Here is a 72,089-nt window from a genome sequence, read left to right as displayed (position 1 = left end):
ACTTGTTGTCTGATATAGGCGTTGCCGGCCGCAGCGCCGTATTCTGAATATTTTTATATATCTGTATTTGTATACGCATGCCTATATCAGAGTATTTGGCGCTTCAGTGTAATGTGTTTTAATAGAATTTATACATAAAATAGGGTAGAGATTATTAAATTAACGTACCCGGTACTCGTAATCGAAACGAATATTATAAATGCGAAAGTAACTCTGTCTGTTACGCTTTTACGACTAAATTGCAGAACCGGTTTTGATAATACTTGGTATGGGAATAGCTTTAAGGCTGAGAAAGAAGCTAGACTTCTTCTGAAAATGTGTACTACAGGATATTTATTGATTTGATGGCTATAACGCGTAAAATAGGACGATAATTAGTCTTTCAAAAAGCTCTTCACTCTTCGACCTTTGACCTTTATCACATTTGTGAAAATGCTATTACTGTTTGCTATGTTCTACATAATACAATTCAGCGTAAGGAATGCAGTGTTTAAAAAGTTCTCCAGTATTTAATCCATACTTCTATACTAGTATCAATCATACGCACACCGCACTTTACCCGCTGAGTCTATCAACCATACGCACACCGCATTTTACCCGCTGAGTCTCAAGCGTCTCTTGTAGCTTCTGAAACGTTTAAAGACTCGCTACAACCGTGTCATTTAAAAGCTGTACGATAAAGAGAGACATCATGCCTGTAAGTGTAGAACAGGGGAGGGTTTTAGTGAGGCTGCATTTGATTTTGATATGTGCGCACCACTGCTGTTAACACGCAGAGAAGTGAAGGCAGCTGATACTTTTGCACTTAGAAATTTGCGCTGCATCGAATTAAAAATCATTTATTTCCTTTATTCATCAGTGCCGCGATATTGAATGCTTCTAGAAAGCAGACATTTTATTTTAATATTGTCACCATCACCCATCGTAACAAAATTACTGAGTTGTGTCAACGCCTCTTGGTGGTGTGTTTAGTGCTGCTGACCCTTATGACCACGGGGTCCTGGGTTCGATTCCCGGTCGGGTTAGGTTTTCTCTGCTTGAGACTGGGTGTGTGTGTTGTCCTGATTATTGACGCGTAAGTCGCCGAAGAGGCGTCAAAGAAAGAAAGAAGAAAAATTTGCACCGAGTGGCCGAACATATTGAATGGGTTCTCTTGCCCACTAAAGCCATATACACACATATAATCTCATTTTACTGGTGTGCAAGCACAGTCGCAAGCAGCAGATACAGTATGATGCATATACTGTCCTCAACGTTTTTATCCATACTTTCATAGTGTTATTACGTTTTCACGACTTAGCAACTGAACCGATTTCGATGAAATTCGGTATGAAGAAAGTTTTAACCTTGAGGATCAGCATAGGCTACTGAAGAAAGTAAAAAGCAAAAAAATCGACCCATAACAGCATGAAGTAAGGAATGAGACTTCTTCTTTACATCAGTTAACATAAACTCTGTTAAAAACTATTAAATTTCTCACATAATGCCCATGATGTATAATGTATTGATACTGATTCCCCGCTGCATGCACTGCTCAGCAGCAACACAACATGTTGTTGTTGTGATCTTCAGTCCTGAGACTGGTTTGATGCAGCTCTCCATGCTACTCTATCCTGTGCAAGCTTCTTCATCTCCCAGTACCTACTGCAACCTACATCCTTCTGAATCTGCTTAGTCTATTGATCTTTTGGTCTCCCTCTACGATTTTTACCCTCCACGCTGCCCTCCAATGCTAAATTTGTGATCCCTTGATGCCTCAAAACATGTCCTACCAACCGATCCCTTCTTCTAGTCAAGTTGTGCCACAAACTTCTCTTCTCCCCAATCCTATTCAATACCTCCTCATTAGTTACGTGATCTACCCACCTTATCTTCAGCATTCTTCTGTAGCACCACATTTCGAAAGCTTCTATTCTCTTCTTGTCCAAACTGGTTATCGTCCATGTTTCACTTCCATACATGGCTACACTCCATACAAATACTTTCAGAAATGACTTCCTGACACTTAAATCTATACTCAATGTTAGCAAATTTCTCTTCTTCAGAAACGATTTCCTTGCCATTGCCAGTCTACATTTTATATCCTCTCTACATCGACCATCATCCGTTATTGTACTCCCTAAAAATCAAAACTCCTTTACTACTTTAAGTGTCTCATTACCTAATCTAATCCCCTCAGCATCACCCGATTTAATTTGACTACATTCCATTATCCTCGTTTTGCTTTTGTTGATGTTCATCTTATATCCTCCTTTCAAGACACTGTCCATTCCGTTCAACTGCTCTTCTAAGTCCTTTGCTGTCTCTGACAGAATTACAATGTCATCGGCAAACCTCAAAGTTTTTACTTCTTCTCCATGAATTTTAATACCTACTCCGAATTTTTCTTTTGTTTGCTTTACTGCTTGCTCAATATACAGATTGAATAACATCGGGGAGAGGCTACAACCCTGTCTCACTCCTTTCCCAACCACTGCTTCCCTTTCATGCCCCTCGACTCTTATAACAGCCATCTGGTTTCTGTACAAATTGTAAATAGCCTTTCGCTCCCTGCATTTTACCCCTGCCACCTTCAGAATTTGAAAGAGAGTATTCCAGTTAACGTTGTCAAAAGCTTTCTCTAAGTCTACAAATGCTAGAAACGTAGGTTTGCCTTTTCTTAATCTTTCTTCTAAGATAAGTCGACACAACATATACTGTGTCATTTCCTATGGGACCTATCTGCTGAGGTCATCGATCCCTAGGCTTTTTTTGTGGTCAGTCTTCTGACTGGTTTGATGCGGCCCGCTACGAATTCCTCTCCTGTGCTATCTCTTCATCTCAGAGTAGCAGTTGCATCCTACGTCCTCAGTTATTTGCTGGATGTATTCCAATCTCTGTCTTCCTCTACAGTTTTCGCCATCTATAATTCCCTCTAGTACCATGGAAGTAATTCCCTCATGTCTCAACAGATGTCTTATCATCCTGTCCCTTCTTCTTCTCACTGTTTTCCACATGTTCCTTTCCTCTTCGATTCTGTGCAGAACCTTCTCATTCCTTACCTTATCAGTCCACCTAATTTTTAACATTCGTCTGTTGCAACGCATCTCAAATGCTTCGATTCTGTTCTGTTCCGGTTTTCCCACAGTCTATGTTTCACTACCATGCAATGGCTGTACTCCAGACGTAAATTATCAGAAATTTCTTCCTCAAATTAAGGCCAGGAATGCCTTTTTGCCATTGCTAGTCTGCTTTTAATGTCCTCCTTGCTCTGTCCGTCACTGGTTATTTTACTGCCTAGGCAGCAGAATTCCTTAACTTCATCTGCTTCGTGACCATCAAACCTGATGTTAAGTTTCTCGCTGTTCTCATTTCTACTACTTCTCACCACCTTCGCCTTTCTTCGATTTACTCTCAACACATACTCTGTACTCATTACACTGTTCATTCCCTTCAACTGATCATGTAATTCTTCTTCACTTTCACTCAAGATAGCAATGTCATCAGCGTCCACTCTTATTATTCCCTCTTGGCTGTTGTAAATATTGTATATGATCCGTTTCTCCCTATAGCTTACTCCTACTTTTTTCGGAATTCCGAACATCTTGTACCATTTTATATTGTCGAACCCTTTTTCCAGGTCGACAAATCCTACAAACGTGACTTGATTTTTCTTTAGTCTTGCTTCCATTATTTACTGCAACGTCAGAATTGCCTCTCTCGTGCCTTTACCTGTCCTAAAGCCGAACATCGTCATCTAACGCATCCTCAATTTTCTTTTCGATTCTTCTGTATATTATTCTTGAAAGCAACTTGGATGCATGGGCTGTTAAGCTGTTTGTGCGATAATTCTGGCACTTGTCAGCTCTTGCCATCTTCGGAATTGTGTGGTTGATGCTTTTCCGAAAGTCAGATGGTATGTCGTCAGACTCATACACTGTAGACACCAACGTGAATAGTCGTTTTGTTGCCACTTCCCCCAATGATTTAGGAAATTCTGATGGAATTTTATCTATCCCATCTGCCTTATTTGATCTTAAGTCCTCCAAAGCTCTTTTAACATCTGATTCTAATACTGGATCCCCTATCTCTTCTGCCGGCCGCTGTGGCCGAGCGGTTCTAGGCACTTCAGTCTGGAACCCCGCTGCTGCTGCGGTCGCAGGTTCGAATCCTGCTTCGGGCATGGATGTGTGTGATGTCCTTAGGTTAGTTAGGTTTAAGTAGTCTAGGGGACTGATGACCTCAGATGTTAAGTCCTATAGTGCTTAGAGCCATTTGAACCTATCTCTTCTAAATCGACTTCTGTTTCTTCTTGTATCACCTTAGACAAATCTTCCCCTCATAAAGGCTTTCAATGTATTCTTTCCACCTATCCGCTCTCTCCTCTGCATTTAACAGTGGAATTCCCGTTGCACTCTTAATGTTATCACTCTTGCTTTTAATATCATCGAAGATTATTTTGACTGTCCTGCATACTGCGCCTGTCCTTCCGACCAGCATTTCTTTTTCGATGTTTCCACATTTTTCCTGCAGCCGTTGCGTCTTAGCTTCCCTGAACTCCCTATTTATTTCATTCCTGAGTGACTTGTATTTCTGTATTCCTGAGCTTCCCGGAATATTTTTGTACTTCCTCCTTTCGTTGATTAGTTGAAGTATTTCTTTTGTTACCCATGGTTTCTTCATAGTTATCTTCTTTGTACCTATGTTTTCCTTCCGACGTTCTGTGATGGCCCTATTTTAGAGATCCCCATTCCTCTTAAACTGTACTGCCTACTGAGCTATTCCTTACTACTGTATCTATAGCTTTAGAGAACTTCAACTGTATCTCGCCATTCCTTAGTACTTCCGTATCCCACTTCTTTGCTTATTCATTCTTCCCGACTAATGTCTTAAACTGCAGCCTATTCTTCATCACTACTATATTGTGATCTGAGTCTATATCTGCTCCTGGGTACACCTTACAATCCAGTATCTGATTTCGGAATCTCTGTCTAACCATAATGTAATCTAACTGAAAACTTCTCGTATCACCCGGCCGTTACGAAGTACACCTCCTCCTCTTGTGACTCTTGAACAGAGTATTCGTTATTACTTGCTGAAACCCGTTACAGAACTCAATTAGTCTTTCTCCTCTCTCATTCCTTGTCCCAAGCCCATATTCTCCTGTAACCTTTTCCTCTACTCATTCCCCTACAACTGCATTCCAGTCCCCATGACAAGGGCTGAGTGCACCCCGCTTGCCAAAAGCGCTCGGCAGATCTGGACGGTGACCCATCCAAGTGCCATCCCAGGCCAAAAGTGCTTAACTTCAGTGATCCGACGGAAACCGGTATTACCACTGCGGCATGGCCGGTAGGTTTAATATATGATACATCAATTAAATAGTACTCGTCCCTTCATGTGATTCTAAACTCAGTCACCCGACTGAAACACCGGCCAGAGAACACCATGTGTTTCAGAACACTATCCTCCAGGTGTAAAACTCTCCCCTTCTTATTGTCTTTGCCCATGATCGTCTTTGTTGAGAATCGTCAAGGTGTGTGTGTGTGTGTGTGTGTGTGTGTGTGTGTGTGTGTGTGTGTGTGTGTGTGTGTGTGTGTTCTGATAACCTACAGCGAACGTGTTTTCAAAAGTTCTTGTTCATAATCGCGACGAGTAACACACAAAAAGGCAGTTCACCCTAAAAAAGTCAGTTATTTACTGCTATATTTATTAAGCGTTTTATGAACGGGGATAATAAATTTTTCTTAATTCTATCCTTGTTGTAGGACATCAGTAGCTTAGGAAACAAGTACCACAGTTGGAGACCGCCGTCGTCTCAGTCTCAATACTGCGTAAAACGAGCTGCCACAGCTGTCCAATATTGAAAACCTATGATTCAGAAACTGAGAACGACTCTATGCTTTATCAACAGTGGCTGGTTGCTGTTTCTACTTTCACTAAGAATGCAGCTGTATCAGAACTCATCCGGAGGCCAAATAGACACACACAGTACCGTTATTGCGTAAGATGTACCAACATAACAAAAGGAAAATTTCGTTAACATTAACGTCATATCTGACGAAGGGCTATACTTTTTTCTTAAATGCGAGAGCAATCGTCGTGAGGGCAGAGCTGATTGCCCCCTCAGACATTCTGAGATGTTGCCACACCGGCACGATGAATGCTTAGTATTCCTTCCTTACGAACACTGGTCGTCATTGTTTAAATAGGTTCGTGTATGCAACCGCGGTTGGTACGCGACTTAGAAAAAAAGAAAAGAAATAAAAAAGAAACAGTGTCATCCACTAGTATTTAGATGTCTATGCTGTAATCATCAAGTGGCAGCCATCTTATAAATAGCTGTTTTCAGTGGAAAACATAGGCGATTTCTTGCGGCTCCATGTTGGTTGCCTGGACGCTTAGATTGTGACTTGCACAGTTAGTAATAAACTGAATTAATCACTGTGTCTTAAGATGTGATACAGCATATAGTTTGAAGACATAAAACGCTCTTCCAATGTAACAAAAGTGGTAAGAGTGCTGCTTTCAGACACAGAGAATCACATATTATGATTCTCACTGTGCACCAAAACATAACGTTTTGGTAGTTTCGCAAAGAAAATACATTTTTTCGTCAAAGTATTTGTATATTATATTCATAGACAACAGAAAACGGATTAGGTGTATGTACAATAATACAAGAAAGGTTGCCACATATGTCCTAAACCACCTTCCGTTTCAAAGGAACTTTTTATCTAAATTCTATGTCTTTAAAGTCTTTGGGGAAGAAATGTAACTTCATTGCTACACATCCACAAGTAATGTTGTGATTGAGGACGACTCAAGTAGTTTACGTCACAGATTGAGAAATCTCGGGTTGTGCTCGCTCTTTCGATCGCCAAGCATTCTAGGGACTTCTTATCATACTATCTTCACGGTGCATCTTAGTATTATTAATGTACTGTGGACTTCAACAGTAGAAATAACTATAAATATGGACTGTAATGTCTTCTACATTGCAAGACATGTGTAACAACAGCATTAATAAGTAAATAAAAAAAGACTGTCAGCAAGACTGAGCCATTTTCTCGAGCTTTCGCGTGTCCCGTTATCTAGTGGCAACTGCTGGTAGAGGAGTATTGCCACTGAAATTTATTCTCGCAATCGCAGAGACAATAAACTAAAAGTGTTTTCTTTCATTTATTAGGCATTTAATCCTTAGTTACCGTGATTCTTTGTTTCATCTGAATGTTTCCATTTCGTTTCCGAGATGATTAAAAGATGGTGACTCTTTTATGCATTGTTTTAGGCGAAAAGGCGTCGAAATTTTTAATTAGGAACCATCTTCTCTAACAATCAAATAAAAAACTGTACTAGTTAAGAGTGATTAACATTTTTAAAGGACAATATTTTCGCCTTTGACTGTTAGTTTTATTGAAAATTCAGCAATAATATTTATATATCCATATATACTGTACGAAAACAGTGTTGCAAATTTGTTCAAATACAACAGTGGTTTGTGCAGCTGTAAGATTTAATGCCATTTCCTTCTTTGTTTCGCGAAATGATCAAATTTTAAGCAGAGGTATGACGTGCTCTTGTGATTAGTTCGTAGTTTGCCCTGTAACCCTTGTACTTGCGTCATGCGAGTCAAATGTTACGTAATTGTTCGAGCAGGCTCGATACTGTATCGAGCACTGCGGTGTATCGGGATATATTTAGCCTGTTCGAACGCGAATGTCGTTTGCCCAGCCGTAACGTGAGTACTGTGTGATTGATGTTTAGTGAGGATCATATTCGATTTTCCGTTCAGCAAAAATACTGTTCTCCTTTCCCTGTAAGTATATTTAATATGTTTAAACTACTTACTATGTCACGTTTTAGATGCATAGATAATTAACTTTTTTGATAACAGGGCAAATAGCCTCTCGGCCACTTCACTTGCTCCTGGGAATAATCGGCGATGCTTGCTACTAGAAACAGCCATGTATATCTACAACTACACTTTGCAAAACACTGTGAACTGTCTGGTAGAGGGTACGTCCCATTGTACCAGATAATAGGTTTTCTTCGTTCCATTCACGTATGGAGTACGTGAAGAGTGATTGTTTAAATACCTCCGTGCGTGCTGCAATTATTCTAATCTCGTCCTCACGATGCACGGGGTTGTAGTATATTCCCAGAGTCATCATTTAAAGACGGTTCTTGAAATATCGTAAGCAGGCTTTCTCAGGATAATTTATCTAGAGCTTGCCAGTTCAGATTCTTCTGCATCTCCCACGGATCAAACAAACCTGTGGCCACACGTGCTGTCCTTCCCTGTATGCGTTCAATACCCCGGTTAGTCTTATTTAGTACAGGTCCCAAACGTTTGAGCGATATTCTAGGATGTGCTGCAAGAGTAATTTTTAAGTAATATCCTTTGTAGACTGACTGCATTTAACCCGGTATTCTACCAATAAACCGAAGTGCACCACCTTCGTAACCCGCGACTAAGCCAATGTGTACATTCCATTTCATATCTCCGCAAAGTGTTACACCCAAGTACTTGTATGAGTTAACCGATTCCAGCTGTGGTTCATTGATATTTTAGTCATAGGACACTACGTTTTTCCGCTTTGTGACGTGCACAATTTTACATTTCTGAACATTTAAAGCAAATTGATAAACTTTGCACCAGTTTGAAGCTTTATCAAGACTGGCTGAATCCCCCCGTCGGAGGTTCGAGTCCTCCCTCGGGCATGGGTGTGTGTGTTGTCCTTAGCGTGTTAGCTTAAGCTAGATAAAGTAGTGTGTAAGATTATAGGCCGATGACCTCAGCAATTTGGTCCCATAGACCTTACCACAAATTTCCAATTGGCTGAATATTTATGCAGCTTCTTTTAGACATTACTTAATTGTGGATAATTGCGTCATTTGTAAAAATCTGATGTTAATATTAATATCGTCCGCAATGTCATTAACATAAGACATGAACAGCAAGGGGTCAATTCGAAGTTACGTTTGCACATGTCGAGGACCCTCTATCCAAGATAACTTGCTGTGATCTCCCTACCAAAAAATTCTCAATCCAGTCACAAATTTCGCTTAATGCGCCAAGCTATCGTACTTTTGATAATAAGCGCAGATGTGGTACTGAGTCAAATGGTTTCCGGAAATCAAGAAATACTGCATCTATTTGAGTGCCTTCATCCAAAGCTTTCAGTATGTTATGCGAAAAAAGTGCGATTCGTTTTTGACAAGATCGTTTTCGGAATCCATGCTGGTTGGCATGGAGGAGATCATTCGATTCGAGGTACTTCATTATGTTTGAGGTCATAGTACCGGGTGATCAAAAGGTCAGTATAAATTTGAAAACTGAATAAATCACAGAATAATGTAGATAGAGAGGTACAAATTGACACACATGCTTGGAATGACATAGGGTTTTATTAGAACCAAAAAAATACAAAATTTCACAAAATGTCCGGCAGATGGCGCTTCATCTGATCAGAATAGCAATAATTAGCATAACAAAGTAAGACAAAGCAAAGATGATGTTCTTTACAGGAAATGCTCAATATGTCCACCATCATTCCTCAACAATAGCTGTAGTCGAGGAATAATGTGAACAGCACTGTAAAGCATGTCCGGAGTTATGGTGAGGCATTGGCGTCGGATGTTGTCTTTCAGCATCTCTAGAGATGTCGGTCGATCACGATACACTTGCGACTTCAGGTAGCCCCAAAGCCAATAATCGCACGGACTGAGGTCTGGGGACCTGGGAGGCCAAGCATGACGAAAGTGGCGGCTGAGCACACGATCATCACCAAACGACGCCCGCAAGAGATCTTTCACGCGTCTAGCAATATGGGGTGGAGCGTCATCCTGCATAAACATCGTACGTTCCAGCAGGTGTTTATCAACCAGGCTGGGGATGATGAGATTCTGTAACATATCGGCGTACCTCTCACCCGTCACGGTAGCAGTTACAAAACCAGACTCACGCATTTCCTCGAAGAAAAAAATGCCCGATAACGGTAGTTGTGGTAAATCCAAACCATACCGTGACTTTCTCGTCGTGCAATGGAGTTTCCACGACAGTTCTAAGATTTTCAGAAGCCCAAATTGTGCAGTTGCGGGTGTTGACAGACCCTCGGAGCGTGAAATGAGCTTCGTCGGTCCACAACATGTTACTGAACCAATCGTCATCTTCCGCCATCTTTTGAAACGCCCACACCGCAAATGCCCTCCGCTTCACTGAATCACAGTTCATGATGCCGATGGATTTTATATGGGTAGCATCGGAGGGTACGCCTAAGTGCCAACCAAACAGCAGTGTATGGAATGCCGGTGCGACGTGCGACTGCACGAGCGCTGACTTCCCCGTGCATAGACGAACCCGCTACAGTCTCCATTTCTTCCTGAACTGTCTCAGCAGCATCACGCAGTATTACGCCTTGTGATCGGTCAGCCACTACGGGCTCTATCGTCTAAACAACCCGTGGCTTCGAACTTCGAAATCATTGTCGCCACAGCTGCATTTGTCAACGGACCTTTACCCGTTCGCCGGCCGGTGTGGCCGTGCGGTTAAAGGCGCTTCAGTCTGGAACCGCGTGACCGCTACGGTCGCAGGTTCGAATCCTGCCTCGGGCATGGATGTGTGTGATGTCCTTAGGTTAGTTAGGTTTAATTAGTTCTAAGTTCTAGGCGACTGATGACCTCAGAAGTTAAGTCGCATAGTGCTCAGAGCCATTTGAACCATTTTGAACCTTTACCCGTTCGAATCCTCGTCCTATGGCGATAGGATCGTAACGCTGAACTAGCACATTCCCCATTCTGATAACACAGCTTCACTAAAAGCGCCTTCTCAGGTAACGTCAACGTGCTGCGACTGCTGGCGCATCTGATTCTTTCTCTTTCATTACAGCTCCTTTTGTACACGATTGTCATGAACAGTCACTGACGTTTTACTATCCAGCGCCATCTGTCGGACATTTTGTGAACTTTTTTTTTTTTGGTTCTAATAAAACCCCATGTCATTTCAAGCATGTGTGTCAATTTTTACCTCTCTATCTACAGGGATCTACAATAGATTATAGTTCTACAATAGATTACAGTTTACACATGGGCTAAAAATGGTTCAAATGGCTCTGAGCACTGTGGGACTTAACATCTGAGGTTATCAGTCCCCTAAAACCTGACTAACCTAAGGACATCACACACATCCATGGCCGAGGCAGGATTCGAACCTGCGACCGTACCAGTCGAGCGGTTCCGGATTGAAGAGCCTAGAACCGCTCGGTAGCAGCGGTTGGCCACGCGGGGGGGAGGGGGGGGGCTAACTCAGCTGCAAATTCAGTATATAATCTGACAGAGATTCCATCAGGCCTTGGAGCTTCGTTATGTTTTAATGATTTCAGCTGTTCCTCAACGCCACTGGCACTAACACTTATTTCAGTTACCTTTACAGTGGTACGAGGATTAAACTGGGGCAATTCTCCTGGGTTTCCCTTTTTAAAGTAGTATTTAAAAACGAAGTTCAATTGCTGTCTCGTCCACGAGTGGCTGGACGCTAACTTTGGTGCTGATAGCAGCCCTTACATACAACAAATATTATTACAATATCACTGGGAAATTTATGTTACAGGCGAACTGAGGTTTTCACTAAAGTTTTGCGTTAGATCAGGAAATGAGTCTGGTGGTCGACAGAAGAATCTAATTGCAATTTTACGCCCACTGCTGATACTGATTATCGTCAAAACAATCTCGCATGCGGTTTCAATTTCTATCTTGGTAGATTTGAGTTTCTTGTCTACTGCGACAAATACACCACCTCCATTTACAGTTTGCCTGCCTTTTTAATATACGCTTAAATTTCCCCCAAAAATCTCATTGCTATGAATTTTCGATTTTAATCTGCTCTCGGTACCTATTATTATGTGAGCTCAACTGCTCTTCAGGAGTGCTTCAAAATCTGGCACTTTGTTGCGAATGCTTCGAGAGCTAACTGCTATGATTGTAATACTCTCCCCTGTGTGGGGAATTCCCTTGGGTCTTACACTTCCGGGCCTCCTACGGCTGTCATTATCTGGATTGGATGGAGAGTCGCCTAATCTAAAAAAACCTGGGTATCAGCCTCTGATATGTAGTGCACACCTGACTCATTTAGATGGTCCCCACAATTCTCAACCCTATGTCGTAAACCCAGGAAGCTACAGCCTAGATTGTCACAGCACCCTCGAAGTCTTTGTTTCAGTGCTACCTCACTAATCATAACTAGGAGCCAAGATCAGTTCTGGGAAGAGTGCTGCAGATTGTGAAAAATTTCCAGTTGGTGTGATGAATGGCAGCTAGCCATAAACGTGAAAAAATGTAAGTTAATGCGGATGAGTAGGAAGATCAAACCCGTAACGTTCGGATACAGTATTACTAGTGTCCTGCATGACACAGTCAAGTCATTTTAATATCTGAACATAGCATCGTAGAGCGATATGACATGGAACGAGCATGTGAGACCTGTGGTAAGAAAGGCGAATGGTCGACTTCGGTTTATTGGGTGCATTTTGGGAAGGTGTGGTTCTTCTGTAAAGAAGACCGCATACAGGACGCTGGTGCGACCTATTCTTACGTACTGCTCGAGTGTTTGGAATCCGTACTAGGTCGGATTGAAGGAACACATCGAAGCAGGCTGCTAGACTTGCCACTGGTGGGTCAGAACATCACGTGAGTGTTACAGAGGTGGTTCGCGAACTCAAATGGAATCCCTGGAGGGGAGGCAATATTGTTTTTAAGAAAGATTATTGAGAAAATTTAGAGAACTGCAATTTGAAGCTGACTGCTGAAAGATTCTACTGCCGCCTGCATACATTGCGCGTAAGGACCACGAAGATAAGATACGAGAAATTAGGGCTCACACGGAGGCACAGAGTCAGTCGTTTTCCCCTCGCTGTTTGCGAGTGGAACAGGAAAGGAAACGATAAGTAATGCTACAGGGCACCCTCCGCCATGCACCGTACGGTGGTTTTCGGAGTATCTACATAGATATAGGTGTAGATTCATAGACTCGTACCATTTAACGTTTGCCTCCTCTTGATACAGGGCAAAGCTGGTTGCCCAATAGGCGGAGTGAGTCTCATTGGTTCAGTTTCAATCTGACAAGGGGAGGCCGCCAATTGTCAAATTCAGATTCGATTCATACTGCGCATAACTAAAGCTCATGGCCAGAGGTGTAATGTGGCAAAGCACCAAGATGCACTTCTCAGCCGTTGTCGAGAAAATCGACAGTTAAAACAAACCGTTGCGGTGAAATACTCTCTACGATTAGTAATTTTCTACAGCGTGGTGGTGCAGCGGTAAGCGATCGGTTTCGTAATCCGAAGGTCGCCGGATCGAATCTCGCTCCATGCAACTTTTTTTTTATTATTTGTTTTTTGTAATTCATATAATATATATATATATATATATATATATATATATATATATATATATATAATTCCCGGCAATCAGTTGCAACAATTATGCATATAATAAGTTGTTGAAAGTCGTTTGTCGTGGAAAAACTGGCGACTTCGAACATCATTATGTTTTCCGCAAACAAAGTTGTATTTCACAAATGTTATTGTCTTCATAATGTTAACCGCGTATAGTTAACGGAAGACGTAGAAACGAATACGTATAGCGTAAGTCAAACGTTCGAATTAGAATAGAGACCCCACGAACACAAACTTGCTGTGGGAGGTATGAAATATAAACTCCGTTACTCGCTCGTTACACTTGAAGGACAGATGTTGAATGGGCCGAAACGAGCCGCCCCATAACAGCGTAGTTGCCTGCTAACTTCGAAAGAAGGTAGATGCGGTCCCTAGCGCAACTTATAACATCGTCGAAAATCAGTGCGGACGGGACAGCCTTGGTACACCCTGTTAAACAAACGGAAAAATGGAGGCGATACAATTGGAGAGCGATCCGCCTTCACCAACATGCATAAGCAATTCATTAATAGTTTATATATATATATATATTTGAATTGAAAAAAACTAATAATAAAAAAATATTGCATGGCGCGAGATTCGATCCGGCGACCTTCGGATTACGAACCCCAGCGCTTACCGCTGCGCTATGACGCTGTAGAAAATCATTAATCGTAGAGAGTATTTCACCGCAACGGTTTCTTTTAACTGTCGATTTTCTCGACAACGGTTGAGAAGTGCATCTTGGTGCTTTGCCACATTACACCTCTGGCCATGAGCTTTTATTATGCGCAGTATGAATCGAATCTGAATTTCACAATTGGCGGCCTCCCCTTGTGAGTTGCAGACAGTTTCTCGAACCGTTTGGCGAGGAAGGCACACTCTGAGACCTCCCTGCTCCACTTGTACCCCGTGCAGGGCGCCCATACCCACCACTAACGCACCACTCGCAGCCAAGTGGACGAGTAGTCACAGATCAAGTACCTCCTGTAGAGGAGACAGGCTTCACCAGAGAGGATAGCACTTGACATACCTTTGGTAACTCTGGTACGTGACTCCTGGGAGCTCTCCCAACACACCAGTTTCTAGCAGCTGCCAATCTTTTTCACGGTAGTCAGGGCGGTTTCCAGCAGCTTGCGAACGTCAGCTAACTCACCCCGTGTTTGAGAGCAGCATTGTCTTACAGCTGATGATGATGGTATAACCGTGGAAACGCATAGTCGACAAGATAAAGACTTTGTGACTGATGCTGCATTATAATTTTTTCTCCATTTTCATTAACAGTCGCAGCGATCACAAAATAGTCCATATTGGATGTAAAGGTACTTCACGACAGTAGCTGGACCTGCCGGCTTGCCAGGTGGTCCGTCGCCCACGCTTCCCTTCTGGGAGGCTCTGACTCAGAAATACCTCTGCCGCGGCCACATGTGACATTCATAACGGCGTGGGCTCTCCACATTTATATACCCTGACCCTCTACGTTAACAGCTGCCATCTCGTGCTAACATAAGTTGCGCACCACCTCCACCGTGCCATCAATCCACTTACAGTCTCATCTGATCAGTCATCGGTGATCTAAAAACTCACAAGAACTACCAGGATCAAAGAACTTCAGCAGAAAATTATGGCTATTATATTTCTCAAGAAGGTGTGGAAGATCATTACGTGAGTCACCTACTTCAAAATTCGGAATTTTTTACCATAGTTTCTCTTCACTGAAATTTTTAGTTGAGAGTTCTTCGAGATTTGTTTATCCGATATATTCCGCACTGAAGATGTCTTCTGTCTTTTGAATAACTATTTGACTGGCAAAGAGTGGAATATTTGTGTGTATATGTTTGTGTCCTGGTGCTAATCCATGGTTAACTTCGCACTTACTTCGTTTATATGGGGCTGCCAAACCTGTTTTCCCGACGTGATTTCTAGTTGGTCATGTAAATAGTCCAATACCGATTATGGAAATGCGAATCTAGCCACTGAATTTCCTCTTTCACAATCGATATTCGCTCGTTCGTAAATGCTCAACCGTTTCTCGAATGTGTTAGTGTTCCCAAGTTCCTAATTGCTTTTAAAAATATTGATTTGTTTGTACGAAGTGATTTTATGTGGAATGTACAAAAAGGAGAAATTGTGCACAGAGAGGGAATTTAGTTGAACAAAAGTACATTTTATCGTCATCAGATGGAAAGAGATTTATAAATGTCGATATATTTGCTGCATTAGAGAAATAGGACTGATTGGCAACAACCCTTTATCCTGGTTCGCTGGTTACTTTGTAAACTGCTGTACCAGCTCTCGCTTTTAGTGGCAAAGGCTCTATACACAACCAATAATTATGACAAAACGTTCTATACTCTGTGCGCAGGAATATGAAAATGTCGTTACTGATTTGAAAGTGTTGTGGCCATTCTGTGAGTGTGTGCTAAAAAGTAATGCCTCCGAAATTTTTACGTGGAAGCTATTACAGCTTTTTAAATAATACAAATGGTATTAATATGTTACATCGACCAGTGAAAGAAATTTTTTTCTGAAGATATGTGGTCGATAATTAGGCCTAGATGATCGATTCAGTGATCTGATTCCCACTTGCTGAAGGTAAAATAGAAAGTTATAGTTGTAACTGATTATTTATTACTAACCCACGTATGAGGTAATATCCAAAATATTTCATTCCAGCCGTGACTGCCATAAATAATATGTTATAACTTAGAAGCAGTTGCTGTATCTCTATATCGACATTGTGTCTGTCCTCAGAAAACTGTAGCTTTATCTAGAATTTCGATGAAGATCAGAAACGAAAGGGAACGCTCGAAGCAGAAGGGTATTCCAAACCTTCTCCTCCTGCACTGTCTTTTGACTCCACTCTGTACACTCTGCATTGGTTAGACGGTTATTCAGCTACCTTCAGACTATCCTTAGAGTTACGATTTTAGTGTATGTGAATATGAATCCATGCTAATCAGTGCCAAATTTTTAAATGTAAAGTAAGTGTGAAAGAACGACTTCCGTCGCGGAATTTTCCCAGTGTTGGTGCTACCATTTTCCAAATCAGTCGATTCAGTTCTTTAACACCTGCAATTCGAGTCGATCGATCGACTAGCGACACGGTATCGCATGACTGTTCTCAGAGCACAGTAAATGACCTTCATTGCAGGTTTCTTCCATGCTAACAGCTCCTACGACTGAGCACTTTCGTGAAAAATATATTATCAATGCTTTCATCGACTTCATTATAAATAAAATTGTTAAATTGTTTTCTGGAACGAAATTAAAGAAGTCAGACTCAAAATATCACTCTCCACTTTTTCTACATCGGAGTGTACGAACCACTGAAATATCCTGACGAATTAAAACTGGATGCCGCACCGGGATCCGAACCCAGATCATCGTCCTCCTCGGGCACAGCAATTAAATGACAAATAGCAACTTTGGAATACTTCTTATGAATTCTAATCAAAACTGAATAACAACAGCGTGAGAAACATAGTTGACTTAGACGAAAATGGAGGAAGGAATGTTCGTGTAGCGAGAATGCCACTACAATTTAACAGTCAATGGGAAAATGACGAGAATAAAATCTGGAAACACTCATCGCTTTCATAGAATATAAACATAATTTCGACAGAGTGAACAGGAGCAATTTTTGGATAAACGGGAGTATTCCTCTAACGCTGCATGTTAGTCTACAGCTACAAAATACTCTTTTCCAGTAGTCGCATTCACTTTGCGTAGATGATATAATGTTCAGTATTTTGCTACTTAAAAGTACTAGTATTGCATTAATCTTGCTTTTGAAGTGTATGCAGCTTCATAAAAGAAAATCATATTGTACGTTACGATGCGGAACTGTTTATAAGGAGATTATTTCTAGACTGATTAATTTTCATAATATCCTGCCAATAGACTGAAATCTGCCACCTGCTTTAACTACGTCTGAGCTGACATACTCCTTCCATATCACATCCCTGCAAACTGTTATACCCACGTACATGTACGTGTAGATTGATTCCAATTGTTTCTACATCTACATCCATACTCCGCAAGCCACCTGACGGTGTGTGGCGGAGGGTACCTTGAGTACCTCTATCGGTTCTCCCTTCTGTTCCAGTCTCGTATTGTTCGTGGAAAGAAAGATTGTCGGTATGCCTCTGTGTGGACTGTAATCTTTCTGATTTTATCCTCATGGTCTTTTCGCGAGATATACGTAGGAGGGAGCAATATACTGATTGACTCAGCAGTGAAGGTATGTTCTCGAAACTTCAACAAAAGCCCGTACCGAGCTACTGAGCGTCTCTCTTGCAGAGTCTTCCACTGGTGTTTATCTATCATCTCCTGTAACGAAACGCGCTGCTCTCCGCTGGATCTTCTCTATCTCTTCTATCAACCCTATCTGGTACGGATCCAACATCGGCGAGCAGTATTCAAGCAGTGGGCGAACAAGTGTACTGTAACGTTCTTCCTTTGTTTTCGGACTGCATTTCCTTAGGATTCTTCCAATGAATCTCAGTCTGGCATCTTTATTCAGCAAATACATAATAGAGATTGTAGACAGTGTAAATCACCACATTTAGGGGCAATGCACTCCCGAAGAAGAAAATTGATTTTCTGAACCGTTTTTGGCTGTCATGTTTACACTTTATTCCTGAATAGAGTGCGCCGGCCGGTGTGGCTTCAGTCTGGAACCGCGCGATCGCTACGGCCGCAGGTTAGAATCCTGCCTTGGGTATGGATGTCCTTAGGTTAGTTAGGTTTTAGTAGTTCTAAGTTCTAGGGGACTGATGACCTCAGATGTTAAGTCCCATAGTGCTCAGAGCCATTTGAACCACTTTTTCTGAATAGAGTTTACTAGATCGAGTAAATGTCGATTTTCCCGATGTCAGTTGTCTTACACTAATGGTGTGTGTAAACCAACCGTCTGATTTCGTTTGTGCGATAAAGTGAAGTTACCAGTACGTTCGTAATATTTTTAATAGAAACAGTGTACAGTTTCCTTACTGGTATCACCAAACTCGTAAAGAGTAGGAGATGAATGTAAAAGATAAAAGGTGCAAAAATCTTATCCACGTCAATGAATGCTTTCCAGACTGTTTTAATAAACCACATAAATTTTGCGCGTTGTGGAAAAACTACGAAATGGTCATTGGTATAAAATTATTGTACTCGAACTTTTAGGAGATTTACGACTGCGTGGTGGAAACTAATACTTCCGAATTTTTCATGTGAAAACTCTTAATGCTTTACAGGTAAAACAAACATTATAAACATTGTACATCTTTACTCTTCATATCTAATATTTGCAGTCCTCCGCCGCTAGAGGACTCCGAATCGTAGCGTGAGTCATGGTGGTGTGTAATCTAAGTACATCGGTCCGTGAGGAACAGCATACTGTCATCGAGTTTCGAATTTGAAGAGTTCGTCCACATTTGGAGCATCTTTTCCTTCGCCATGGCAGTGGGAAACCACACACGAGCGCTGCATGTGCGGCAATCTGACGCCGGGGCTCGACTGTCCTTTACCATCCTCCACACAGTGCTATTTTCGTCTGTTTCCAAAACTTAAAGAACACCTTCCAGAACTTTCCTTTGACACTGGTGAAGCGATGCAAGCAGAAGTGAAGTTGTGGCCCCGTCAAAAAAGCCAAACATTCTATAGTGACGTTATCAACAAAATAGCCAGGGTCACAATGTTGAGAAGTAAATATGTAGATACGAACTGAAAACATCACTCTCTCGATGTAACATCTCCTAACTACGAATAACTTAGTCCTGTGCGATACTAAAGACAACTTTCCTTTGCATGAAGTACGTTGCCGTTCGTATCATCTTGTTCTAGTCGTCGGACTGATGCTAATGCGTGGGTCTAAATTCGGGTAAAAATTTTCAATTGCTCCATCACTTTGGAAAGTTAGACACCTATTCCATAGATAGTCTTCATGTTTTCTATTGAAATTATGTGGAACAGTTCAGTTTACAGGCGACGTAATCATGATATGTTTGTTTGTATGACTGCATGTCAGTTAATAGTAGTAGTTTTTTTAACACCAGAATTGTTTTTATTTAACAACAAAAACGAACACGTTAGTCTTTGACACTGCTAATAGTATTGGTGAAATATACTTAGTTTTAAGCCGCTCGGTTAGCCGTGCGATCTAACGCACTGCTTTCCGGGCGGGATTGCGTGCCGGTCCCCGGCACTAATTCGCCCGGCGTATTAATGTCGTGGTCCGATTTGCCGGCCAGTCTGTGGATGGTTTTTAAGGCGATTTTCTATCTGCCTCGGCGAATGCGGGCTGGTTCCCCTTTTCCGCCTCAGTTACACTATGTCGGCGATTGCTGCGCAAACACTTTCTCCACGTAGGCGTACACCATAATTCCTCTACCATGCAAACATTGGAGTTACACTCGCCTGGTGTGAGACATTCTCGGGGGCGGGTGGCGGGGAGGGGGGGGGGGGGTGTCTACCAGGGGCTGAACCGCACAATAACCCTGGGTTCGGTGTGGGGCGGCGGTGGGGTGAGTGGACTGCTGTAGCCTGTTGTGGGGTTGTGTACCACTGAGGGCTATGGGGGGGGACGAAGCCTCTCCGTCGTTTCTAGGTCCCCAGTTCCATACCATACAATACTTAGATTTAACAGGAAATGAAGCACAGTTGGCTTCTATTCCACACATGCTGTCAGTCTTTAGTTAAAAGTCATCTATAGAACAGGAGTAATCATCCAGATGAAACTGACTCTGTTTAGAATTGAAATTTGCTGTAATGTCTGTCGGATGTGTTATGTTGTATTTTTGGAGCAAATTGACAGCTTAGTGATCCACTGACTGCCTTAGTGATGAGTAATGGAAGTCATTTTCTCTATTGTTAAACTGTAGCCATATTTTTTTCTAACTGCGACACATTTTATACTCTCGGCCTCTTTTAATAATTCTTGTTTCGGTTTCAATTGCATCTTGACATATTTTCCCCATGTCTCGCCTTTCGCAGTGTTCTGCACAACGGCGCAAATCAATGCATCTGTTGTGATCTCTGTGACGTCCCATTAACAACTGCTACTCAGCACTCCAGAAGAAGTCTTACGGCTGCTTACAGTAATGAAAAACTGTCTTTTTCTCCTTCTTCTATTGCAGTTCGCTTTAACAATGGGCCAGAGACATAATATCTCCGCGAGAGAACGTCCGTTGACGAAAAGTGACGGCTGTGCCATTATGTGTGAGTTCGAAACTCGCAGACTGCGGCAGCTTTCATTTTTTATGTCTGCATCTTCCTATAAACACATCGGTGTGTGGAGGAGGTCAGCCCTGGTACCAGTTGTGTGTACTTCTTTACATTTATTTATATTCATTGCTGGGATCAGAAAAGTAGGTTAAATGGGTCAGTTGCTTTGAGCAATACACTGATCGAATTAGTCCTCTGAGGACTGAAACTACGCTAACGTCGGCCGCCATTGTAAGAGATTACACGGCCACGTCATAAGCTCATGTTCAAGAAATCGAGAAAATATGAGAGAAAGTAGACGAATGTGTAAAATAGGTGACGAGGAGTGAAAATTTTTTAGTCGTGGATGATTCGAAGGGAGGGAATGGAAGGTGAATTTACTGCAAAATATGGATTGGGAGAAATTAAAGATAGGGAAGACAGGCGTTTGGGGTACTGCTACTGGTTTCAATTGGTAGTGGTGACCACCAACTTCTAAAATCATATGAAAAGAAAATATATTTGGAAAAGGCCAGGAATCACTAGAAGATATCAACTGGATGACATCATAGATAGACAAATATTAAGAAATAAAATTCTGGTCTGCAGAGTATACCGACGTGCGGACATAGACTAAATCCACGACTTAGTAGTGAAGGACAGTAGGCTGAAATTCAAGAATGCAGAGCAAAAGGGAAAAAGATTAAATGGGACACTGAGAAGTTAGGGCAGCGACCAGTGACCTAAGAAAAAAATACGAGGTGCATTCAAGTTCTAAGGCCTCCGATTTTTTTTCTAATTAACTACTCACCCTAAATCGATGAAACTGGCGTTACTTCTCGACGTAATCGCCCTGCAGACGTACACATTTTTCACAACGCTGACGCCATGGTTCCATGGCAGCGGCGAGGGCTTCTTTAGGAGTCTGTTTTGACCACTGGAAAATCGCTAAGGTAATAGCAGCACGGCTGGTGAATGTGCGGCCACGGAGAGTGTCTTTCATTGTTGGAAAAAGCCAAAAGTCACTAGGACCAGGCAGGTGAGTCGGGAGCATGAGGAATCACTTCAAAGTTGTTATCACGAAGAAACTATTGCATAACGTTAGCTCGATGTGCGGGTGTGTTGTCTTGGTGAAACAGCACACGCACAGCCCTTCCCGGATGTTTTTGTTGCAGTGCAGGAAGGAATTTGTTCTTCAAAACATTTTCATAGGATGCACCTGTTACCGTAGTGCCCTTTGGAACGCAATGGGTAAGGATTACGCCCTCCCTGTCCCAGAACATGGACACCATCATTTTTCAGCACTGGCGATTACCCGAAATTTTTTTGGTGGCGGTGGATCTGTGTGCTTCCATTGAGTTGACTGGCGCTTTGTTTCTGGATTGAAAAATGGCATCCACGTCTCATCCATTGTCAGAACCGACGAAAAGGAAGTCCCATTCATGCTGTCGTTGCACGTCAACATTGCTTGGCAACATGCCACACGGGCAGCCATGTGGTCGTCCGTCAGCATTCGTGGCACCCACCTGGATGACACTTTTCGCATTTTCAGGTCGTCATGCAGGATTGTGTACACAGAACCCACAGAAATGCCAACTCTGGAGGCGATCTGTTCAACAGTCATTCGGCGATCCCCCAAAACAATTCTTTCCACTTTCTCGATCATGTCGTCAGACCGGCTTGTGCGAGCTCGAGGTTGTTTCGGTTTGTTGTCACACGATGTTCTGCCTTCATTAAACTGTCGCACCCACGAACGCACTTTCGACACATCTATAACTCCATCACCACATGTCTCCTTCAACTGTCTATGAATTTCAATTGGTTTCACACCACGCAAATTCAGAAAACGAATGATTGCACGCTGTTCAAGTAAGGAAAACGTCGCCATTTTAAGTATTTAAAACAGTTCTCATTCTCGCCGCTGGCGGTAAAATTCCATCTGCCGTACGGTGCTGCCATCTCTGGGACGTATTGACAATGAACGCGGCCTCATTTTAAAGCAATGTGCATGTTTCTACTTCTTTCCAGTCCGGAGAAAAAAATCGGAGGCCTTAGAACTTGAATGCACCTCGTACAACAGTAGTTCAGTAGGACAGTAATGCAATAGAGAAATAAATGAATAACGCAGACAAGGACACCATAGTTAAAGCAAAAGTAGAGACCAAGAAGCAATGGAAATTGAGAAAACTGTCAAGCTTACGGCTGCAAGATAAAAATATGAGTATTACGAATGAGTTAGGAAGGCAGCATTACTGTTCACTTAAAATTTAATGTAATGGGAAGCACAAGCAAGTTAAATCAGAATGGATGGGAGAAACATGCAAAGATATTAATAAAGATGTTACTGAAGAAGAAGTCGACATAGTGCATTGGAAAATTAACGTGATATCGATGAAGTAAAATGTAATGATGTTAACATACGAGGTTTATATGAAAAACCTGTATTAAATACACAAGGTAGGGCAGGCAGATGGTAGGTGTACGTCCAGGGGCTGTAAGACGGAGAGGAACTGCCTCAAAATGTGGTAGAACATGAGGAAGAAAGTTATGAGGAACAAATAAGTGACCCACTAATGCGGTCAGAATTTGAGAGAATACTGAATTACCTGAGTTCAGACAAGTCAGGAGGAATCGGCGATATATCTTGAAATAAGTGAAATGTAGAAGTGGTGTAGGAACTACAATGCTGTTTGAGTTGCTATCAAACAGCTATGAAATGGGTGACTTACCATTGCGTTTCCAGAAAAGTGTTGCCATCAAATTACCAAAACAGGCACGTTTGGGTAAATGTGAAAAATATCGGGAAGTTAGTATGAAAAGACACTCTGATAAACTGCTGATGTGCAGGGTTCAAAAATGGTTCAAATGGCTCTAGGCACTATGGGACTTAACTTCTGAGGTCATCAGTCCCCTAGAACTTAGAACTACTAAAACCTAACTAACCTAAGGACATTACACGCATCCATGCCCGAGGCAGATTCGAACCTGCGACCGTAGTGGTCGCGCGGTTCCAGGCTGTAGCGCCTAGAACCGCTCGGCCACCTTGGCCGGCCTGTTGTGCAGGGGAACAGAAAGAATAAAAGAATGAATGAATGAATCCTTTCTGGCGGATGAACAACTTGGTTTTTGTTTCAGGAATAGGAGAGGGGTGGGGGTAGAAAATCTGCCATTGCGCTTTCAGGAGAAGTGCGTGACCCAGAACGCTCAGAACCGCATGAAAATGTGCGTAGAATATAAATCACCCACACAAATAACAGTGGAATGAGCCATTTGAATAAATGCAAAACTGTGCCTCTTACTATCGTATCGTGTCATACCCAGCTGTCACAGGCCCTACAGATCGTATGTTGCTTCCATAAACTGGCTCTAGTCCTTCTTTTTTGTGCTCGGTTGTAAGATTTCACAGGACTTGCGGTATGATTAGAAAGACTACAGGTGACTATGAATTTACGCCCTGATCTTAATTAGTAAGCCTTCCACTTGTCTACCTGGCCTTTTCCCCTTGGACTGTGGTGGTTGTTATTAGCCTACGTCAGAGGTTATCACATTTATCAGATCTTAATGATTCTGAATGCTGAAATAAGTTAATGAAATGGTGGCCTTGTAATTATTGTAATCAATTATTGATGGGTAATTAATATATCAACACAGGATTGATCTTTAATAAAATTATGGCACAGGTTTATTGATCATAAAGTAGGACAAACAATAGAAGCCAAGCGTAATGATAATAAATCATTATCTGTTGTCAACACAAATAGAGGCAACAAATAGTTAACACTCCACATGGTGGCGATTGATTGACAAAGGCTTACGTTTGTCTGATCAAACTATTTACTCTAGCTCAAATCATGGATAACTCAATCTGAAATTATCTAATGATGAATAGACTTTGATGGATTTATTCTATGCAGTAGTTATACTATGTTGCTGCAGCTGGGAACAAGTGGCGAGATTGTGATTCTTCTTCGCCCTAGCAAGCCAGAGAAGATGATGGTCGTGGTTCAAGCATCTGCAGAGCAGTGAGGCGCGGCGCTTGTAACTCGTTACCGTTGGCACGAAATATCGAAATATACGAAGTCGCGGCTGGCGATCTGTTAGATGGATTGCAGTCACTCTCTAATGGATCTCTGAAATCTAGGCAGATTCCAACATGTGACACTTTCTTTCACCAGTCATACCATGGACCGATTTTACTTATACGGCAGTGCACACAAGGAGATCAAACATCAAGGTGGCAGACCTGACATGAATAAGGTTGTCCTTGGCACAGTAATATGTGCGAGATGGTCTAAACTGCTGGTACGGCTGAGTCCTCACCAAAGGCTCCCCAGTCAAGACCAATGCTAGTGTGAAGTCATGCTCAGGACAAGTGTTCCAAGTGCAATCCACTCATAACTAAAACCAATATAACAGCATCCTCTCCAGAGTGGAGTCTGAATCAGAAGACCAGTTTCTTCTCTCCTCACCTTCCATCAAGCCCCAGTAAACTCCCCAAAAGCACTCACGCAACTGTCCCCACAAGTGCTTCGTGCCAGTCACATACTTCCACGAACTCCATGACTCCCCTCTAACTCGTCTGCTCTACCCATCAGCCACTCCTAATCCAAGTTAAAAATACTATTCTATTTTCTTGTCAAGCAGCCAATCTCTGACTTATAAGTTCCCACACAGAGAGGAGAAGACATTCTGTTCCCAGCTTGTTTTTTCCCACGGCCATTTTAGGCAACATGTTTTGAGTGTCTGTTTAGCCCTGAAGTGAACAACACATTTATCATGGAATTCTTTATCTGGACGGCCCAAGCATTCCTGCATGCCTGACCAGGGGCCTCAACCTAGCTACTAAGAGAAATGCTTTTGTATCCCAACATAGACTATTTCAGAGCGACCGTAAATGTTGTATTCCATTCTGAAATAGTTTCTAAGGACTAAGGCTTCCTAAAAACTGGTCGGGCAGAGGGATGACACCACCTGTTGGCTCTTTTGATAGCGTCAGTTCCACGGTGAGCATAGAAACTCGAGAATTTTTATGGCCGCCATCCCTGTTCACGAAGGGCACTTACGACACTGTCGAAATGCCTTGCCCGTGCGACCTAAATTTATTTCACGCCCCTGCCCCGGCTGTGGCTAGAGGCTCCAAATAGGTAGGTCCAGGTAGGCAGTTTTTCGCCTCTTCAGCCGAAAGCATTGTCTGCACATCGGTGTGAGAAATTCTTGGGATCAGCATGCTGACCCTGGTAAGTGCTTCAAGACGTCCCTTTCGCTAATAGCTGCACATTGCTTCAAAATGGCTCTGAGCACTATGCGACTTAACTTTTGAGGTCAACAGTCGCCTAGAACTTAGAGCTAATTAAACCTAACTAACCTAAGGACATCACACATATCCATGCCCGAGGCAGGATTCGAACCTGCGACTGTAGCGGTCGCTCGACTCCAGACTGTAGCGCCTAGAACCGCACGGCCACTCGGGCGGCACATGGCTTCCAAGGCCAAGACGTCCATTGCAAGATTTTCTGTTAATGACCAAACTGCCTGCTTGTCATCAACTCCAGAACTCCAGAAAATACTATTCAAAGGAGAGCCACCATAAAAATCTTGCATGCATTAACAACATACATGCTCCCATCAGTGCCAGCTCGTGTTGATAACTTTCTGTTGTCTCACAAAAATGATGTTTTGGATGTGAAACCAACATTAAAGAGTAGCCTTGAATATGAAAAATATTAAGAGAGCGACTCATCCTCTCTCACATCCCCACACCACGGTTGATTTCCACATGGGTAGTGCCTCACTTCAAAATGTCATAGTGTGACGTGAAACAGACGAAATCATAAAATAGTATTGAGAACTCACAATGGTGACACGAGTGTTGAGGGCGGCTTTTCCAACCAAGATTATATATAAAGGAAACTTCCTAACTTGAGCTCGTCACCTCAGGGCTCACTCACTCACACAAAGCTGCATGTCTGCAAGATGTACTGATAAACATTGCTGAGTGTAATATGATTCATGTGGACCTGAGGGTCGTTGCTACACCACAGCCTTCAGATAAACAAAAAATGGTTCAAATAGCTCTGAGCACCATGGGACTTAACATCTGTGGTCATCAGTCCCCTAGAACTTAGAACTACTTAAACCTAACTAACCTAAGGACATCACACACATCCATGCCCGAGGCAGGATTCGAACCTGCGACCGTAGCGGGCACGCGGTTCCAGACTGAAACGCCTAGAACCGCACGGCCACACCGTCCGGCTGAGATAAACAATTACTAAGCGGTTAAAAAGGCTTTTAAGCAGTATTTTTACTCACACATACAATTTTGAGGTCAGAGACGACTAATGTCAGTAGTCAAATTACAGTTCCATGGATTTTGAACCGTTCTCTGCCTCAGTGATTTACCTCTGCTCTGTCACATACCAGGTTTCAGTCATCCATAATACATAAAAGGACAACAACTGCAACTTAAGAAACACGCTCATTCTGAAAATCGAAACAAGAAACTAACATGTGTCATCTGTTGTGCTTATTTCTCAGGGCAGTGTAATATTGTTTCTTTTATCTACAAGACATTTGAAAATTACGCTTTACAAGTCAAACTTACACACACACACACTAGACAGATTATCTACACTAGATCAGTTGCATCAAAAATTAAATCAGTTTCACAAGGAGATATACAGAATTACATGAGAATCTGACTCATGAAACATTCTATCGCTGCCTCCATAAGGGTTGCTAGGGAGACACTTTACATTTACAATGTCACACAGAAAAAACATAGCTCTAAACATACACCCAAATGGTCTCTGCACTGGTTGAAACATCTATGTACAGCGAGGTTGCGACAGAGTGAAGTTCGCTCTTCACTCAGTACTTGATGTAGGAGCAGCAGGGGATGGCTCTGGTCCCCCATCTGTTCCATAGGCATATCAGTAAGGCACATCTCGACGGTGGCCCGGTCAGATGAGTCTCAGTTTCAATTGTTAAGAGCCGATGGTAGGGTTCGAATGTGGAATAGACCTCACGAAGCCATGGATCCAAGTTGTCAACAAGCACTATGCAAGCTGGTGATGGCTCAATAATAGTGTGAGCTGTGTTGACATGGAATGGACTGAGTCTTCTGGTCCAACTGAAACGATCATTAACTGAAAATAGTTGTGTTCGGCTACCTGAAGACCATTTGCAGCCATTCATGGACTCCATGTTCCCAAAAAAATGGTAGAATTTTTATGGATAGCAGTGCTTCATGTCACCGAGCCGCAGTTGTTAGTGATTAGTTTGAAGAACATTCTGGACAATTCGAGCGAATGATTTGGCCACCCACGTTTCTCGACGTCGATCCCAGCGAACATTTATGGGACGTAATCGTGAACAAAACCCTACACCGGAGTACTTTCCCAGTTGTGGACAGCTATGAAAGTGTAATAAGAAATGCCAAGAAAGGAAGGAAAATATATTTGCTTAACAAGAGTGATAGGGCACAAATCGCAGAATATCTGAATGACCACCATCAAACGTTCATTTCTGAGGAAGAGGATGTGGAACAAAAATGGAAAAAATTCAGAAACATCGTCCAGTACGCCTTAGATAAGTTCGTACCGACTAAGGTCCAAAGCGAGGTGAAAGATCCACCGTGGTATAACAATCATGTACGAAAGGTACTACGGAAACAAAGAAAGCTTCATCATAGGTTTAAGAGTAGTCGAATCATAGCTGATAAGGAAAAGCTGAACGAAGCGAAAAAGAGCGTAAAGAGAGCAATGAGAGAAGCATTCAACGAATTCGAACATAAAACATTGGCAAACAATCTAAACAAGAACCCTAAAAAGTTTTGGTCATATGTAAAATCGGTAAGCGGATCTAAATCCCCTATTCAGTCACTCGTTGACCACGATGGCACCGAAACAGAGGACGACCGAAGAAAGGCAGAAATACTGAATTCAGTGTTCCGAAACTGTTTCACTGCGGAAAATCGTAACACGGTCCCTGACTTCAGCCGTCGCACGGACGCCAAAATGGAAAATATTGAAATAAACGATATCGGAATTGAAAAACAACTGCTATCACTTAGTAGCGGAAAAGCATCCGGACCAGACGAGATACCCTTAAGATTCTACAGTGATTATGCTAAAGAACTTGCCCCCTTTCTATCAGCAATTTATCGTAGATCGCTGGAAGAACGTAAAGTACCTAGCGACTGTAAGAAAGCGCAGGTCGTTCCCATTTTCAAGAAGGGTCATAAATCAGATGCGAATAATTATAGGCCTATTTCGCTTACGTCAATCTGTTGTAGAATAATGGAACATGTTTTGTGTTCTCGTATTATGACGTTCTTAGATAATACAAATCTCCTTCATCATAACCAACATGGATTCCGCAAACAGAGATCATGTGAAACTCAGCTCGCCCTATTTGCCCAAGAAATTCACAGTGCCGTAGACACTGGCGAGCAGATTGATGCCGTATTCCTGGACTTCAGGAAGGCATTTGATACGGTTCCGCACTTACGTTTAGTGAAAAAAATACGAGCTTACGGAATATCGGACCAGGTTTGTGATTGGATTCAGGATTTCCTAGAAGAAAGAACACAACATGTCATTCTTAACGGTTCAAAATCTGCAGATGTAGAGGTAATTTCGGGAGTACCGCAGGGAAGCGTGATAGGACCTTTATTGTTTACAATATACATAAATGACTTAGTTGACAACATCGGTAGCTCCGTGAGGCTATTTGCAGATGACACGGTTGTCTACAAGAAAGTAGCAACATCAGAAGACTCGTACGTACTCCAGGAGGACCTGCAGAGGATTAATGCATGGTGCGACAGCTGGCAGCTTTCCCTAAACGTGGATAAATGTAATATAATGCGCATACATAGGGGCAGAAATCCATTCCAGTACGATTATGCCATAGGTGGTAAATCATTGGAAGCGGTAACGACCGTAAAATGCTTAGGAGTTACTATCCGGAGCGATCTGAAGTGGAATGATCACATAAAACAAATAGTGGGAAAAGCAGGCGCCAGGTTGAGATTCATAGGAAGAATTCTAAGAAAATGTGACTCATCGACGAAAGAAGTAGCTTACAAAACGCTTGTTCGTCCGATTCTTGAGTATTGCTCATCAGTATGGGACCCTTACCAGGTTGGATTAATAGAAGAGATATACATGATCCAGCGAAAAGCAGCGCGATTCGTCATGGGGACATTTAGTCAGCGCGAGAGCGTTACGGAGATGCTGAACAAGCTCCAGTGGCGGACACTTCAAGAAAGGCGTTACGCAATACGGAGAGGTTTATTATCGAAATTACGAGAGAGCACATTCCGGGAAGAGATGGGCAACATATTACTACCGCCCACATATATCTCGCGTAATGATCACAACGAAAAGATCCGAGAAATTAGAGCAAATACGGAGACTTACAAGCAGTCGTTCTTCCCACGCACAATTCGTGAATGGAACAGGGAAGGGGGGATCAGATAGCGGTACAATAAGTACCCTCCGCCACACACCGTAAGGTGGCTCGCGGAGTATAGATGTAGATGTAGATGTAGATGAAGGTGTCACGGGTCAATATTTCTGCAGGGGTCTTCCAATGACTTGTTGAATCCATGCCACGTTGAGTTTCTGTCCAACTCCGGTCAAAAGGACGGCCCACACGATGTTAGGAGGTATCACATGACTTTTGTCAAATGGTTCAAATGGCTCTGAGCACTATGGGACTTAACTTCTGAGGTCATCAGTCCCCTAGAACTTAGAACTACTTAAACCTAACTAAGCTAAGGACATCACACACATCCATGCCCGAGGCAGGATTCGAACCTTCGACCGTAGCGGTCGCGCGGTTCCAGACTGAAGCGCCTAGAACCGCTCGGCCACACCGACCGGCTGACTTTTGTCATCTCAGTGTAATTCTTCTAAGCGGTGCCCCTTGGAACACTAAACACTTAGGCTGACTCGGTTACAGAAGCACCCACTATATGAGCACGAACGATTTGCTCACGTTCGGAGTCACTTAGCTCGTACATAATACACCCACAACTACATGGAACACTGTTTAGGCCACGACTGACACTTGGAACGTATTGAGGGCATTGCAGAGGTGCCGTTCGTGATCGGACACAACAGCGCCACCTGCAGTCTTGGCCAGCATCTGAATTTATGTTGCAGCATACATTTCTTGCGGTGTTTCCATATTTTTGTCCAACTCCACTACTTTAACATACATTGAGTCGGCGGTTACTGTTAGCGAGTGTGGCCTACGATTACGTAACACTATATGTGATTCACCGGTAACGGCCTTGCCGCAGTGGATACACCGGTTCCCGTGAGATCACCGAAGTTAAGCGCTGTTGGGCGTCGCCAGCACTTGGATGGGTGACCATGCAGCCACCATGCGTTGATGTCATTTTTTGGGGTGCACTCAGCCTCGTGATGCCAATTGAGGAGCTACTCGGCCGAATAGTAGCGGCTTCGGTCAAGAATACCATCATAACGACCGGGAGAGCAGTGTGCTGACCCCACGCCCTTCCTATCCGCATCCTCCTCTGAGGATGACACGGCGGTCGGATGGTCCCGGTAGGCCACTCGCGGCCTGAAGACGGAGTGCTTTTTTATATGATACACCGGGTATCTTCCGTCACACTCGATAAGGAGGCTTGCAAGGTATAGATGTAGCTGCAGAAAGTGAAAGAGAACATCGGAACAGTAATAAACGTTGAAGGTGTGCAGATGTCAGTGCTAAGATTAATAGCACACACCGGCCGTGTGTAAGAAAGGCAAAGCAGACCTTTGAAAGGAAATGATAACATGCTTAACACGGAATATAGTTTACGATTGAACAGAGCAAAAATGAAGGTGGTGAAGAGCTGTAAAAAGGATAATAACGATTGCTGGGTTTCAAAACTTGCCAACGAGATAGTTTTAGAAGAATCCAGAAATAAAGATTCCACAGGATATCAAGATATCAGAAGTAGATTGACACAGTTGAAGAGAGCTTTCGTCAGTAAAAGAGCTGTAATGGTACCAGTTTTTGATAAGGAAGTGTGAGAGAGAAATTCCTGAAAGTGTACGCCTTGAGCACAGCTTTGTATGGAAGTTAAACGTGGACTATCAGAAATCGGAAGACGGGGAAACTGTGGCGTCTTCCGCTGCATGCTGGTTGCGGGATCCTTTGTCAGCCGGCTCGGTCATCCCTCTTGCACTCTGTTTTAATTGCATTTAGATTCTATTGGCCCTTTTTTTGTCGCTCGCCGTTTTCCGTTTTAATGCTAGTGCTCCGATGAATAGTGGACACTGTTCCCCCCCTTAAGTCTTCGACTATAACGGTTCGGGAGTGGGACGGCTGTAGAAGGGACGGCCTCCGTCGCATACCGCATACTGGGCGATGGGAGATGTTCGACTCGCCCTAGCCAACTGCTAACCAGATTATCTCTCTCAGCTTTTGCCGGACCAGTTGATGCCGTTTATGTTTTTAGCCTTCTCATTTTTATGATCTGCTGAAACGGTTAGGTTCAGCTACTTATGCTATTACGTTTATTGCAAATTTTGGTGATAAACATAATAGTAATCTCTGCCTCGTGATGACTGGGTGTTGTGTGCTGTCCTTAGGTTAGTTAGGTTTAAGTAGTTCTAAGTTCTAGGGGACTGATGACCATAGATGTTAAGTCCCATAGTGCTCAGAGCCAAACGTAATAGTAAATTAGCCTAATATGGCTGTTTTGATTCACTGCTTTCATGTGGCATTATATTTTGGCGTAATTCATCATGAAAGAAAAAGTATTCATTGCAAAAAAGCGTGTAATCAGAAGAATACCTGGACCCCACCCAAGATCACCTTGCAGGCGTTTGTTTAACGAACTCGGGATATTCACAGTACCTTCGCAATACATACTCACTTATGACATTTGTTATTAATAACTCACCCCAGTTAAAAATAATAGCAAAGTGAGTAGCTACAACACTAGAAGAAAGGATGATCTTCACTATTCTAAGTTGAGTCTGACTTTGGCACAGAAAGGGTAAACTAAGCTGCCACAAAAATCTTTCGTCATTTTCCAAATAGCGTTAAGAGTCTGACAGATAACCAACCAGCATTTAAAAACAAATTAAAAGAATTTCTGAATGACAACTTCTTCCACTCAATAGATGAATTTTTATGCATGAAGTAATAGGTGTAAAAAAAGTATCATGTAAAGAAGACTTATGTTAAACTGACATGTTGCACACCATTACGAAATGTCGTATTCATGATCAATGGAACAAGTATTAATGCAATGTAATGTAACTATTGCGGATCACTCGGCTATAAGGCATTCTGTACTCTGTAACCGCCCTCACTCTGGATGGAGTGAGGGATCTCATTCGGGTGTGGCACAGATGAGCCCTGGCAGGCTCCCTCGCCTTCTCTGACCTAAGTACCGACCCGACCCATATACAGTAGAGTCTCGATAGTTCGAGTTTCCAAAAATCCGAGCCTCTTAAAAAAAAAAGTTGCAACGATCAACTTTCTTTTTTTTACTGACTTGATAAATAATGAAAACTTCATTGCAAAAGATAGATAGGGAGAGTGCAGCTCAGTGAAAAAGCAGACAACAATGCAATCAACACCGACAATTAGCTCGCTTCCCTGTTGCACGAACATCTGTTCTCACTATGGCACGAAATACCCCGACTACTGCCGGCTGCTACCGATCAAAACTGGGGAGTTCATACGCTGCTGTAGTTCCCAGCACCTGTACTGTACAGTGTTGTGTGTCGTTTTGTTTGTTGACTGTGTTCCGTTGTACACCTTACAAACATGAGTGCTGTAAAAAAAAAAAAAAAAAAAAAAAAAAAAAAAAAAAAAAAAAAAAAAAGAGGAAATTTGTGCCTTTGCATCTAAAATTAGAAGCACTAAGACGACTTGACAGAGGAAAAACAATAAAAAAAACTTGCTCTCGAATATGGTGTCGGTGTAGTTACTGTTGGTGACTGGCGAAGAAACCGACTTAAATTGGAACAGTTTTCTTCACAGAAATGCTCACACGAATCTCTCAGTCGAAGAAGTATAAAGAAGTCAGAATTCGAAAAAACAAGCGAGGCATTGCTCATGTGGTTTACCCAACAGAGACAGAAGGGTGCTCCGATTTCTGGCCCAATCATCCAAGAAAAAGCTTTGTTTTTCAGAAACCAGCTGCAGGAAGGAGATGACAATTTCGCCGCTAGTGTGGGCTGGCTCGACAAGTGGAAGAAGAGGTATGGAGTGCGTCAACTAGATGTATGTGGGCAAAAACTCTCTGGTGACGCTCAGGCCGTTTCAAAATTTATCGTCGAGGTTAAAAAAAATCATAACTGACGAAAATTTGTCTAATGAACAAATATATAACTGTGACGAAACTGGGCTAAATTTTAAAATGTTACCAGCGAGGACACTTGCTTCTTGTGAAGAAATATGTGCTCCTGGGTACAAAAAAACAATGAGCGGCTCACAGTTATGGAAGCTTCAAATGCAACTGGAAACCACAAACTAAAACTAGTTGTGATTGGGAAGTCTGCCAAGCCAAGAGCATTCAAGAATGTATCCATCTCAGCTCTTCCGGTTGTCTATACACATCAGAATAATGCCTGGATGAATCAGGAAATCTTCAAGAACTGGTTTTTTAACTCATTTGTACCTGACTTCAAGAATTTTTTATGAGAAAGGGGACTGCCATGCAAAGCAATTTTGCTCATGGATAATGCGTCCTCACATACAAGTGCAGGAGAACTGCAGTGCGACGGTATCCGCGCCTTGTTTTTCCCACCAAACGTTACCTGTCTCATTCAGCCCATGGATCAGGGCGTTCTGGAATGTCTAAAAAAAAGTATCGACGGCGATTGCTACAGTCAATCCTGCATTCCGAAGACAACGAAAGCATTGTAGGAGCTTTGAAGAAAGTGACTTTGAAGGACGTCGTGTACTGGATTAGTGAAATAAAGTCAGATACAATTTCCAAGTCACGGAGGAAAATTCCACAGGAAAGTATGCCAGACACAGAAACTGAAGATTTAGCAGATGAGGACGATCAACCATTGTGTAATTTAATCAGAAGATTGCCAGGGTGTGAAGAGACAAAAGAAATGGACGTGCCGGCTGAAGTGGCCGCGCGGTTCTGGCGCTGCAGTCTGGAACCGCGAGACCGCTACGGTCGCAGGTTCGAATCCTGCCTCGGGCATGGATGTGTGTGATGTCCTTAGGTTAGTTAGGTTTAACTAGTTCTAAGTTCTAGGGGACTAATGACCTCAGCAGTTGAGTCCCATAGTGCTCAGAGCCATTTGAGGTGGAAGTAGGCGAGTGGTTAAATTCGGACGAACAGTTGGAAGTGACAGAATCTTCTATAATTGACATGGTTAACATTCTTTCTAAGCAAAGAAGGGAAGGAAGAAAGGTGGAAGGAGTATATAGAGGATTTATACAAGGGCGATGTCCTTGAGGACAATATTATGGAAATGGAAGAGGATGTAGATGAAGATGAAATGGGAGATAAGATACTGCGTGAAGAGTTTGACAGAGCACTGAAAGACCTGAGTCGAAACAAGGCCCCGGGAGTAGACAACATTCCATCAGAACTACTGATGGCCTTGAGAGAGCCAGTCATGACAAAACTCTACCATCTGGTGAGCAAGATGTATGAGACAGGCGAAATACCCACAGACTTCAAGAAGAATATAATAATTCCAATCCCAAAGAAAGCAGGTGTTGACAGATGTGAAAATTACCGAACTATCTGTTTAATAAGTCACAGCTGCAAAATACTAACGCGAATTCTTTACAGACGAATGGGAAAACTGGTAGAAGCGGACCTCGGGGAAGATCAGTTTGGATTCCGTAGAAATGTTGGAACACGTGAGGCAATACTAACCTTACGACTTATCTTAGAAGAAAGATTAAGAAAAGGCATACCTACGTTTCTAGCATTTGTTGACTTAGAGAAAGCTTTTGACAACGTTAACTGGAACACTCTCTTTCAAATTCTGAAGGTGGCAGGGGTAAACTACAGGGAGCGAAAGGCTATTTACAATTTGTACAGAAACCAGATGGCAGTTATAAGAGTCGAGGGGCATGAAAGGGAAACAGTGGTTGGGAAAGGAGTGAGACAGGGTTGTAGCCTCTCCCCGATGTTATTCAATCTGTATATTGAGCAAGCAGTAAAGGAAACAAAAAAAATTCGGAGTAGGTATTAAAATTCATGGAGAAGAAGTAAAAACTTTGAGGTTCGCCGATGACATTGTAATTCTGTCACAGACAGCAAAGGACTTGGAAGAGCCGTTGAACGGAATGGACAGTGTCTTGAAAGGAGGATATAAGATGAACATCAACAAAAGCATAACGAGGATAATGGAATGTAGTCAAATTAAATCGGGTGATGCTGAGGGGATTAGATTAGGAAATGAGACACTTAAAGTAGTAAAGGAGTTTTGCTATTTAGGGAGTAAAATAACTGATGATGGTCGAAGTAGAGAGGATATAAAATGTAGACTGGCAATGGCAAGGAAATCGTTTCTGAAGAAGAGAAATTTGTTAACATCGAGTTTAGATTTAAGTGTCAGGAAGTCGTTTCTGAAAGTATTTGTATGGAGTGTAGCCATGTGTGGAAGTGAAACATGGACGATAACCAGTTTGGACAAGAAGAGAATAGAAGCTTTCGAAATGTGGTGCTAAAGAAAAATGCTGAAGATAAGGTGGGTAGATCACGTAACTAATGAGGAGTTATTGAATAGGGTTGGGGAGATGAGAAGTTTGTGGCACAACTTGACTAGAAGAAGAGATCGGTTGGTAGGACATGTTTTGAGGCATCAAGGGATCACAAATTTAGCATTGGAGGGCAGCGTGGAGGGTAAAAATCGTAGAGAGAGACCAAGAGATCAATACACTAAGCAGATTCAGAAGGATGTAGGTTGCAGTAGGTACTGGGAGATGAAGAAGCTTGCACAGGATAGAGTAGCATGGAGAACTGCATCAAACCAGTCTCAGGACTGAAGACCACAACAACAACATCCCATGGCAGTGTGAGAGTGACGAGGATGACGAGGCAGAGGCTGCACCGATGATGAGTCACACCGATGGCTACGCTGCTCTCGAGGCCGCCATATGCTACGTGGGGCAACAGCCTGAGGCGACACCAACTGACCTACTGCTCCTGAGACTGTGGCGTGACATTGCCGCGAGGAAACGTTGCAGCTTCGCCAAACAAAAGACACTTCACTATTACTTGTCTAAATAAATACTTATTGTTTTTCTGCCAACGCAAATGCATGTGTAAATACTTTTATTTTAATAAAGTTCATATTTTGACCTGTATTACTTACAATATCATAATATTTCTTTTTCCCATTTAAATTTCGACAGTATGAGTTTTCGATAGTTCGAGGTGATTCCGGTCCCGTTCACCTCGAACTATCGAGACTCTACTGTATTGGTACTTCTCCGTAATTTAATTCTCAGCTCGTACATTAATGATGCTTTCAATTTCGTTATCTGATCAAGTCTGTCGCAGACATCACTAATTACAGATGAACTGTCTCTTGACCGAGGGGTTGATAAGCTCACTGTTTAACCTCTTAATTCCCAACGAAGAGGAAACTGGAAGGGTTCGAAATGGTCGTGCTGTCAAAGAATGTTATAAGGTAAGTGGACAGAAAAAGTACGAAATGAAGCGCTGAAAACAATAGATGAGGATAAAAATTTTGGATTATCATTACCAGAAGACGAGACAGGTTTGTGGAACACATAACGTAGCATCCAGGGACATCTTCTACGTCATCCAAGATTCGTTAACTTGGTGTTGGAATGAACAATAGAGACGAGTACAGGTAGACCCAGCATAGAATATGCATAATTTATTGTAGACGGTGTTGGACTTACTAGTTACGAGTAGTGGCGGGTGTAGAAGTTATGCATAGATGAAAATTTTACCACAAGGCAGGAAACGATGCACAACATCAAACCAGACGAAAGATTGATCTCGTAGAAAGAAAAGAACATGGAGTTACCAGTAGGCGTTAATGAAGGTAACAGGTGATCTCTATCGACGTCCTCCTTTCGTTCACACCTTAGCCGGTTCCTATAAATACGCCTTGTCACAGTTGGCTACCAGCCACTCGCCATGCTGGCTCCCACGTGTCTTTGGCACCAGATCAAGACTGTAATCAGAAGGGGCACTTCGCGCGGAAGCGGACTGGAACTAGAAAGAAGACGTGTTCTATCAGCAGTCTAAAGTGTCAAAGAATGCAACAGTTCACTTAGAGACAACAGTAGCTGTTTTTCTCGCTTTACAACCTGGCAGACATTTGCGTTAGCCGAGAGAAAGGACATTTCCACCTGTCGCCCGTTTCTCACATGTGTTATCGGAAACAAGACACCGAATGAAAGCAAGCAAGCATAACTCAGAGAGAGAGGATGACCACTAAACATAGTTGCTTAGAGTAACGACTTGGTTTTGGAAATACGTGAGCGCAAGTCAAAAAGTAAGGTACAAATTATTACGACAGGCCAAGTAACTTTCATTGAATGTTGCATGCACTACACTTCGAAGTGACACAGGTACATGACACTACTTTTCAACACAGTCACCAAATTTGTGTAAACAATGGTTGGAACGTTCTCCCAATAGTTCAGATCCTCGGCAGTAGAAACCTGCTACTTGGTAACGGAGACATTCGAGAACCGCTGCCTGAACGTCGTCATCGATGGAAAACACTTCCCCCCAGATGTTATTCCAGCTTTCCGAAGAAAGGATGGAAATTGCATGATTCAAGATCTGTGCTGTAAAGGCGGCTACACATGTAACTGTGTACTTGACAAGCACGCATGTGCAAGCGTCCTTGCCTCAAGCATATTTGAGTGTGCGTGGGATACATTTGCGCAAGTATCAGGACTGTACAAGCAACTTGATTCTAGATCAAATTTCCACTACGCATGCTTCTGATAGCGCTCAAGCCTGTGGATGCCTGAGCATATGTATCGAGAACATGGAGCCTTGTGCAAACATTCGTCAGTGGTTTCATTTGATTTAATTTATACTTGGTCCTGTTAAATTATATTCTGTAGAGAGGCTGTACTGTAATGTAAGATAAGACGAAGACTAAATTATTGGGTGGAAAAAGGGAAGAAAAACAGCAATACTGTCTGGCAGATTCCGTAGCATGCCTACTGCGGACAGATAATATGGGAATAATACCTTTGTTTCTTTAACCACTCTTTACTTCACATTTCACGTTTCCTCTTCTGATTTTTTTCGTAACACAAGCAAAATTGCTGTCAAGGCCAGCGCATCGTTGCCTGAGCTCGACATTTTCTACTGTACAAATTGAGGCCTGTACAAGCATGCTTGCACATGCACGTACATCAAGTTTGCACTTACGCGTGTGGCCGACTCAAAGCAGACCAGCATAACGCACATCTGTGTGGTCTTGGTCAAATTGTTAGCATCATCTCACCACAGCTGGCAGGTGAAACTTAAGATATTTTGCACAGAAAAGTCGTACTGTTCCGCGTACTTAAACTTCGGAGAACGTTTCCACTTGTTGCACCCGTTCTTTTGCACATTCTGATGCACCTGCCCGAAAGAATAAAAATTGAAATTTATGGTAAGCTCCTATGGGATCAAACTGCTGACGTCATCGGTCCCTACGCTTACACACTACTTAATCTAACTTAAACTAACTTACGCCAAGGACAACACACACACCCATGCCCGATGAAGGGCTCGAACCTCCGACGGGAGGAGCTACGTGAACCGTAGCAAAGCACCCTAGACCGCTCGGGTACCACGTGCGGCCCCGAAGGAAACCCGGAGCATGTACTCTCTTCTGACAACGCGCCACTCCCAGTTTTCAACATCACTAGCTTCTCTGGTTTCAGCTCCTGAAGAAGAAAAATCAGTTGCCTATATATACACTCTGTCACCTCACTGAAAGTGTCCTCAGCGGAGTTAAGCCATCATAAAGGCGTGGCTATTGTAAAGAGCGAAATGGACGAAAACAGTACTGAAGTGGATGGGGTCGTTAAGATTAAGGAAGAGGAATCTAGTAGGGAAAAACCGCAAGGGCAAAATTTCATGGGAAATGGAAGTGTGGAAGCGATGTCAAGGCAAATTTTGAGCAATATGAGTACGAAAGAAGACATTAGTAGGGTGGAAAAAGTCATTAGTAGGGTGGAGAAAGACGTTAGTAGTATAGAAAGTAGTATAAAAAAATTAACAGGGTGGAAAAGAGAACTAACAGCATTAGAACTGGCATGATTAGCTTAAAGGATGAACTGAAGTAAGAAATTAAAAAGGAGATTCAGGTAGTCAGCTCTAATCTTGCAGAATTAAATATGAAGTTTGTTGCAGTAGTTATGGATTGTGACAATACTAAAGTGAAATTAACATTGAGTAGTAACTGTATAGAAGAGCAAGAGAAACTTTGTGGTGACAATAGTAGGACGGCGGAGGTTTTCGAGAAACAATGTGCGGAAAATAGGGTTTAACTTGCGAACCAAATCGAACAGATAAAAATGATTCAGAAACTGAGGTAGAAACCAAGTGTGCAGTAGTGGCAGAGGAAAAACTGGAAAAATTAAATGAAAATGTAGATTCAGAATTGACTGAAATGGAGAAAATAGGGGAAGAGGAATAACATCCAAACCATAGAGAAAGTGACAGTAGTTGTAATGATGATAGCAGTGACTAATCCAGTAGTGATGAGAATGGGGTATTTGAATTTATAATTAATAGTGAGGGCAATGCATTAAGTAAAGAAAGAATAAAGTAGGATAATATTAGGCCTAGTGATGAGTTGGTGTTTGAGAGTGGTAATGAGGAAGAGAACCATGCTATCTGTCATTTGAGTGTGTTGGATAATTACTTTGGTAAGCAGGATGATAGTGTTTTTCCAGGTAAATGATTAATGAGGACTTGTTGTCTGAAGAAGATCATATGGTTAGTAAAATGGACGTGTGGCACCCTGTAATAACAGCAGGGGTACAAGGGATACATGTTAAGAGTTTACTGGACAGTGGTAGTGACTTGAATGGCATTTCAAAGGCATTTTTTGAATATATTAAGAGCACAGAGGGTATAGTAGTGATGCATGTTGCTGGAATAAAAGTTCTTGGTGCTACTGGTAAGCTATCAAACAGAGTGAAACAAGAGGTACTGTTAACTGTGGAATTGTCAGGATAGCTGTTGGAGTGCAGTTTCTTGGCGGTTCAAAATCTCAGCATTGATGTAATATTTGGGACTAATTTTTTGTGCAAGCAGCAAGTAGGGGGTTCAACAATCTGTGTTGGATTCATTATGTGGCGATAACGCTTAACCCAGCTGTCTGCCTCATTTTTCGTGTTTCCTGAGACAGCGAACTTTTCTCCTATCTTATCTGTATTTATATATATTATGTTGTGTTAATTTTAAGTAATGCAATCATAAGAGGATGGAAGAAAATAAAGTAGTACCATGGTTATAGAATTTCTGTCAAACAATGAGGTAAGGTAACCTGAAAATGAAAGGTGTCAGCATATGTGGAGCACAATTAACATCTGAAGTAATCAGCTCATTGGTGCAGCAGCGGAGGCTACATAGAGTAAAAATCATCTTAAATATGAGAGCTTGATATTAATTGTGGTATAACAGAAGCGTTTGTGTTCAGTGCAGTTAGTATATGGAGTTATGTATCTATCTGTGTCATGATAAAGCCTTTTCTAACAGTTCGGAATGACAACTTCAAACATAGTTGTCTGGCGTAATGTATGTGGAAAGAATAAGCAAGATTTGTATGTATATCGCCCTTCAGGCTAGGATCTTAAGCAATTTGATGGAACACAGTGAGATAATAGTTTTTCTGAGTGATAATTTTGTTTGATCAATAACGAAAGTTAAGTTCGTCTTAGCATAACGGTCTGTTACTGTGGAGTGTTTTTCTGTACAATCAGTTCTGCACTAGATACACGGAGCAGGTGTTTATTTATTATATAGTAAACCAGTAAGTAAATAATAAAGTAGTGAACAATGTTAGGGTCTTAATGGTTAGGGTGCCTGTCTCTGCAGTAGGGATATTTTTTGAGAATGCACTCCACTGGCTAACAAGGTAAGAAATGTAAATGAAGTAATGTTGCTGACAGACATGATTAATGCAAAAGATAACTGTATACAAACAAATGTGGTGTAACTGTAAAGATAATCTAATTGTGGACAAGGCAACATTGGGTACTGGGTATATTGTGCAATTCATGACACTGCAGGTGGGAATAAGAGTTTAACAGAAACAGCAATATTTTAGTGATTTACAAGTCATATAATGCTGCATCATTAGATCAGTAGGTTATCTGAAACATTCTATTTGTGTTCTGAGGAATTATGAGCTTAAAGTGGTAATAATGGGACGAATAACCGCAATTTTGATGATTAATTGATAACTGTGGTGCTACACTGATGTGAATATTCTGACAGGTCAACTATTTGGAACATTTTGTTGGTTTTGTGAGGATTTAATTTTCTGTTTGAATGAGAATAGTGCTCAGAGTTGAGTAGAGAAGTGGGGCAAAGGTTTGGTACAACTTCCATCCCCCTTAATTTTGAGTTCAGTAATAATTAAGCTATATGAAGGTGACACTATTCTTTTTTCATAACATAGTGATTAGTAAATTTTTGCAACTGCACATCTTGAGTTTTTACTGGAGGTAATGCACATGTTGAGTTTTTGCTATTTTGCGAATGGAAAAAGAAACCCAAATCTTTCAGGTTTAACCAGTTTCAGACATTTATGACTTAGAGTAACGTTTTATAGTGTAATGTCTACTTGATTTTAAAATTTTACTATTCACCACCTGTCATACTATAGTCAATTTTGTTGCTAATTATTGTAATGTTCTGAGAACTATGTAATGTATTTATATATGATGAAATGGCTATCATTTTTCATTAGTGTTAAACATTTTTTTCTTAGACTTAAGTTAGAAGTAAAAGTAAGTGTCTAATATTTTCATTTACTGTGGAGGAGTAGAACCACCTCCAAGGGAACTGATAGCAGTGCATTTCCTTGCTAACTGCCAATTGGACTTGTTGAAGGCGTGGGCAGCTTGGTGAGAAAGTGAGTTAAAGATCATTAAAAGTGTGAAAGTGCTTGTGAAACTCATTGCAACCCATGAGGATTTATTATCTGAAGCAAGACAGGACTTGTATCAAATAAAATGTATTTTTTAATGTAATCTTCACTTACCCAAAAAGGACATCACTTACAATGAAGATGCATAATTATTATTAAGAGTATAGCCTGCAAATATTTTGTGCAATTTTGCAATACACTATATGTAAATATTTTGTATGGGGATTTTCATATGGCCAGTTAGTATAAGTAGGAATTTGAAAAAAAAAAATATGTGCTGTAGTTTTTGATAGGATTTCTTATGTAATATTTTTGTGTGTGTAGATTTTATACCCAATTTCTGACGTCCCTTGTGGTCATTGAATTGCCCAGTTGGCCACTTGCAATATCTACCTGGTCAATCCGATGAGGGGGTGATGTGATGAAAAGAGCTGGGATAATTTTACTTCCCCTCTTGTTTTGCCATCTGCCTCCTTAAATTCGTTTTTTTTTTCAATTTGAACTAATTACCATTAAGATACATGAGTATAATCAGTATTTTCATGAAAGATAAAGGCTGGACCTCAGTTTTAAAGAATATAACAACAGATCTAATTTTGTGCTTAGTTTTATGTATGTAATTGATTTTTAATTTATTTCGATTATGCCTAGTTAGTATCTTTTGTTATATGGTGAAATCAATAATTGTTTTGTAGCTTAAATTCTATTGTTGATGTATAAACAAATATAAATTAATGTAAATTGTGTACTAAGTATAAACATTTGGAGGAATAACTAAGAATATTCTTAAATGATCTATTTGTCTCTATTTGAAAACATGTTAGAAAAGCCTGCCCTTAATTAATTCCACAGTAATTAACAGTTTTGTCCAAACTATTGTTTGCATACTTATATTTGTTAATTTCATGATTGAAACAAATAATTCAGCTTATCTCTTGTTGTAGAAGTAACTGTTAAAAGGAACCTATTTTTCGATGTATTCCGTTAATTTCATGAGTTAAGTTTTAATTGTAATTTCTGCAAATTTAACTTCGAACAATGTGTAGTTTCAATAACTATTATCGTGATGATATATAAGGTCCCGATTGTTGGTCACGAGACAGCCAGTCCACGGCAGGGCTTCAGACGAGGAACCTGTGTCGGTTAGAATGACAACAATGCATCAACTTAACAGTGAAATAAGTGTCACACCAATAGGCTGTGTGTTAAAGCAATGACAGTGTCTGTTCCATACATACCTGATTATTCCGAAAGAACTGTGAATTATGTGGGTATGTTTTTACTGCTCGTAGTTGTTCAACAGTAAACTATTGAAGAAGTATGTGGATGTTCGTCTGCAAACAATTAAGGAAGCTTATCGAAAGTTAAACAATAGTGCACTGGCCACATATAACCGTGTAGTATTGGTGGGGGGATCGTGAACAGTGAAAGTAAAAGACTGTGAAACGCAAGTGTGCTACATCATTTAGAATAGACAGTAGTTGCACTTCCATACCCCATTTCTCAGCCAGTACGTAACACCGAGAAGAAACAAGAGAAGGTGAACCGCTACACCCTCCACATTTGCCAAATTTATTTTGGCTATGGTTTTATTTTTAATTCCACACCTACAGTGATATGACAAATATCATGAGATAGCGATGTGTTCATATACAGACGGCGGTATTATTACGTAAACAAGGCGGAGCTGGAATTTGTCCTCAAGTGATCGATGTGTAAAGGTTTCCGAAGTGATTATGGCCGCACGGCAGACATTAACAGATTTCGAACGCGGTATGGCAGTTGGAACTAGACGCATGGGGCATTTCATTTCGGAAATCGTTAGGAAATTCAATATTCTGAGATCTACAGTGTCAAGAGTGGGTCGAGAATGTCTAATTTTGGGCATTACCTCTTGCCCAAAATAAGACAGTAGCCGATGGCCTTCACTTAACGACGGAGAGCAGCGACGTTGGGCGGAGTTGTCAGTGATAAAAGATAACCAACAATGCTTGAAATAACCGGCAGGAATGAATGTGGGACGTACTACGAACGTATCCGTTAGGAGCGTAAGGCGAAATTTTGCGTTAATGGGATGCGGCGGCCGATGACCGACGCTCGTGCATTTGCTAACAGCACGACATCGGCTGTAGCGCCTGTCATGGGCTCTCGACCATGTCGATTGGCCTCTAGACGACTAGAAAACCGTGGCCTGTTCAGATGAGGTCAGATTTCAGTTGGGAAGAGTTGATGGTAGTGTTCGAGTGCGGCGCGGGCTCCACACAGCCATAGACCCAAGTTATGAACAAGGAACTGTGCAAGCTGATGGTGGCCCCATAATGTTGTGAACTATGTTTACATGGAATGGAGTGGGTTCTATGGATGTTTGACTATTTGGAGACCATTTACAGCCGTTCAAGGACGTCAGGTATCCAAACAACGATGGAGTTTTTATGGATGACGATGCGCCTTGTCATTGGGTCACAATTGTTCGCGATTATTTTGAAGAACATTAGGGAAAATTTGAGCGAATGATTTTCCACTCAGATCGCCCGACATGAATCCCACTGAACGTTTATGGGACTTAATCGAGAGGTGAGTTCGTGCACAAAATCCTCCACCTGTAAGAGTCACTATTATGGACGGCTATACAGACAGCACTGCTTAATATTTCTGCAGGGGACTTCCAACGACTTGTTGAGTCCATGCCACATCGAGTTGCTGAACTACGCTATGCAAAAGGGGGTTTCACAAGACATTAGGAGGTAACACGTGATTCTTGTCACCTCGGTGTAAGTTACTTTCAGTTTTCGTAAAGCTTATTTTTCAATCCTCCGTTTCCCTCGAATCTAAGCTCTGGCGCGATTGCAGATAGTAGGTGGTACAAAATAGTTCTTGAGCAGCTGCGAACTACAGTCCAAATTCCGTAAGACGCTCACTCTGAGAAATTTAAAAATGCGGGCCCACCGGTGTGTTTAACCTTCGTCCGCTGGTGAACCGAATCCGCGCGTGTTGCTGGCACGACAGCAACACGTGCTCCACGCGTTGGCTGACAGACCAGAACTACAGAAGGACGGCAGAGGCGACGCCCTTTCGTTGACTCAGGGCGACCCGCCCTTCCGCCCGGCGCCAACTATCCAGCCGCAAAGCAGCTGCTTCCGCCATCCCATAGCGCACTTACGAAAACGAGAATCTCGTTAAGGGGTAACGCGACAAGTTACTCGAGAGCAAATGATTTAATGGAATACGAGGCGTGTTACTATTATTATTATTTGCGTCGAGATCCTGCAGGATCATCCAAAGCATTCTGCCTCATTTGAGCATTCTTTCTGGTCTTCCACGATTCTCTCATTTCTTTCTCTGTGGAGTCTCTTTCTATGCTCAGTCCGCTTTGTCCGTGGTTTGGTTGGGACTTCAGTCACTTTCCTAACATTCCACTTGTACATCTTCTCTCTGTTTATGTTTCTGTCTTGAACTTCTATAGGACCAATTTTTGCCTTTTTCTACGTCAAGTTTGACTTTATGCTGTTGTTGACTTGATCCCTTGTATGTGTGTCAGAATCCTGTTGGTGAGGCTTGTTGGCGTTAGGCTGCTGATGTGTCCTGACATCTGCTGCGAGGTTTGATATCTTCCCTGTGGTTGCCCTAGAGCGTAATCTGTATCCCTCTTCTGTCAGCTTTGGGCCGAGAATTTTTCTCATGATTTAGAGTTCTTCCTTCAGTATGTTTTCCATGTCGCTTTTCGTATGGTATTAGTGTCCCACTTCCATACAGTATTTTACGCTTGATTACTGTGTTATAGTGTCTGATCTTTGTCTGAATGCAGATGCACTTCTTATAATATATGTCTTGGGTTCTGCCGTAAGCTCTCTTCATTTTTTCTAGTGGAGTCGTCTGTTAGACCTTTCTCCTCCTGTAGGTTAGAGGATTTCACCTAGATAATTGAAATGTGGAACCCTGTTTACCTTTCCGTGTTTTGTGCCTAATTTTTGCATGTTCAGTTTTGACTGGAAGAATTCAAACTTCTGGAGAGAGATTTGTAGGCCAACTTTTTCTGCACATTCTGTCAGTATTGCTATTTATTCGGTTGCTATTCTTCGTTATCCGAGAGTATGGCTAGATCGTCTGCGAAAGATAGGTTTGAGATATCTATCTTGTCCCGGGATCGTCGTAGCCGTGTTGGTTTCCAGTGTCCTTGGATTTTCAGTTCTTTTTCCCATTCCATCTTTATTTTGTTCAGGATAAGGTTCAACAATAGTGGCGATAATCGGTTGCCTTGGCGTACTCCATTTTTGATGAGTGGGTCAGAAATTTCACCCATCAATTTAAATTTCAATATTATGCCAGCCAATGCAGTGTCGCAGTGTTTTTGGGTCGAGTCCCAGTTTTTCTAAGATGTTGAATAAGGATTGTCAGTCAACAGATGCGTATGCGCTTTTCAAATCTATGAAATGAAAAATGATTGCAGTATACCTGATAGCCTTGTACTTTAGAACTGTTTTCAGTTCGAAAATTTGCTCTGTGCCTGGTATTCATCAATTTTGTGTTCCAACTGTTCCTGTGTTCTTTAGAGTAATGACGCCGAGAGAATTTTGTAGGTGACTTGTAGCAGGGAAATTCCTCTGCAGTCGTTCACATTCGCCCTATCTCCTCTCATGTGCAGAGGGTCGATAAGTGCACGTTTGCAATCGTCAGAAGTTTTTCTGTTTGCCAGATGGTTGTCATTATTTGTGCAAGTCCCTGTAAAGACTTTTTCCGAGGTTCTTTACTAGCTCTGCAATGATTCCGTCTTCACTGGATGCCTTGTTGTTTTGCAATGTAAGTATATGTTTGTGGATCTCTTCACATGTTCGTGGGGGAGATTCTGGGTGAGTGGAAATCCAGTCCTGTGTAAGCTTGTTTCAGATTCAGGGCAGTTAAGGAGTTCAGAGAAATGACGTGGCAGTTCCTGACAAGCCTCGTGATCAGTTACTGTCGGTTTTCCATCTTCTTTTCCAAAGCATAAGCTTTGAGATGTGTAACCATAGACGATCCTTGTGACAGTATTGTTGTTACTATTATTATTATTATTATTTTTATCATCATCTTCTTGTCTGGGTAACACAGTAGGAACAAATAGTTCAAAGTACACGACTCACGGAATACATAGTATGCTTTACAAGGATAGGACTGGTGGTCGATCGTGGCCTTAAGGAACCATCCCGGCATTTGCCTCAGTGATCTAGGAAAACTACGGAAAACCCTAATTATTACTGCTGGACAGAGCAGCTCCATGCTCTCGAATTTTAGGTCGGTGTCTTAACAACTGCACTGTCCTATTAGGATGGTCTCCATTGTACAATGTTTCCTGGATTACTCACAGTTTGTTTCAGGTAACACGTAATGTAAAACACCGTTCCGTTTCTCTTCGCCGAACGTAGTAAAGCCCTCTCACACAGAGTGAGGTTCACCTTAAGTTTGTTAGATGGCACATTTGATTGCTGGCTTCCAGGGAGGAGAGATGGCATAGCTTGAATGCCGAAGCTGCCCCGTGGTGTAAAGCCCTTCTCACACGGACTAAATCGGTCCCTATACGTCAATAATAATGACACTAATATAGTGCAATATTACTGATGTTTTCTCATAGGCTGCTCAATAATATTGTCAATAATTTTGTGGTTCAGAATGTTGGACGATAAAGACGCTGCTGCTGTGATAATTGCTCCACTTGCTGCAAGCAAAAAAATTAAAAAATTAAAAATTAAAAAAAAAAATGAAACGCGGAGGAAAAATTGGTTCAACGAGCATCAACGATCGCTCACGAAAACCGAGTAACGAAGAGAACTGAAGTCGAAAAAAGGAACAGATTATCATAACTTTTTGTGTATTTATGGTCCAACATTTGCTACATTACTGAAAATGGTTCTCCCCACACACTGGCACTCCATACACAGCCACTTGCCACCCCTTACCCCTTACTCAAGAAATTTCAGCAGATGTTCACATCCCCATCATCAAAAAACAAAATAATGTAATGCAATGAAAGACAAGTTCCATCAAGTCAGAGATTATCTATTACGCTACGATACCTTGCTAAAGGCAGTTCTTTTGAAGATTTGAAATTTACAAGTGCACTTCCGCCTTATAGTATTTGAGACATAGTCATTCCAACATGTCATGCAACATGCAATAATATGTGCACTGAACGATTATATTCGGATACGTATTGTATACTCAGAAATAAATCTTTACACACACTTTTATTCATAACTTTGAATTAATTAATTTTTTGTAAACACATCTTCCTTCGTAGCAGTTCCCTATATTTTCTGAGAAACAAATCATACGATTTAATATTCTTAACACTTGTACTTTTGTACTCATCTGCCCTAAAATATCAAAATGTTGGTAATATTTATACATTTCGATGCACTCTAATAGTAATATTCCTTCGTCTCGTTTTTAACTCATTTTCCACACAACAACAACAAACCTAACCTAAGCTAACCTCCTGGGTCTATTAGAAAGCAAGAGACTGTCGAAGGTGTTGCCAATACTGCGTACAGACGGCACAATACCTTTTCAGGCAGCGCAGTGTGTTAGAAAGTTACTGATGTTTTTAATATAATTGTTCCATCTCTGAATCTCACTCCTAGATGGTCAATATTATTCATGCAAGGATACTGTCAATATTATTGCCCGTCCAAGGCGGCTTCAAGTTCCGTGTGAGCTTACTTTCCGATTCGCGCGATGGCTCCCTTGCAGCCCCTATCGTCTGCTAGCTTGCTTCGCCGCAGTAAACTATCAATGTTTTCCGAGATAGCTCTGGTGCTATTTTCCTTGTGAGGGGATGTCCATTAATTACATGAGATTTTTTTTTAAAATTTGGACGCCCCTTTCCTCCTCTCTGCCTCCTTGGTAAGATGTTGTGAGGCCCCCTCCCTCTCCTGTGAGGTTCATCCTATAACTTTTAAATAATTAAATTTATCTTCTATTATTTTTTGCTTCATACCACGAAAACTACTTAAAGTGTACCTTCCATGCATTACATTTTTCTGTGAAATTAAAGGTTGAAATGATAACTACTTTGAGGTGCACTGTAATGATTTTAATTAAACTGTCTTGAAAGCTGACAACTAGCTCTGTAAATATCGTGGTTTTTATAAATAATTTCAGTAAACAAGCAAATGCAAAACATGTTGCGACACCGCCTTCTCTAATTCTGCACTCACTCCAAGAGCATTTATGTGCTTTCCCAGTTGTAATGATTGGACGCATGACACCCATGTACGTTAGTGGTACAGGAAGACAGTCGTTAGACGTACCTACGTCCTCATCGCGCTTCCACTCCAGCCTACCATCCACGGTGCACAGTTGCGCGTCAGCCTGACGGATGACCACACGCGTTGTTGGAACTCCGACGACAGGTGCTCGCGGGGTTGCATGCAGCGCCGACCTGAGTTTCTGCAGGTTCGTACGCGAAGCAAAGTAGACACCGCAAGTCCTGCAGCGTCTGTTGCGGATAATTTGATCATTTATCAAAAGAGACGTGGAGTAGTAATTGTAAGGCATTTGGTAATGGCCCGCATGTTTGGGATACACCGTGAGAGACTGCCGAAGAGGGAACAGTGCGAACGACTTCCAATCGTGTTTCCTAGGCTTCGGCGCAGTTGGTTCTCCAACCGCTTGGAGGATCGGATAAGGTGGAGGTATGAAACGCCCGCGAACCACAGTATGCAGCGCACTTCCAAGTACCTTGCGGCAGTCGTGATTTTCACACTTGATCATCTGCAAATACAAATTAAAATTTGAGTATAATCTCGAGATTCATGGAAGCGCATTTAATAGGGATTTTAGCATGAAGTGCATATATAACATACCGGGTTTCTTTGACGTAGTTTGCATATCATTGTTCATCGGGCAAGTCGGGAACTATAAATTGGCTGTAGAATGAAGGCTTTCACGACCGGGTGACATGGCTGTTGATATACTTTCCGGGATGTGAGGTCGTGGTCCAAGACCTTTTCTGCTCCTAACGTTTCGTTCAGAACAGCGCTAGACTTCCTCAGAGGCGCTGCTCCGCTGAGTCTTGCCGACTGACTGGTCGGGTGTCTGAGAGCGACTTATGTATTGTGATAAAGGGGGGCGTGGTTCAGGTGAGACGTGATGAGCAGTGATAATCCATAGCAAAGATAAGATTGACTATCGATTACCACCTTGTCAAAGATAAAAGTTGTTAGCAATTTTGTAGAGTCACTGATAGTCCATAGCAAAGATAAGGTTGACTATCGATTACCACCTTGTCCAAGATAAAAATTGTTAGCAATTTTGTAGAGCCACTGTCCATATATCGCTAAGTTTCATAGCCTCCTCTTTCCTGTTAAAATTATCGTGATGTTTATAAATTTCAATAGCTTCTCTATATAGCTGTGGATAGTAATTTAACGTTGTAGATAAAACTTCGGTATCCGAAAACTTCACTTGATGGTTGCCTGGTTGAAGAGCATGTTCCGCTACAGCTGACTTTTCTATTTTTCCAAGTCGACAAAGACTTTTATGCTCTTTCAGTCGCGTGTTTACGCTTCTTTTGGTAGTACCAATGTAAACTTTACCACAGGTACATGGAATTTTATACACACCACATGTCGACAGGGGAGGGCGTTTATCCTTCACAGATCGTAGTACTTGACTTATTTTCTTTGTTGGTTTAAATACAGTTTACCATGGAAATAGAAAAGGATAACAGAATATCTTTCTTGGATGTCTCAGTTATGAGACGGTCCGATAGAAGCTTGGAATATAAAGTTTTTCGGAAGGCAACACATACGGACAGATATTTACATAAAAATTCTAATCATCATCCTCAACAAAAAAGAGGTGTCATAATAAGTCTTGTCGATCGAGCGGAACGGATATGTACACCTGAACATTTGGATGCTGAAGTGAAACATCTGAAGCAGGCTTTTGAAAAAAAAAAAGCGGCTACTCAAGGAAAGAGATAAATAGAATTTTGCATCCAAGGAACAGAAACCCAAAAGATAAGAATGAACCACAACGACAGAAAAATACAGTAGTTCTCCCTTTTATTAAAAAAGTAACAGATCGGATCGGTAAGATTTTACGAAAACATGACATAAAACTGATGGTCTGGGGAATGTTTTCGTAGCGTTCCCTGGGTGATATCGTCATTCTGGAAGGGACAACGGATCAGTACAAGTATGTGTCTATCTTGAGGACCATGTCCATCCCAACTTAGAATTTTTTTTTTCGACGCAATGGCATCTACCAGGAGGACAATACAGCGTGACACACAGCTCACAGTGTACGAACGTGGTTCGAAGAGCACCAGGACGGATTTGCCATACTCCTCTGGCCACCAAAGTCCTCGGATTTAAAACCAATGCGAAACTCTGTGGGACCACTTCGACCGGGCTGCTCGCGCTGTGGATCCTCAGCCGTGAAACAGGGCGGCCGGCCACGGCAGTGGAGTTGGAATGGAACGACATCCCTGCCGGCGCCTACCAGAACCTCGTTACCTACCTTCCTGTACGTCTCGCAGCGGTCCGCGCTATTTTTTATTTCTGTATCCGGTCAGCATTTCCAAAAAATAACAGCTGCGATAGGTTTGTCATTTCCTTCATAAACATCTTGTATTGTGCACGGGTTGTCCATGAGGGGGCGTACAAGTAGTTGGCCCGGATCTTCTTCAGCCCTGCAGTCGCAAGAGGTGTCTGCGCTCGCTGGAAGGATTCCCCATTTCTTCTGGTTGGTCATGCATCGGGGGGACGCCCACTCTTAGGCGTAGAGGGATCTCTACATAGGGTATTGTAGGTTTGCGCCGGGAGCTAGTTGTTCCTATGGTGATACCTCTACAGGCGGTCCGCACCTCAAAACGAGGTTATTCATTCTTTTGAGCTGTGGTCTCGTGAATGTCACTAGACTGTGTGCAGTCAGAATAGTCCCTTTCTTCTCGTTCAGATTTTGAAATCTCACTTCTGATTTTGTTCCTGCAGATAGTAACAGAGAAATATGACTAAATTATGAAATCAAAATTGTTTTCTATGTACATTCTACAGGAAATTGGCAATATTTGTAACAATATTGGTGAAGACGTAATCTGTAATGTTATATACCACTGTCTTGCCAAAACAAGCAATTTTAGTACCCAAAAATGCAGGTTATCTTCTTGAAAACTTGACATTTAATGTATTGTTGACAGAAATGCATCATTAAATGTGCAGTATGTTCGCCAACTAAACTAAGTGGCAAAATATATGCTGGTAGGCAATGCATCATTTCAGATACCAAGTATGTAAAAATGTACTTCGCTTTGTACTGAGAAATCGGTGTAGAATATTCATAATATTTATCGTCGGTAGTCATGTCTACCCAATCCATGTCAACTTTGTTCGAGAAGTGAGCGAATTATTTAGCAAAAGTTTATTTACGTTGAAGACACAACGATGTGGCCCTGTGAGCACGAGGATCTGAAGCCGACACACAAAGACAGCTGCAGCCCGACACTCAGTTTACACAGTGACCTCGATACTACCTGGACGCCTAATTGCAGCTGTCTGAGTGTGTCATCCCAAAATCCTTATTATTCATTTCTTACCTAATAGTAAAATGGCGTCTATGAAGTTTCACTAGAACAAATAGTTATTTAATTAAAAATCTTTTTAAGGGAAGACGTTTCTGAAATGGACTAAAACTGTAAAATAATTTATCCCAGTCCTATGAAGGTTCCTAAAAATTTGTGGTTGTGAATTTGGGGCACAATAAGTAAATAATAGCAGGCGAACTATTCGTGCATTAGTTATGTATTGCTTGCACCCCACGTTTTCGTTTGAATGCTACAAGTGTTTTCATAGCTATTAAAAATTCACAAGTTCAAATTTTTAGGACTATCTGTACGGATTTCGGAATCTGTGTGGGGATACGAGAATTTATTTTACACTTTTTAATCCATTTTAAAAACATGTTATGTTGAACACATTTTTATTTAAATAATTATCTTAAGCTTTTTAGCATTGTGTGTATCGAAGTTTTCAGTTGATTTCCGTCGATTACAAATATTTTGATAAGATTACAACGGCATGTTGTAAATTTGAGGATTATTTCAGTTTCTCTTCGTATGAATCAACCAATACTTTGCTTCCTGTTACGGTTATTTCACGAAAAGAGCTCGAAGGTAACGTTAGAGATAATCGAGCTCACACAGGGACTTACCAGCAACTGTTCATACCACAAAATATTTGCAAGTGGAACATCGTAAGGGTCAACAGAGCAGTGATACACAGAGTACCCTCCGCCACGCACCAGACATGGAAGCGGGTTAATATTGTATGGTCATAGCGTTCTCAGCCATGTTGAAAGTTTGGAGTTTCTAGTTTATCAGGAAATGATAGTGGAGAACACTCTCCACCACACATGGGAAAGAGAGCGAGGTAATATTAGGGTCTACATTGTCACACAGTTCTGAGCTATGTTGAAAATTTCAAGTCACTAGCTCAACGGTAAGTTAGTTTAAAATCAGCTGCAAAATTTGTAACAAACATACAGACAAGAAAGTGACTTAATAGAAACGCGTTAAAAAGAAAATACCTCCCGATTGTACTGAAAGTGCAGTGTACTACTCGTCACAGGAAGCCGTCTGCCTTGCCACCCGAACGCTACTTCCAACAGCTCGGTGTTCTTAACGTCTATTTATTACGAAACCTTCCATGCTTACAATCACCATTGCAAATTAACTGTGATTAGATTTTCATACGAGGAGAGATCAAAACAAAAATACACGCACCTCATTCTTCTACATAGCCTCCTGACTTTGCTACACTTTTTTATTTTTTATTTTTGCTGTTGGATTGACAAATATTTGAAACCAGCCTCGAAGAAAGAGGAGGCACGCATGCGCAGTAATTTGTGAACGAATTCCTCTACTGCTGCAATGTCATCAAGCTGGTGTATTTCAAGTTCTTCTTTTAGCGGTACAAACATGTGGTGTACGCAGGGTGAAAAATCTGGATTGTAAAGAGTAAGTTCCAGAGTTGCCCAATGAATTTCCTCCAGTTTTTCCCTCGTCAAAGCAGTTGAGTGCAGCGTTGCATTGTCTTGCTGAAGAATCACGTTTCGGGGTTACTGCCGTCGCCATTTGTTGCGGTATTCAGCTTTTGCCCGAACCAAGCGCTGGCAGTACGTATCGATCTTCTGCAATAAGGTCCTGAAAGGGCCGGACAGAAGGAAAGCAGGTTACCTGTGTTGCGGGGTCCAGCGCGAGGCAGCTTCAACAGGCGCGGGAAATATCCCCTTGTTATCTGATGAAGCAGCACACAATGGCAGCTGGCTGGTGGGGCCGACTCAAGCGAATACACGCCCGCTGGCGATCCCGTATGTACGCGACATCCTTCGCCCCCTTTCGGTACGCACTGTGCTGACGGAATCGACGCGTTATTCTTTCAATCCTTTTCTAACAGTATACACAAACTATTCCATTAAAAAATTGATTTTTACGTTACCAGTATTTTAGGTCTCAGCTTCATAGTGAAGTGCCCATCATGTCGTTAATGTTCGTAATTTTCACATATAAATAACATACTGCACGAAATTCGAAAACTAGGGGTCGCAATATATGTGCATTTGGTACGTGTTAGATCATACATTGCAGGGTGTGAAATGTACTCCACTGGCCATTAAAATTACTGCACCACCAAGATGACGTGCTACCGACGCGAAATTTAACCGACAGGAAGAAGATGCTGTGATATGCAAATGATTAGCTTTTCAGAGCATTCACACAAGGTTGGCGCCGGTGGCGACACCTACAACGTGCTGACATGAGGAAAGTTTCCAACCGATTTCTCACATACAAACAGCAGTTGACCGGCGTTGCCTGCTGAAACGTTGTTGTGATGCCTAGTGTAAGGAGGAGAAATGCGTACCATCACGTTTACGACTTTGATAAAGGTCGGATGTTGCCTATCGCGATTGCGGTTTATCGTATCGCGACATTGCTGCTCGCGTTGGTCGAGATCTAATGATTGTAGCAGAATATGGCATCGGTGGGTTCAGGAGGGCAATACGGAACGCCGTGCTGGATCCCAACGGCCTCGTATCACTATCAGTCGAGATGACAGGCATCTTATCCGCATGGCTGTAACGGATCGTGCAGCCACGTCTCGATCCCCGAGTCAACAGATGGGGACGTTTGCAAGACAACAACCATCTGCACGAAAAGTTCGACGACGTTTGCAGCAGCATGGACTATCAGCTCGGAGACCACGGCTGCGGTTACCCTTGACGCTGCATCACAGACAGGAGCGCCTGCGGTGGTGTACTCAACGACGAAACTGGATGCACGAATGGCAAATTGCGGTGAATGCACATTGGAAGCGTGTATTCATCATCGCCATACTGCCGTATCACCCGGCATGATGCTATGGGGTGCCATTGGTTACACGTCTCGGTCACCTCTTGTTCGCATTGACGGCACTTTGAACAGTGGACGTTTCATTTCAGATGTGTTACGACCCGTGGCTCTACCCATCATTCGATCCCTGCGAAACCCTACATTTCAGCAGGATAATGCATAACCGCATGATGCATGTCCTGTACGGGCCTTTCTGGATACAGAAAATATTCGGCTGCTGCCATGGCTAGCACATTCTCCTGATCTCTCACCAATTGAAAATCTCTGGTCAATGGTGGCCGAGCAACTGGCTCGCCACAATACGCCAGTCACTGCTCTTGATGAACTGTGGTATCGTGTTGAAGCTGCATGGGCAGCTGTACCTGTATACGCCATCCAAGCTGTGTTCGACTCAATGCCCAGGCGTATCAAGGCCGTTATTACGGCCAGAGGTGGTTGTTCTGGGTACTGATTTCTCAGGATCTATGCACCCTAATTGCGTGAAAATGTAATCAGTTCTAGTATAATATATTTGTCCAATGAATACCCGTTTATCATCTTTATTTCTTGTAGGTGTAGCAATTTTAATGGCCAGTAGTGTAGTTGAAATTCTGAATTCTTCTTTAAACTTGGGAGGGGATCAATATCTGCCTCCAATCACGAGAAAATGGATTTTAAATAGTGCCTTCATTTCCGATCGCACGTATACGAGAATGAAATACTCACAACATCGCTCAAATATTCTAAACTGCTAGTGATATCGAAACGAGGTTTTGGGAAATGATACCATGTAAAGAGAGGAGTATTTTGCCATATGTTTAAATGAATTTCCTACTCTTTTTATGTGGTCACCAGTTGTTTTAAAAGATTATTTTGAAGTTGCAATACTTAACAATGTATTAACTGCACACATTCACGTTTGTCCCGAAAACAACAACTGAGAGATTTTCTTGATAACTTGAAAAAACAAACACAAAGTCTATTGTCGTGATACCAGACCCGCGGGAAGCGTTATTCCGTATGGTTGTAGGGTTGACGCGTCTGCTCACGCAAGGTTACTTGAAACGTCCCCTTAGAGCAATTATACTTGACTGTGCTTAAACTGACACACAATATTTTTTAGCGCAACGTAATCTGACTTTCAAAAATCCCTACAAAAGAATGGCCCTGACTAACATTAACCTATACGTTTCACAAATCACTTACCTCACCAAAAATCTTCGTTACCCGAACTACTGCAATACAGCGAGCGCCACTACTGCCAGCTAAATAAAAGATTCTAACTACAGAAGGCACTAACTACTGATAGGCATAGTTAGCAAATGAAAGATTTTAATAGAGAACAAACAATGTATTTACCTTAATAGTCATAATATATATATAGCAGTTCATGCATCCAGTCTTGCAAATTTCGAAACTCCGCCATCTTTCTCCCCACGTCCACCACTGCTGGCGGCTCACTTCCAACTGCGCAACGCTACGCGCTGTTAACATCCAGCTGCCGCTGCCCCACACTACAATGGCAGACAACAATGCAAACTGGCCGCAGACTGCACACAGGACAGCCAGTGATTTTCATACAGAGCGCTACGTAACGTTGCCAGTAAGAAAACATAAACAGCCTACTTACATACTGAAATATATGATAATAATTTGATTCGAAATAGAAATTGAAAGTAATCACTGGAAACAAAATTGTTAAAATTAACAGGAGCTGGCGGCATTAGTTGATGGTGGATGCACCTTTGTTAGTGGCCAAATTGACTTCTGGAAAGATGCTATAAAATGTAGAAATATCACCATTAGTTTTACAGGGCCGGTATCTGTTATTTACGGGCGAAATGTAATCATGACTTGGAGACTGTGGCCAGATCATTTAAGGTTCCGTGCTTGCATTCAAGTTTGAAAAACTTTTAGTGATTATCGGAAATTAATCTCAGAGTTAAAAATGATAAGGCAGAAAACTAATTGTATTCGGCCATGGCATCTCCATGCCACGATCTGTGAAGCTCGTAATGGTCGTTGGTTGTATCAATAAAGCATTAAAACATTTCATGTAGCTTATATCTATTAAGAGAACTGTTAAAATGAAAACTCATGAGACTTAATTAATTTACAGTACTTGCAAATGTATCTAATACTGATACATGACACTTTTGTCTACACTAATGAAAGTTTAATTAATGATACGCAAGGAACGCAGCGGTAGTGCGTCCTGCAAGTCTTAAGACTAACCGGCAAGAAAGAGAGACCCGAGCAGGAACGCTCTCCACTTGCTTTCTAAAACAGAAAAAAAACCTATTGCAATTGTAGTGTTCGCAGAAGAGCCAACACTGTGTTTCTAGAGGAGGCCGAAATGCACGCGTTTAATTACACGCTGACTGGCGTGAGGTCTGGAACAGGACAATATCTTGAGAATTGCAAATAAATTACGTAGATGATATAATACTTAACTTTAATCCACAATTGTAGAACATCGCTCTTGATGATACATGCTTCACATAATAAATATCAATTGAATACGGCGCCTTGCTAGGTCGTAGCAAATGACGTAGCTGAAGGCTATGCTAACTATCGTCTCGGCAAATGAGAGCGTATTTGTCAGTGAACCTTTCCTAGCAACGTCGGCTGTACAACTGGGGCGAGTGCTAGTACGTCTCTCTAGACCTGCCGTGTGGTGGCGCTCGGTCTGCTATCACTGACAGTGGCGACACGCGGGTCCGACGTATACTAATGGACCGCGGCCGATTTAGAGGCTACCACCTAGCAAGTGTGGTGTCTGGCGGTGACACCACAGCAATCGATCGCAATCAGCCACAGGCTGACTGCCGCTATATCTTTGAAATACACTAGTGTCCAAAATTAAAGCAACAGTCCGCCATTTCCGCATCCTGTGTCTAATTCACGATATAATTACACAAACTGTCAACAGATGCCCGTACGATCGTGTGCCTCATGGAAGATGACATTTAGGTCAACGGATAAGCATGCCAGCGATGACGTCATGTCACTTACCAAACAGGGTAGTGTTTGCCTGGTATTCCAATATCCACAATAGTTGTGTACACAGTCAAATGGTTCAAATGGCTCTGAGCACTATGGGACTTAACTTCAGAGGTCATCAGTCCGCTAGAACTTAGAACTACTTAAACCTAACTAACCTAAGGATATCACAAACATCCATGCCCGAGGCAGGATTCGGACCTGCGACCGTAGCGGTCGCGCGGTTCCAGACTGAAGCGCCTAGAACCGCTCGGCCACACCGGCCGGCTGTACACAGTCACAGACAGTGCTGTACGGCGCGGAGAAGACGTCTACCAGACTCTCTGCGGTGGAGCGCCACAGGAAGAATGGAGCAGGACGGTCGCAAAGTGATGACTTAATGTGAATCGTTCTGTTGTTTCTCGAATATGGCAACAGTGTATGGCCGACCACGACTGACATCAGATATGGGGGACCGTTATTTGGCTGTAAGGGCACGACGGTGCTGCCTTAGAACTGCGCGGCAACTGGCATCTGACCTCGAAGCATCCACTGGACGTGTTTTAGGGAGGTAAACGGTGCACGGAAGGCTTCGGCAAGTGGCCTTTATTGTTGGAGACTTGCTGCGTGTGTACCTCTGAGGCATATTCACAGAAGGGAACGTCTAGAGTGGAGTCGTCAACATTCCACCAGGACGGTCGATCAGTGGGCTAATTTTCTTTCCACAGATGAGTCCCAAATTGGTCTGGAGAGTGATTCTCGACGGATTCGCATCTGGAGGGAATGTGGAACATTGTGAACAGAAGCGATATCAAGGAGGATCCATAATTGTGTGGGCAGGGATTATGTTGACCATTGGAACACCTCTTCATGAAATTATGCGGGTGAATCGGCAAGGATTACCTGCTGTCAGTTAACGTGACGAGATCGTGAGACATCAGGTGCGGTTGTTGCGAGGTACTGCGAGCCCAAACTTCGTACTGATGGATGATAATGCTCAAACTCATGCAGGCTCTGTGGTTGATGTTTTCTTGGAAACGGAAGAGATTGCGTGAACGGCTTGGCCTGCTCGTTCTACCGCTTTGATTGCCGTAGAGCATGCGTGAGATTCACTAGAGAGACGGGTTTCATTATGTAAGTATCCGCCAACCACTCTCAAATAGTTGCTAGCAGCTCTACAGAAGAATGGGCGTTACTGCCTCAACATTGATGACATTCATAACATCATTCACAGCACGCCTCGACGTTGTCAGGCCCGTATTACTGTCAGAGGTGGTCACACGCCACGCAGAGCGCATTGGCTTGTTGTTGGCATGTGTGTGCAAATCCGTTAAGTTGGAGAAAACGAAGAACATTTTTATCTATGTTATGAACGTCGCAGTTGTTTAGGTTCTGTATTCTTTACATTGTTTCTACTTTACTATCACCTGTTTATACTATTTTGTAGCAAAACAAGCGCGTCCTTCAAAAATTTCCGTTTGTTGCTTTATTTATGAAATAATAATTACATTTCACATAATTTACATAACTTATTTAGATGTGAAGTTATTTACAGTAAATAAATAGATAAGTACGCATTTTTGTGCTTTCCCTCGTTTTTGCGACGTTACATTTACACGAAACTTCGTGTGTCTCTCCATGCACTTGTTTGTGTGGGACCGTGCTGCATGGAGTAGCGTAGCGGCACAACAACGGTACGAAGCCGGGAGGAGCGTCCTGGCTTGTCTCGGCGATTTCCGTTACATGAACTACGAGGGTAGCCGACTCCTGACCCGGAACTGCGAGAGTAACTGAGCTGGCCCGCTGGAGGCTGTGCCTGGACTTGGGGGCCGAGCAGGCGGAAGTAAGCTTTCGACCACGTGTTGCGTGGACTGTGCTTGTTCTCCGACAGCAACGCCACCCGTTTCCTAGTGTGTACACTGCTCAGAAGCATAGCTGGTGTGCCCAAGTGGAACTTGTACCAACGTCGTATTAACATACTGTTTGTATAGAGCACTGTGCGATCAGATGTGGTGTCCGTGTTGTATGAATACACAACCTCCGGAAGACACACACTTGCGGGCAACAGGTAGGCAACTCTGCATTGCGGAGACGTCGGACTGGCAGCGGACGAACGCGGCCCAAGCCTGATATGCAACAGTTCACATACAGAACTTTGCCTACGACGATATAGCAAAAGTTACCGGTTTTTTTTTTCAGACCGGTACTGTAGTTTTTTAAGATTCATCGAGAGAAGTGTAAAGAGAATTTGCTAGTATGAAAGACGAAATTTATTCCCAGATGTTACTGCAAACCGACTCTGCGTGGTTTCCTGCAAACTTTCTATCTCTCTGGTCGCCAAGCGCTTGTTTAATAAGACACTGTTTCTGGATTCTGACGCAATAGCTGTTGCAAGGTGAATTTGTGCAAATTATAATGTGTTTTGGCAAAAGAAGCAAAATTAAACCTGTCAACAACAGAAGTGTAGCCCTTATCACTGAAATGAAATGCCGTGTGGCTAGGGCCTCCCGTCGGGTAGACCGTTCGCCTGGTGCAAGTCTTTAGAGTTGACGCCACTTCGGCGACTTGCGTGTCGATCGGGATGAAATGATGATGATAAGGACAGCACAACACCCAGTCCCTGAGCGGAGAAAATCTCCGACCCAGCCGGGAACCGAACCCGGGCAGTTAGGTATGACATTCGTCGCGCTGACCACTCAGCTACCAGGGGCGGACACTCATAACTGGTAATGCTCCGTCAAATGATAATTTCATACAAAAATAAATCATCAGTTCTGTTGCAATTTTGAGAGATATGAAAACAATTCGCAACAGATTGTGTACCACCCTAATGTTCCTATCCGTGTTCGGAGTGAAGTGGCGACCTACTTCTGCTAAATTATCTTTTGATGTGTTTAAGCTAGTTACTTACAATCTATTCTTAACTGTAATGAATAGTCTCAAGCTGTTCAAAAACTATCATTTTTTCGTAATGTTATAAACATGTATCAAGATTCTTTTTTATTTCTGGCAGAACAATGCTGCATTTTTGCTGCAGACTAGCATGGCCCAATAAAACTGTTTCGTAACTCTGAAGCTGTGAATATACTGGCGACTTGCAGAACAATGCCGACTCGTCATCACTAACGAATTAAATCGTATTTGTAGTAAGAAGATCCACTCGCTAACTCTGTACTGGGATTGAAATTTGCAGTACTTTTTCATTTGTCATAGATAATTGAAACGTAGAAAGAAAATCCTTTGGTAAGTTTCATTCCCAGCTGTTCACTATTAAAGAAACATTGAGTTGAGTTGCAGGATTCTCCAGATACTGGAACAGAATTGGCGATTTATTTCCATCTGACTTTTTAAACTTTTTTTATTCAGACAAGAGCCATCAGTGACGACATTTGAGTAACAAATGCATTTATCTAGTTGCCACGTTAAATTTTGTTGGTTTTGTCAAAACACAACAGAAATTGAAAAAAATCATGTTTATATACATAAATGGAAAAATAGTTTATTATCTAGTTACACAGCGAGGATGGTACAAATATTTTTTACCAAATTATTTAGAAACGGAAGAAAAAGGATATGCAGTAGCTGTTATTCACTTACCTGGCATTCACAAGATAATACGATTGTGTATTTACGGCAGTGTTCGAGTGCTTCAGCTGCAACAGCAGTAGGTTCACATAATTGATTCGATAGTCATATCTGCGATCGAGCTTTCATTGTGTCATAAAATGGTTGACACTGAAGTTTTAATTAATTTTTGAGAAGCCAGCAATATGGTATAAGAGGGAGACAAGTCACTCCACTAGGAACACGGAGGGAAAATATTGGGCTAAAATCAGGTGCGCTATAACGTAGAAGGTTAGTAACAATGTCTCATTTCTTATTCTAATATTGAAAACAGTGTATTCAAAATGTTCCGCCGATCTACTGGTGGTTATAATTCAACTGACGGTGTTCCGAGTGCTGTAGTGCGGACTCTTTACATTGCAGGATACTGAAACATGGTAGCTAGTTGATTAATCATTGCGCTAGCGGAGTACGCTGAAAAAAAAATTCCATTTTCTGCCACCAGGTGAAAACATGGCGCTGTAAGCATTCAGAATTTGAAATGTTCCCTGTTCTGACGTCAGTACGCTGTTTGTCGCTTAGCGATGTGTGTTAGTTTCTTTATGAAGTGACTGTTGGTGTAATGAGTCAGGAACGTTGAAGTTATCCGTACGAAAAACATTGTCTATTGAGAAGAAAGACCGTGCTCTGCTGGTAAAGTTGTTTTATCAGGGTGGCGCTGCATTGCGGGAACATCGCCGACAGGAACATTTGTGAGGAGGCCCTATATCAATAAATAGGCTAAAGAATATGACCAAGAAATATGAAGAAACAGGTGAATTAGGTGGTGCGGCAGGGTAAAAGAGGCGATCCACTCAAATTCCAGTTGTTGAAGTTGCTGCAGCTCATGTCTCAAATTCTGCATCGGGTCTCCAGCTATGTAACGGCAACTATCCCGCCTCTGCATAACAGTTCTAAATATTTTGTGGCGCATTTTACACGGGTATCCCTGCAAGATTCAGAATGTGCAGCCAACGAAGCCTCAAGATGGGCTACAACGCCATGACTTTCCCCTTCGTTTTTTCGGTACGTATGGAAATGGGTAATATGTGGCAAGGGAATATTCTTTGGACGGACGAGGCACATTTTACTCTGCACGTTGGCACGAATGCGCAGAACGGTCGCTTATGGGGTTCTAAAAATGGCTCTGAGCACTATGGGACTTAACGTCTGTGGTCATCAGTCCCCTAGAACTACTTAAACCTAACTAACCTAAGGACATCACACACATCCATGCCCGAGGCAGGATTCGAACCTGCGTCCGTAGCAGTCGCGCGGTTCCGGACTGAGCGCCTTAACCGCGAGACCACCGCGGCCGCCTATGGGGTTCTACTCAGTCACATGTTGTGCAGGGACATTCACTGCACTCAGATTATGTGACTGTGTGGCGTGGTTTCACACGCTCCTTCATTCTCGGTCCGTTTATCTTTGAAAAGATGACACCTCGCGGGCCTGTTAGGCGTCAAATGACATCTGCACCTCTGCACGTTTGGAAGAACGCAGCTTAGTCCACACCGCTATTTTCATGCAAGATGGAGTGACACCACTGGTCGCTTGCCAGATGAAAGCTTTCCTTCGAGAAACCATCGGTAACGTATGCACTTTCACTAGGCAATGTCAAGATCTGTGGCCTTCCACATCCCCTGACCCAAATCCATGTGACTTCTGGTACTGAGAAAATCTGAAAGACCCTGTGTGTCACAGATGTATACGGACTCTTCCCGATATGAAGGACAGCATAAAACGATATATGACTGACTACACTGGATATGTTGCTATCAACTGTAGACCAAGCCGCGTTATGGATCCTCCACGTTACTGTTTCTGAGGCCATACCGAACAGTTGTTGCAACTTGTTACCATACCCTAATGAACGCGCCAGAACCACCGTTATCATGTGTTTCATCGTTCCTTTTCCTGCACCCACACCACATTCTGACTGCTTACAGAGCCATATTTTCACCTGCTGACAGAAGGTGTACCTATTAATTACTCCCACGCGTGGGTTCCCGGGTTCGATTCCCGGCGGGGTCAGGGATTATCTCTGCCTCGTGATGGCTGGGTGTTGTGTGATGTCCTTAGGTTAGTTACGTTTATATAGTTCTAAGTTCTAGGGGACTGATGACCATAGATGTTAAGTCCCATAGTGCTCAGAGCCATTTTTTTTATTAATTACTAGGAGTATACTTCACGACCATACCGATTATTGAACGTACCTACGACGTTTCAGCGTCCTGCAATGTATACAGCCCACACTGTAATACTTGGAACAATCAGTTTAATTATAACCAACCAGTAGAATTCGAGTGTCCATTCATTCTTCACAGTCGAATTTAATTGCTATGAATGGACTTTTTGTCCCCATGTTTCGCAACACAGCAGTTTACTGAAACCTACAGATGCATATCTGGGCGACTTTGAGATATCTTGACTTTCTGAATTAGTCCTTTTTCAGTTTTCCCTCTTGGTACTTTGAGTCATAACTTTTTGTTTCTATCTCTCTATAACAAAAGGGTATGACTGTTTCGAATTTTTCGTGGGATCATTTTCAGATGTACAACGAGACGTTTTCCTCTATTAATTCAGTTGTAGATGTTAAACCTAAAAAATTGGAGTAAATTTATTTGAGCTACTTTTACACTATGCAGACTGTAAGAATCCTGTAAGAGCTCACATTTTCTACTGTTTCTACAACTAAACAGTTTTCCAGTTTTCACATCAGCATGTTGTGCTACTAGAATTAGACGTTACAATGGATAAATGAAGAAATAGGCAATATATCATTTTCTGTGTCCTCGTTATATTCATTTTATTATTCCATACATATTGGTAATACATATTCGTTTCGTAGCAACAAATGATGAAATACCAATGAAGCAAAACTGCAGTTGTGAAACTAAGGTGTCATTTGCTACACGTGCCGTAAATATATGTCTTACAGTTTGCTTTCATTTGTCTGTCACCGCACAGCTAGCCATCGACTTTCTCCTTGACTGTAGCATACATCAGTTAGGTGTTGTTGGAAATGAATCGCTCCTAGTGTTGCAATTTCAGCGGAATCCTATAACCCAGTGTGCTTTTCATAAGGAACGACTGGTACTGAAACTTACCAAAGGATTTTTTCTGCGTTTTAAATGTCCTGAAACAATGGTTTATTAAGTGAGAAACTGAGGACAAGCTTATGAAAAGCACGTCATCGGTATATAAATAACCATGTAATTTCTTCACTTACGTTTTTGCAAAGCTACAGCAAGGCTCATTTCACCAGCTATTGTTGTTGTTGTTGTTGTGGTCTTCAGTCCCAAGACTGGTTTGATGCAGCTCTCCACGCTACTCTATCCTGTGCAAGCTTCTTCATCTCCCAGTACCTACTGCAACCTACAACCTTCTGAATCTGCTTAGTGTATTCATCTCTTGGTCTCCCCCTTCGATTTTTACCCGCCACGCTGCCCTCCAATGCTAAATTGGTGATCCCTTGATGCCTCAGTACATGTCCTACCAACCGATTCCTTCTTCTCGTCAAGTTGTGCCACAAACTCCTCTTCTCCCCAATCCTATTCAATACTTCCTCATTAGTTATGTGATCTACCCATCTAATCTTCAGCATTCTTCTGTAGCACCACACTTCGAAAGCTTCTATTCTCTTCTTGTCCAAACCATTTACTGTCCATGTTTCACTTCCATACATGGCTACACTCCATACAAATACTTTCAGAAACGACTTCCTGACACTTAAATCTATACTCGATGTTAACAAATTTCTCTTCTTCAGAAACGCTTTCCTTGCCATTGCCAGTCTACATTTTATATCCTCTCTACTTAGACCATCATCAGTTATTTTGCTCCCCAAATAGCAAAACTCCTTTACTACTTTAAGTGTCTCATTTCCTAATCTAATACCCTCTACATCACCCGACTTAATTCGACTACATTCCATTATCCTCGTTTTGCTTTTGTTGATGTTCATCTTATATCCTCCCTTCAAGACACCATCCATTCCGTTCAATTGCTCTTCCAAGTCCTTTGCTGTCTCTGACGGAATTACAATGTCATCGGCGAACCTCAAAGTTTTTATTTCTTCTCCATGGATTTTAATACCTACTCCGAATTTTTCTTTTGTTTCCTTTACTGCTTGCTCAATATACAGATTGAATAACATCGGGGAGAGGCTACAACCCTGTCTCACTCCCTTCCCAACCACTGCTTCCCTTTCATGTCCCTCGACTCTTATAACTGCCATCTGGTTTCTGTACAAATTGTAAATAGCCTTTCGCTCCCTGTATTTTACCCCTGCCACCTCCAGAATTTGAAAGAGAGTATTCCAGTCAACATTGTCAAAAGCTTTCTCTAAGTCTACAAATACTAGAAATGTAGGTTTGCCTTTCCTTAATCTTTCTTCTAAGATAAGTCGTAAGGTCAGTATTGCCTCACGTGTTCCAGTATTTCTACGGAATCCAAACTGATCTTCCCCGAGGTCGGCTTCTACTAGTTTTTCCATTCGTCTGTAAAGAATTCGTGTTAGTATTTTGCAGCTGTGGCTTATTAAACTGATTGTTCGGTAATTTTCACTTCTGTCAACACCTGCTTTCTTTGGGATTGGAATTATTATATTCTTCTTGAAGTCTGAGGGTATTTCGCCTGTTTCATACATCTTGCTCACTAGATGGTATAGTTTTGTCAAGACTGGCTCTCCCAAGGCCGTCAGTAGTTCCAATGGAATGTTGTCTACTCCGGGGGCCTTGTTTCGACTCAGGTCTTTCAGTGCTCTGTCAAACTCTTCACGCAGTATCGTATCTCCCATTTCATCTTCATCTACATCCTCTTCCATTTCCATAATATTGTCCTCAAGTACATCGCCCTTTTATAGACCCTCTATATACTCCTTCCACCTTTCTGCTTTCCCTTCTGTGCTTAGAACTGGGTTTCCATCTGAGCTCTTGATGTTCATACAAGTGTTTCTCTTATCTCCAGAGGTCTCTTTAATTTTCCTTGTAGGCAGTATCTATCTTACCCCTAGTGAGATAACCCTCTACATCCTTACATTTGTCCTCTAACCATCCCTGCTTAGCCATTTTGCACTTCCTGTCGTTTGTATTCCTTTTTGCCTGCTTCATTTACTGCATTTTTATATTTTCTTGCATTTTTATATTTTCTCCTTTCATCAATTAAATTCAATATTTCTTCTGTTATCCAAGGATTTCTACTAGCCCTCGTCTTTTTACCTACTTGATCCTCTGCTGCCTTCACTACTTCATCGCTCAAAGCTACCCATTCTTCTTCTACTGTATTTCTTTCCCCCATTTCTGTCAATTGTTCTCTTATGCTCTCCCTGAGACTCTGTACAACCTCTGGTTCTTTCAGTTTATCCAGGTCCCATCTCTTTAAATTCCCACCTTTTTGCAGTTTCTTCAGTTTTAATCTACAGGTCATAACCAATAGATTGTGGTCAGAGTCCACATCTGCCCCTGGAAATGTCTTACAATTTAAAACCTGGTTCCTAAATCTCTGTCTTACAATTATATAATCTATCTGATACCTTTTAGTATCTCCAGGGTTCTTCCACGTATACAACCTTCTATCATGATTCTTAAACCAAGTGTTAGCTATGATTAAGTTATGCTCTGGGCAAAATTCTACCAGGCGGCTTCCTCTTTCATTTCTTAGCCCCCATCCATATTCACCTACTACATTTCCTTCTCTCCCTTTTCCTACACTCGAATTACAGTCACCCATGACTATTAAATTTTCGTCTCCCTTCACTATCTGAATAATTTCTTTTATTTCAGCATACATTTCTTCAATTTCTTCGTCATCTGCAGAGCTAGTTGGCATATAAACTTGTACTACTGTAGTAGCTGTGGGCTTCGTATCTATCTTGGCCACAATAATGCGTTCACTACGCTGTTTGTAGTAGCTTACCCGCATTCCTATTTTCCTATTCATTATTAAACCTACTCCTGCATTACCCCTATTTGACTTTGTGTTTATAACCCTGTAGTCACCTGACCAGAAGTCTTGTTCCTCCTGCCACCGAACTTCACTAATTCCCACTATGTCTAACTTTAACCTATCCATTCCCCTTTTTAAATTTTCTAACCTACCTGCCCGATTAAGGGATCTGACATTCCACGCTCCGATCCATAGAACGCCAGTTTTCTTTCTCCTGATAACGACATCCTCTTGAGTAGCCCCCGCCCGGAGATCCGAATGGGGGACTATTTTACCTCCGGAATATTTTACCCAAGAGGACGCCATCATCATTTAATCATACAGTAAAGCTGCATGCCCTCGGGAAAAATTACGGCCGTAGTTTCCCCTTGCTTTCAGCCGTTCGCAGTACCAGAACAGCAAGGCCGTTTTGGTTATTGTTACAAGGCCGTATCAGTCAATAATCCAGACTGTTGCCCTTGCAACTACTGAAAAGGCTGCTGCCCCTCTTCAGGAACCACAAGTTTGTCTGGCCTCTCAACAGATACCCCTCCGTTGTGGTTGTACCTACGGTACGGCTATCTGTATCGCTGAGGCACGCAAGCCTCCCCACCAACGACAAGCTCCATGGTTCATGGGGGGCACCAGCTATTGATGACCCTTAAAAAATTACATTAGCCCAATGAACAAGTCTTTGTTACTTATACAGGGTGGCGGGCCAACCATAGCGCCATCTGGTTTCCCACTTCAAGCTATACAAGTTTCGTTCTTCGCAGTTTTTTCGTTTCATGCTTTTTTCGTGAGATATTTGGCCCGGTCACTGTCAATGGACTACCCTGTTTATCGCAGCAGACAAGAAAGTTACTCGTGTTAACAATATGGCAAAATGCTATCCTCTTTATGTGCTATCATTTGCCAAAACCTTATTTCGACTTCTCGACCGGTTTAGGAGATATGAGGAATGTTCTAAATATTTCATTCTCGCACGCATGCAATCGAAAATGAACGCGCTACTTTAAATCCATTTTCTCGAGACTGGAGGCAGATATTGATCCCCTTCCAGGTTCAAAGAAAAATTCAAAATCTTAGCTACATTTCATATGCAGCAGCATGTGGCCAAATACGCATCGAATGCAAATTCATATCCGCCCCTCATTTTCATTGCAACTTTTCGAATTTCGTGCAGTGTATTACTTATTTGTGGAATATCGCAGTGATTATGGCTATTAAGAAAATGATGGACGCTTCACCAACGAGCTGACATATAAAGCCATAAGTAACGCAAAAGTAATTTTTACGGAATAGTTTCTGTTAAACTGTGTGAGAAAGACTGCAGAGCTAACCGTTCGCTATCGATATTCGACTCGTAATGGCACTGCTGCACCATGCGTAGCAGGCTAACAAACGTTCAGCTATAAGCAACGGAAAAGTAACTTTTCACTGAATAGTTTCTGTAAAACTGTGTGAGAAAGATGCAGAGCTAACCGTTCGCTAGCGATCTTCGACTCGTAATGGCACTACTGCACCATGCGTAGCAGGCTAACCAACGTTCTGTGTGCGCACCCGAAGGCGCCTACAGCTGCTCTGGACAGTGCAGTTAGCCGGCACACCGACTGCCGGCTTTCTTTCTGTTCTTGCACAGAGGCAAGAATGTTTTCTGGTATGATGCTTGTCCTTGGTCGCCTTTGGTGTGGTAAGTTTTTCGGAGTTACTCGTCCTGCCACAAATGTTTTATGACATTCACACACTCAGTTCTTCGAAAGGCTTTCGTCTTCAAACTGAGTACAGAACCACCTCAAATTTCCATACGTTTGACACTTTATTTCGAGAAAAACTTGACGAACATACACTACGCGAGACTTGTGTACCTCTTATTCGCGGACGGTGGCATGACACTGTTGTTCCATTTATCCCCACCAACGTCCTGTCAGGGTTACCATATTTCCGTACACTACTGCAGCCACCTGATTTAAGTTCTGGTTGATATGCTGTTGTACTTTAGACCTATACACGTCATCGCGAAACTAAGGTGCACAACGGATAACACAAGGATGTAAACTTGAATGTGGCGTTACAACGAGAGGCATATATCATAAGCGTGGGGCTTCTTTTTCATTAGCATATTTTACTGACAATATTTATATGTTCCAGAAAGGGCAACATTATCTAGAGGGCATCAGTCATCAGCAGTGGGATCAGACTTAATATGCTATCGTAATTTCGAAAAACATTGCTAGAACTTGAACCTCAAGTTTTTAAAGTTAGTTACGTTCGTGGGTAACTTAAACATGACAGAGCGTAGGGGACAATGTGGTAGACCCCCAACGCTGTACTAGGCAAGGTCCTAGCGGAGGTGGTTTGCCATTGCCTTCCTCCGACCGTAATGCGGATGAATGATGATGATGAAGACGACACAACAACACCCAGTCATCTTGAGGCAGGTGAAAATCCCTGACCACGCCGGGAATGGAACCCGGAACCCCGTGCTCGGGAAGCGAGAACGCTACCCCGAGACCACGAGCTGCTGACGAATACTAATATAATAATAATAATAATAATAATAATATAAAAAAGACGCACTGCGAAGGAATTATCCGAATGGGATGGAAATCCATAGATGCACTGTACATGTACAGACAAACAAATGATTACAATTTGAGAAAAATTGGATTTATTCGCGAGAAAGCGCTTGACAAATAAAAATGCGTTTGTCCACCCCCGGCCCGTATGCAGGCAGTTATTTGGCTTGCATTGATTGATAGAGTTGTTGGATGTCTATGTAAGGGATGTCATGCCAAGTTCTGTCCATCTGGTGTGTCAGGTCATCAAAATCCCGAGCTGGTTGGAGGGCCCTGCCCATATTGCTCCATAAGGGGTGAGATCCGGCGACCTTGTTGGCCAAGGTAGAGTTTGGCAGGCACGAAGACAAGCAGGAAAAGTTCGTGTGCGAGCGCGCATTATATTGCTGATGTGTGAGGCCAAAACGGGGCGTAGAATATTGTCAACGTACCGCTTTGCTCCAGGGATGCCGTGGATGACAACCAAAGGGGTCTTATTATGAAGTGAAATGGCACCCCAGCTCATCACTCCTGGTTTAGGGCTTATGGGTGACAATCATGATGGTGCCCACTGCGGCCTGGGGTGTCTCCAGACACGTCTTCGTTGGTCATTCAGGCCTGGGATCTCATTGTCTGGAATAGAATTGTCTTCCATGATCAATCTCACTTCCAACTGAGCAGCGATGACAAGTGAAGACCTCTCTGGAGATCGCCCAGACAGTGGTGGGATACAGGCCTGACTGCCCCCACCATATGCCCCAACCACCAGGGGCTATGGTTTGCGATGTCATTTCTTTTTACAGCAGAACCCCTTTGGTTGTCATCCACAGCATCTTATAAAACAGCCAAACGTTACGATTTCTATGCCTCGTTCTACTGCCCTTTATGGCAAGCCATTTTGGGCTTACATTTCTGCAAGATAGCTCCCATCTACACGTGGTGACAG

Source organism: Schistocerca piceifrons, chromosome 7 (assembly GCF_021461385.2).
Source record: "Schistocerca piceifrons isolate TAMUIC-IGC-003096 chromosome 7, iqSchPice1.1, whole genome shotgun sequence".
In the NCBI taxonomy this organism is placed as follows: Eukaryota; Metazoa; Arthropoda; class Insecta; order Orthoptera; family Acrididae; genus Schistocerca; species Schistocerca piceifrons.
Note: the sequence above shows the minus strand (reverse complement) of the source record.